The sequence below is a fragment of the Vipera ursinii genome, assembly GCF_947247035.1.
Source record: "Vipera ursinii genome assembly, chromosome: 1".
Lineage (NCBI taxonomy): Eukaryota > Metazoa > Chordata > Lepidosauria > Squamata > Viperidae > Vipera > Vipera ursinii.
In genome coordinates, this window is record NC_139512.1 from 22,104,145 (window position 1) to 22,168,772 (window position 64,628).

Below are 64,628 nucleotides of genomic sequence, written 5' to 3' on the forward strand. Positions count from 1 at the left end.
TATAAATCTACCAACAGGATTGTCAACCTATCACATATGTCCTTTGATTTTTCAAGGCACATAGAGCTGCCAGAATATACTCGAACTGGTTTAAAATCCTTGTGTCCAACAGGACAGCAGTCAAGCTTGGAAAAGCTCTCTTGTCTGTTATGGCCTCTGTCCTGAATTCCTGGGAACAGGTTTCTCTGGATCAGCTCCCTAACAGTGGAAGGTCACCAGGCGAGAGTCAATGCATTTTAGATCAGAGTTCCCCAAAATGGCGTCCTTCGGATTAATTACTTGAGAAAAAGTTGAAAAAGACATAGTGCTAAGTGGAAATATTACGAGTCCTTCTGGCAAGGCTTTGATTTCTTTGACCTGGGTAGTCCTTTGCAAATCTTTCAATTCTGCTTCTGTAAATACTGTGAATTTATTTCGTATTATAAATCTAGGTTGATCTGCTAGACTTTTTCTGTTCTTTCTGATTATGGACATTGCTCTTTCCAGACCTGGTGTATTCTTTGCAGGTATCCTCTTCTCACTTGGACTTGATTTGGAATATCAAATGATTATTTCTTTCTTTTCAGTCTTTGTATACTTGGGACAGGTAGATCTTCCAGTAGATCTGCAGCTGCTGGCTCTGGTTACTCAGCCAATGGGCCTGTGCCTTGTCAGCAATTTCCAGGCACTCCAGCTCTTAGTACAGTCCTTGTTGACAGGGTGATGACTGATCCAGTATAGATTTTTGTAAGTTGTGTCTCTCCATATTATTTAAGGGGAGAGACACTCCTCATCTGATGTCTCTCATGAGACCTGTCCAGTATGATTGAGCCTCTGGTGTGTATTTCTCAGCTTCCTTGGAGCACACAAGCCCCACAGCCACATCATGGTAGTGCCTCGCTGGGGGATTATCATTTTGGGGGATTATCATTTGATTGGCTGTGAGACATCAAAATGCAAAATAGAAAGCAATAGTAAGATGACACATAATAAAATGGTGAAAAAGGCAAAAACTAAATGAAATGTAATTCATATTTTACTCCTTTATCTGATCAGATCTATATCTAATCTACATTATAGTTTGATTCTAGTCATATTATTTTATGCATTTTAATAGCTCTGTCTTCACCAGTCCGTCCCATGCTGTCATAATCACTTCTGCAGAACTGTAACAAGTTTGTGCAATGTTTTTTTTCCATTTTGTGGCTGTCTTGAACTTGACAACTAACATGTTTCATAAACTATGATTCATGGTTTTTTCCCCCCTCGAGTGTTGACTCCAGATGACTGCCTAGACTAGTCTATGCAGTTTTCTTGATAAGACTTTAGCAGTTTGTTCTTGCCTTCTCCTTCCTAGGGCTGAGAGAGAGCAATGGTCCAAGATCATCCAGCTGGCTTTGGACCTAAAGCAGGATTAGAATCCGTCTCCCAGTTTCTAGACTGGTGCCTGAACCACTCAACCAAACTGCATTTTTTGAACATGACAACTATTGTCTTTTCTGAAGTTTCATGTCTTTAGATGTGCCAACTAGGACACTCTAGTTTAACAAACCATAGCTTGATGCAATATGTGGATTCAGGTTTTATGTGTTGTTGTTGTTAGTTGCGAAGTCGTGTCCGACCCATCGCGACCCTATGGACAATGTTCCTCCAGGCTTTCCTGTCCTCTACCATCTTCTGGAGTCCATTTAAGTTCACGCCTACTGCTTCAGTGACTCCATCCAGCCACCTCATTCTCTGTCGTCCCCTTCTTCTCTTGCCCTCAATCTTTCCCAGCATTAGGCTCTTCTCCAGTGAGTCCTTCCTCCTCATTAGGTGGCCAAAGTATTTGAGTTTTAGCTTCAGGATCTGGCCTTCTAAAGAGCAGTCAGGGTTGATCTCCTCTAGGACTGACCGGTTTGATCGCCTTGCAGTCCACGGGACTCGCAGGAGTCTTCTCCAGCACCAGAGTTCAAAAGCCTTTCTTATGGTCCAACTTTCACTGCCATACATTGCAACTGGGAAGACCATAGCCTTGACTATACGCACTTTTGTTGACAGGGTGATGTCTCTGCTTTTTAGTGTGCTGTCTAGATTTGCCATGGCTTTCCCCCCTAGGAGCAAGCGTCTTTTAATTTCTTGACTACAGTCCCCATCTGCAGTGATCTTGGAGCCCAGGAAAATAAAATCTGTCACTACCTCCATTTCTTCCCCATCTATTTGCCAGGAATTGAGAGGGCCGGATGCCATGATCTTGGTTTTCTTAATGTTTAGTTTCAACCCAACTTTTGCACTCTCCTTCTTCACTCGCAACAAGAGACTCTTCAGTTCCTCTTCACTTTCTGCCATTAGAGTGGTATCATCTGCATATCTTAGGTTGTTGATATTTCTTCCGGCAATCTTAATTCCAACTTTTGATTCATCTAGCCCTGCCTTTCTCATGATGTGCTCTGCATATAAGTTAAATAGGCAGGGCGACAGTATACAGCCTTGCCGGACTCCTTTCCCAATTTTGAACCAATCAGTGGTTCCGTGTCCAGTTCTCACTGTTGCTTCTTGACCCGCATATAGGTTTCTCAAGAGACAAATAAGATGGTCTGGTACTCCCATCTCTTTAAGAACTTGCCACAGTTTGTTATGATCCACACAATCAAAGGCTTTAGCATAGTCAATGAAGCAGAAGTAGATGTTTTTCTGGAACTCTCTAGCTTTCTCCATGATCCAGCGTATGTTGGCAATTTGATATCTAGTTCCTCTACCTCTTCTACCTTTATGTATAGAACACTATCTTAAAAAAATCTAAAACACAGAAACAGCTCCAACAATGGCTCTGAAAAAGATGCTTACACCACAAGCTTAGTTTTAATACTTATTCCTTCTTTGCCCACCGCCTTGTGACTGTGAACATCGTCAGCAACTATATCAAACACAATTGCTAGAATGCTATTGAAGATATAATCCATTGTGGTAGATGTGATGTGAACTGTAAATGTTTGTAAAGCACTGGATATACACATTTCTCTGGAAAATGTATGTGCTAGTCGGGGAGAAGGGTGCAATAAGTCTTCTGTCTTATACTGCCCCCTCCTGGCATTGGAGAAGTTTGCTATCCAACAAATACTTAATTTTCACGCCCTGCGTTGCAGGTTCTCAGCAGTGGCAGGCAGTACCTGGCTGACCTTGGCTTTGGAGCGGAAAAGAGTCAGGTTATTTTTATTTGTATTATTATCCAATAATTCTTGCATGAAGACCTTCAGGGAATACCTGTGCCATAGGACTGGTTAAGAAATTGAAGAACTCTGTGTGGCAAACCATTTCCATATTGTTGCCAAGAACGCTACATTAATGCATTCTGGAGCTGAGCTTGACTTTATGCTTTATCTTATTCTTCTTCTGGTCTCAGTGTGAACTGAGACTGGAGTTAAATCCAACAAGATTAAATCTCATTCCAGTAGGGAAAAAATCAATTATGACTTCCTAATCTTAGGTTAAACAGGTATGTTGACTGGTTCACGATGAAAATATCATCAGCTTTTTTGCAGGTAGATTTGCTGACTATGAGCAAGTTATAGTCTGGTACAAAGCCAGTGTTTGCACAACATGGTGAAACATATAAACCACCTTTACAAACTACAGTGATTAAGCCAAAGCCAAAACATTCACAGTATGGATGCATAATTCATATTATGTACGCATCCCACAGCATTGCAATAAGCAAGAAGTTTCTTTTGGTGTATGTTACACAACTACAACCTTTTTGGCTTGTTTCTCATGGATTAGTAGTGTGGTGTGCAGACAATCCTTGGGTGGCAATTCAAACACTGTTATCAGTTTAACCTTTTCTCTACAAGTCTTCTGAAATGCTCTGTTTCCTGGCTGTGGACTTGCCCAAAGCAACAGATGTTGCACATCTGTGTTTTGTAAGAACTCATTAGCTAGCTCTCTTCAGGCATTATTATGGGAGCTCAGCATGTAAGCCAGCTAAATCTCACCACTCTACAGCCACTGACTTCACTCAGAGGACATTGATTCCCCATTGACACTGCACATTGAGTGTGACTGCTTGCAGGATAAAAGTCTCTATGGCTTCTTGGGATCCTGGTTTCTTGGAGAGGCCTACCTGGGCATGTCTAGCTCTTCCAGCAGGTCATTATGCTGAATTTGTGATGTCTTCAAAGAGCCATATTCAAGAAACAGCAAGAGGTGTTGAAGCTGTGGGGAGACCTAAGTGCTATTCCATCATAATCTAAAAACAAGCTTTCTGGATAACTTAGAGTTAGTTACTCTCTCAGCCCTACCTACCTCACAGATTGTTTGTACATCGCTGCCTTGAGTTCCAGAATAAAACATGTTGCTAGTATATAGTGTTATTGTGATTGGCCACACCAGCACCGCAAGGTGAGCACATATAAATTTGATAAATAAACACATAAATAAATAAATAATCATGTGGGATTGCACTAGCAGCCTTAGTATTACTACATACACCTTTGTAGAAAAAACAGCAACTCTCTGTTACCCAATGACGCTGCAGACTTTGCCTTTTAACTTTTGTCTTTCTGTGTGACTATATTTTCAATATATTCTTTTGAATATATTACAAAAGAAATAAAAGCAGAAGTCTGAAATTATGCAGTTAAGTTCAGTGAATATGCAAAGATGTATTAAGATAGGAATGACAGTTTAATAAATAATGACATCCTTATAAAAACTAGACAACCTGTAACCTGCTGGATCATTCTTTCAGAGATATTTCTTTACTAAACAGAGAAACAGAATGACCACAGGTGGGCAAAAACACAGTGGGAACTGGAGCAACTTCCAACTTCCTACCGGCTTCCCCATTGAGTTTACATATGAGGAAACTGGTAAGGAGCATCAGGAATGCTCCCTACTCCTTCCATGTGACTCTATAATTTCCTTCCTTGCTTCCCTCCTCCCTAGAATTCCTGCCAGCTTCCCCATTTACTTTACTTGTGGGAAGCTTGCAAACAGAAAGTCAATGGGGAAGCCAGCAGGAAGTTACAAGTCCAAGTCTAGTAAGCAGGTAAGTGGGGAATGCATGAGAGGTGCTATGGAAAGGAGAGGAAAGCCTCTCGGGATGGGTACAAGAAATGCCATGCAGGTTGAGGAGGGGACACAGGGAGGTGGTATGGGTCAAGAAGAATGCGTGTTTGGGGGGGTGTCGCTGATCAGGAATGGGCATTAGAAATGCCATGCGGGTCAGGAGTGGTGCAGGGAGGTAGCGTGGGTCAGGAAGGGTGTGGGGGGATGCCCAAGAGATGCTGCATGGGTCAGAGAAGGCACACCAGGGGGACACAGGTCAGGAAGAGTGAATGGAGATGTGCAAAAGTGCTGTGTGGGTCAGGAAAGGCATACAGAGAGGGTAGCACAGGCCAGGGAACATGTGTCGGGGTCAAGAGGTGCTACATGGGCTAGGGAAAGTGCAGGGGGCTGCATGGGCCAGGAAAGGTGTGTGAGAGTTTCTTCTCTTCTTATTCCTAATTTCCTCCCTTTCTTCTCCTTTCCCTGCCCCTCCTTTCCCAGCAGGATGGTAAGCCCATTTGTGATACCTTGGTTCAAAAATTATTGTCCTATGATGCACCATTTTGCCCAGTTAAATGTTATAGAAGCAAGAGTTTTAATATAGAAATTTTCTAATAAAATATTAATATTAAAACAGGGATTGCATATTATGCATAATCATACAAAACCATTCATCTGACATTCTGAGCTTTTTTTTCTTTTTCTTTTCTTTCTTTCTTTCTTTTCTTTCTTTCTCTTTCTTTCTTTTTTTTTTCCTTTTTCTTCTCTTTCTTGTTCAGCTTGTAGCTCTTTTTCAAGAGGATTAATTTTTTCCTGAAATCACTTTAGTATAAAACAATATGTTTTATACTGGCTGCAGAGATGTTCTGCAGAAAATATATTAAAAATTCTTTAATTTCCAATTTTCTTCAGAGTTCTTCTGTAAATTAGAGGTCAGAGAACAGCATCACGGCTTTCATGATGAAATATTCTGAAAAATGTAGCACACCATTTGGCTGAATCTAACAACCAAAAACAATTTCTTTCCATAATTAAAAGCTACACAATTTCTTCCCTCAGCCATGTGTTAATTTGCATTGATGCTAATTACAATTAGCAAGCATTGTATCTGTACTGGGACGACATTTTGTCCATAGTGTTCCTTCTATGAGACAGTGCCTGCCCTCTGGAATAAGGTTTCCCCCACAGATTCAAACAGATCCGTCTCTACTTGTGCTTCGAAGAACCCTAAAAACGCAGCTTTTCACCTTGGCCTTTGACGAGCATGTTTGAAGCCCCCTTTTTAATTTTTTTCCCTTTTTTGTTTCCCTTTTGATTTTATCTTATTAATGCATCTTTATTCTTTTTTGTTTTGTGGTGTTTTCTTCTTTATAACAATTTTCTAAACCACTCAAGAGTCAGGTTAAAAAAAAAGAGAGATTTCAAATTTATGCTGATCTATAACTATTCTAGTTATAGATGGATGGATGGATCAGATGGATCTGATTTGAAGTAGACAACTCTGAAACTAAGACAGAGTCTCAAATCATTTTTATTCAATCAGTTTGCAAGGAAAGAAAATGGGTTGGTTATCTAGAACACATGTTTAACTCATTTCCAGAACCAGTAAGGCTAACACTCACCATTTTTTTCTTTTGCATGATAAAGATATGAATGTCTTCACTCCGATATTCTTCATCATGTTCATCCAAGGGAACCTTTTGCAACTCAAAGTCCCTCTGAAGAAGCTGTGATTTAAAATTATACCAAAATAAGTTCTTAAATACCACAGTATTCTCAAAATGCTATTTGTGCTACTTATGACTGTTTTAGGAAATAATAGAAAGCATGAAACCATTACTCAGTATTTTAGAATCCTGGTTTTGAAAATCTGCCTTTCTACTCTTGAAACCCCCAAGACAAATTTTATTTCTCCAAAGCAAGAAAAGCTCTAATATGACTCACCTCAAAGTACCTTTTCTCTACTTCTGGGTTTTGTCCCACAGTCCTTTCTTCATAACAGCAAAGGATGAAAGTATCCAAGCCAGCCAAGTCCCTCAGAGTTTTAACCAATGGTTCCAGTGACTATCCATAAAAGTTAAATATTTGACATTTAGTCTCCACCCACTCTTTATATATGGCTCAGTCTAATTTGTACTTCAAAAAACTGAATACAAGCAACTGGATCGCTGTATTAGCAAATACCATGGTGTTCTTTTGATGGCCTCTCAAACTTTCAGTTATTTGGGATAATTACCAGGCAGATAGTAGTAGTAAGTGCAAGTAGAAGCAGTTCAGAGAAAAGATCAGAATGTAGACCTAGGATAGTCATGAGGTACTGAAAGGCTACAATTTTATAGCTATATGGAAATAGCTCCTAAAAATTCTAAGAAACCTCAGCTCAGTTAATACAAAATGAAACTGTATTGTTATTTTATACTAATGGCTAAAAGAAGTAATGAAGGAATTTAGGAAACAGGACACAACTACCATTTTTCTACTATTAGGGGCTGGTTGCACAGTTATCACTCCATCTTATTCACAGAATGAAATAGGTGATAGCTGATGAATATTCCTGAAGAGTTTGAAGAATCCTGAGAAGGAAACTTACCCAAGGATTTCCCAGGACAAAATATTTTCTAATAATGAAAGCTGCCCCAAATGGACACAGTTGGCTGAACACAAGTTGCTTTATCACCAGTAATGATAAAAAAAGAATAACAATCCAAAATATTTGAACGGCATTCTGTGAAAAAAACTCCCAATTGCCTGTGTTCCAACTTTCAAAATCAATAATTTGTCAAGCTGAGTGAGGTTTATGGGAGTTGTAGTCCTAAATGTATTTATTTATTTATTTATTGATGGGATTTATATCCCGCCCTATCTCCCGAAGGACTCAGGGCGGCTAACAACCAAACATATAATAAGTACAGAAATTAAGATAAAAATAAAATTAAAATCATCTGTGCAATATATTAAAATTAAAATCTAAAAATAAATTAAAAATTCTAAATATAATTAATTAAAATGCCTGTCAGTCCATGTCAGCCTGGTGGAAAAGGAGTGTTTTGAGGCCACGGCGAAAGGATTGGAGATTTTGGGCCATCCGAAGCTCAGGGGGGAGCTGATTCCATAGGGCTGGCGCTCCCACAGAGAAGGCCCTCCCCCTGGGGGTCACCAGCCGACATTGCCTAGCTGACGGTACCCTGAGGAGGCCTTCTCTGTGTGAGCGTACTGGGCGATGGGAATTTGTTCCCAGCAGCAGATGGTCCTGCAAGTATCCCGGGCCTAAGCTATGTAGGGCTTTAAAGGTAAGTACCAGCACCTTAAATCTCACCCGGAGGGCAACCGGTAGCCAATGCAGCTCACGCAGGAGGGGTGTAATATGGGAGTATCGGGGTGCTCCCATCACAACACGTGCAGCTGCACTCTGCACCAGCTGAAGCCTCCGGGTGGTCTTCAAGGGCAGCCCCATGTAGAGAGCATTACAGTAATCTATATGGGAGGTAACGAGTGCGTGGGTGACTGTACGTAGGGCATCTCGGTCCAGTAAGGGGCGCAATTGGTATATTAGGCGAATCTGGGCAAATGCCCCCCTAGCCACGACTCCAATATGATCTTCAAAACTGAGTCGTGAATCTAGGAGGATGCCCAGATTGCGTGCTCTATCAATGGGAGGTAACATCTCTCCTCCTATAGTCAAAGATGGAACCTCTTGGACTAAACGAGATGACGGTATGTAGAGCCACTCAGTCTTGGCCGGGTTGAGTCGAAGCCTGTTTTTTCCCATCCAAATCTGTACCGCTTCCAGGCAACGGGACATCACATCGAGGGCATCACTGGGTTGGTTCGGGGTGGAGATGAATAGCTGGGTATCATCAGCATATTGATGATATTTCACCCCGAAGCCACGGATGATCTCTCCCAGCGGCTTCATGTAGATGTTGAACAAGAGGGGCGAGAGCACCGATCCCTGAGGCACTCCAAAACTAAGAGGCCTAGGGCTTGACCTCTGCCCTCCTGCTAACACCGTCTGCGAACGGTCCGAGAGGTAGGAGAACCACCGCAGAACGGTGCCTCCCACTCCCAACCCCTCAAGACGACACAGTAAGATACCGTGGTCGATGGTATCAAAAGCCGCTGAGAGATCTAATAGGACCAGGACAGAGGAATAACCTCTATCTCGGGCCCGCCAGAGATCATTCACCAGTGCGACCAATGCCGTCTCGGTGCTATGCCCGGGTCTGAAACCCAATTGGTACGGATCCAGATATTCAGCTTCCTCCAGGTTCAAAGGGAGCTGTCGTGCCACCACGCTCTCAACGACCTTCGCAAGGAAGCGAAGGTTGGAGACAGGACAGAAGTTGTTTAAAACAGCTGGATCCAATGCTGGTTTCTTGAGGAGGGGCCTTACCACCGCCTCTTTCAAGGCGGCAGGGAAGTACCCCTCACTCAGTGAGGCATTGATAACTGCTAGGAGCCAGCCTCGTGTAACCACCCGAGATGCATAGACTAGCCAGGAGGGACACGGGTCCAACAAACATGTGGCGGCACTTAGTTTCCCCATGATCTTGTCCACTTCATCCGGAGTCACAGGATCGAACTCTTCCCAAGTGTACTCGGCCAAATTCATCGTTTTCCTCTCGTCAGATACTGCCCAGTCAGAGTCCAGACCAGCCCGAATCTGAGCAATTTTGTCCACCAGATATTTACTAAATTCCTCAGCCCGTCCATGTAGGGAGTATAGCATCTGATCAGAACTGGAGGATCTGAATTCAAAATCTTATGAAGCTCACTGGGCTAGTCACTGTCATTTTGCCTACATATACCTCACAGAAATTACAAGAAGCATGAAGAACCTTAGTTCTTTGAAGGAAGGGTAGTGTTATTTTTAGAAACATAATAAATACAATTTTAAAGAATTTGGGCAAAGTGGGTTCCTCAAAATCATTCAGAAATCTTATAGCAAAACTTAAGACTCAAATGTTCAGTTCGCTGGTCAAAATCTCTAAGGTATTCGTGAGGTCATCCTACTGTACAAAGAAAAAATAGCCTAATTATCATTTTACTATGGAATATCTACCCTGATCTTGCAGCATCAAAATCAGTTCAAAGGATGTCACAAGTTTAATCCCAATTACAAGACTAGAGATTCTTTGCCTGCCTTCAACTCTATTCTTAGCCCACTGATATTAATGGAATGCAGTTTACCTCTTCATAATAGATGCAGTCTGCCATCAATATAAAATCAGGTGCAGGAAGAAAGTCTGTTACATCCTCCCCCCTAAATATGTGAATACAAGGAGTAAAGACTTATGGATTACTTCTTTAAGTGGTTTATATGGCTGTCTATCTCACATGCATGTCTCTGGGGGTTAACAGTTAGTAAAAATAACCACAATTAAAAAACAATATAAAAAGATAGCAGCAGAGAACACTTATAACATCCTATATTTAAGAGAACTATGACCCAGAAACAAGCTTACCCACACTATTGTGACCCCAGGCCTGAGGGCAAAACCAAGTTTGTAATGTCTTGCAAAAGACCAGCACGTTCAGGGCATCATTACTCTGAAGGGATGATGTTGCAGAGGGCTGGATGCCATGTCTGAAAATGCTCTTTTCTTGGGTCTTGCTGGATGGCATCTCTCACAGGTGGCACCTGAAATAGGCTTTTCCTACCAAATCTAACAGGACACCACTGGGGAAATACAATAAATAACCCAGCCTAAAACCATGAAGACAGATTAACGTAATGAACAATAATGATCATTTTTTTGTTTTCCGATGTGTACTATAGTATTTAGTTATTCTATTAATATTGTTCTTGTTATTATTAATAATTTAAACTTATTGGCCACCCAACTCTAGTGTTTGTATTGTATTAGTCTCCCAGAGTTGCTTTATATGAGATGGATGGCCATATAAATCTAATCAATCTAATAAAAAATATGGAAATAACATTTGATTCATTATTTTACGTAGATCCTGAATTTTAGCCAAGTTTCTCAAGCAGTATACAGTTACACGCACAACTCCTGATGTATCCATTTACTTATTTTTTCCCAGTCTTATCAAACTTTGTACAAATATATATATTCACTCCAATAATTTATCAAGATCCTTTTATTATAGACTGAGGTAGGCCAAAAATATTTCATCTTTCTTGTTAATCTTGTTATCTTCTCTCTGTGAGGGAGATGGATGGTTTAAAAATATGATTAAATAAATAAAATAAAACTAGACTCTATTAAGGCTGATGTCATAACTGTCTGATTAACCAAAATTGATTCTCAATTTCTTAAAAGTAAATAAAATAAAAAATTAATACACACCATTTCAGTACCTTGGCTTGAATGGAACCTGATACCAGATGTTGATTATTCTCAATGTTCACTTTTAATAAATCCTGAACTTCCTCCAAATCAGTAACAGTAACATTTGCTCTACAAAAAAGGTGGAAGGAAAACATGTTAGTATTCCTGGTCCCCAATGTTATTCAAGCAATACAAGACAGAACACAGCGTGAAAGCATAAAACCCATCACTCAAGTTCTTTGAAGGATGGTAGCACCTTTTATCTGATTAAGCAGATTTGATTGAAAGGCATAAAATTTGTGAGCTAAAGCCCACTTCATCTGATGCACAAAGTGGCTGGATCAGGGTTTCTCAAATTGTCTATGCTTACTGGGGAATTCTGGGAACTGAAGTCCACACATCTTCAAGCTGTCAAGGTTAAGAAACGCTGGCCTACACCAATATGAGATTTAGATTTGTGTGTATCTGATAAAATGATTTGCCTCTTAAAAAGATGTGTTAGTTGGAAAAGGTGCTATCAGAATCCCTTCTGATGGTTTGCCACAGTAGACAAACATGGCTCCCTTCCACAATGTCAATTTTTAAGAAGTTTGAACTGTCAAAGCAAATCATGTACAGCAAATTCCTGTTAAATAATGTATTAAGGCAACGCAGAGCCAGTTCTCCTGGCAATTGTACTAGATAGTTAAGCTGGAAAATATTAGAAGTGAAATACAGTCTAATTTACTTTCAAATAATTGCAATAACTTCTTTATTACAGTCCTAGAAGTAAAATAATCTTTTTTTTTCTCTCTCTCATCTTCCAATGGCAAACATACAGAGGGAATTTTGCATCATCAGTGTTGTGTGTGCGATTAACTGTTCACTTGACATGCTAAAGCATTGTGGCTTGCTTGTTGCTTAACTTTCCGAATACAACCATTACAAACTGTAAGCAGTTATTTATGGCTTAATGTGAGCCTATGCACGTTGCATTTATTCAATAGCCACGGTGAAAAAAGGTCTTTTTTTACCTTGTGAAAGTTGTCCCTTACTTGTGTAGTAGAGTCCCTCTCTGAGGTAGATGGGAGGTTCAGAAATGTGAACAATCCATCCATCCATTCCCAAAGGGTTAAACCAAAACTTTCTTGGTAATAATCACTGACAAGGAAGGCTTTTAGATGGTAGCAGCGCCTGCAGGGCTCTTCAGGCAGGCATCATGCCCTTTCTGCTTCCATCAGAAGAAGCCCGGGGTGGCTGGAAGAGCTGCTTGCCGCACAAAAGCCCCACAGATAAAAAAAATTGCGCCCCGTTGGTGTTGCCCTTTTTCCCGCCAGGGCACAACAGAACATCCAGCGCAGGGCAGAAGGCCAAACGCGGCGCAGCGACGCCCAGGGAAGGCCGGCAGCCTAGGATCACCCCCCCACTCCCACCCGCCTGCCCTCGCTCCCGTACCCGAGGCCGGCGGCCACGAGGCCCACGAGGCCGGTGCCGGCGCCCAATTCGAGCACGGCCTTGTGGCGGAGAAGAGCCCCCGGGCTCCAGCCGCGCCGCTCTGAGCCTTGACCTGTTTGCGCCGCGCTCTTCTCCAGGAAGCGGGCCAGCACCAGTGCGGCGTCCCACACCACCGAGCCCGTCCCGCCGGCCGAACGCTGCGTCAGCCGGAGGATCCCGGAGCCGTCCCGCCGGGGCAGCTCCCGCTCGAAGAAGACCGCCGGTTGCGGCGGCGACGACATGAAGGAAGAGCGGGCAAGGCCGGCCAGGCCTTTTTTTCCGGCGGCGCCCTCTAACTGGGAGGGAGGAAGGGGAACCCAGCGGCGGCTCTTTTCTGCCCGCAACTGCCCCGCAGCACTTCGAAGGATCAGCGCGGAGACTGCTAAGTTTCCTTACTCCGTGAATTCATACGCGAAAGGCGTGTCTCGGAATAAGGATAGACAAACACGTGAGAATAGCAGCAGCAGCACTAGCAATTGCAGTAGTAAGTGTAGCCATGAATGAGTGCAGTTGCACAAAAAGCAAAATAGCTGCTTTATGTAAGTGGGAATATGTGTATATGAGAGCCCTAGTCTCTGCCCTCGGAGATTAGGATGGCCCTGATCCTGCTGGCCTTGAAAACCTAGTTTTGTATTTGTTGGTTGTTTTGGCATATATATTTTTTCTCAGCTGATGCCACACTTACCTATATCTATTTCTATATATTTCTTCCTATTTTTCCCACAACAACCATCCCATGAAGTAGCTTGGGCTGAGAAAGAATGACTAATCAATAATGTTGTACTTGGTTTCAATTGATTTATTGGGGGTTGCCCAAAGGATAGGCAGTTATTGAAATTGAACAAACACACATTGGTTTTGGTTGGTTTAACCCAGGGGTCAGCAACCTGAAACAGTGAAAGAGCCACTCGGAACCGGTTCCCTCACAAAAGGAAAAACTGGGAGCTGCAGAAAATGTGTGCATGCGTGCATGCGCAGAACAGGGTTTGACTGAAGAGTGGAGCCAAGGCGAGATATGCACCTACCCTGCATATTTGAATTGATTGGTTGAACTTTTTTAGTCCCACTTTTTTTTTTTTTTTGGACTGCACATGGCAGAGGTCCGGGAGCCGCAGGAGATGACTGAAAGAGCCGCATGCGGCTCCGGTGCCGCGGGTTGCAGACCTGTGGTTTAACCACTTAGATATGTCCGACTCTTGGCGACTATATGCAAAAGCTGTCCATGCTATCCTGTCAAGCATAGCTCCTTTCAGTTGTTGGAGGTTCAACTTTGTGTCAGATTTTATGTTATAAAGCCAGTTATGTTCTTCTAGTTTCACTAACCATTCCTAGCATCATTGCCTTCTACAATAAATTTGCACACATGACATGGCCAAAGTAAATCAGACATGGTCTTATGATTTTAGCTAGTATTGTGTCTGGTTTTATACAATTTAACACCTGTTAGTTATTCTAGCTGTTCATGGTGTACGCAATAATTTACACCAGCACAATTCAAAGTTGCCAAGCCTTCAATCAGCCGTTCTAAGTGTCCAACTCTTATACATCATTATAGGGGAAACTATCACTCCAACTACTAGCCTTTTTGTATTTATATCAATATCTCTGCTTTTCCAGATCTTATTCATGTTAATCACTGCAGTGTGGCCTAAGATTAACCTGCATTTGATTTCAGGAGTAGAGCTGCCATTATAACAATTTTGCATCCAAGGAAGATAAATTCTTGAATTAATTCAAATTCCTCCTTGTTGATTTTAAACGTCTCGTGTCCACCTGCAGCTGTTGTCATTATTTTTGTTTTCCTGATATTAAGACTCAATCCTTTTTCACTTTTGTCCTTGATTTTCCAGATCATTTTTTCCAAGTCTTCCTTATTTTCAGCCAATAGTGTTTATATATCACCTGCATACCTCAAATTATTTGTGATTCTTTCCCCAATCTTCTGGCTAACATCAGGCAGTTCCAGATCTAATTTCCACATGAATCACTTCAGCGTACAGATTGAACAAAATAGTTGATAAAATACATCCCTGACTCCCTGATTCTGAATCAATCTATGTAAAGTGTTCTCACTATTGCCTCCTGATCAGCGGACAGTGATCTGATGAGTCTGATCAGGCTGGAGGGGTGAGATTCAGCCAGTTCGCACCACTTCGGCAGAACCGGTAGCTAATTTTTTGTTGCCCAGGCCCAGAACGGACTTGTGGAAGTGGCATCCACACAGAGAACCGGTTGTTCACATATTTGAATCCCAAGAATGGGATAGGATGGGACACCAAGATCATGCAAAACCACCCATCGCCCATATCAATCACAGTCTTGTTATTCTGAATATCTAGTTTAGTATGTTTATATTTGCTGCCTCCTATTAAGAGAAACGTGATCATAGATGAAACAGTGTAGCTCAGAATAAAATTACCTATGTATAAAGTATTCTATTCCTCATATTACATAATAAGAGAAGAAGCTATTTTGTTAGTTTCACACAGCAATCAGACCCATTCTGGCTGCATAAATATAATACTGTAGGCTTTACCTGGTTACTGAATGATTGCATTTCTTGGGTTTGCATACTGCACAGTCTGATGCTGTCCAAGCAGGTTATGCTAAGTCATAAAGAAATTGGATAAGGTTATCACAAACCCAGATTACTATATTATGCAAATGCACCCATTAGATTTACACTCATCTTCATAAAGCATGTTAGGTGAGTGTAATATTATCTTGAGAACCGATACCACAAATTTTGTGTATTTAGAAAGCCTTTCTGATCCATTCCTGGCCTCACTGGGGCAAACTTCCCTGAAACTGTAGCGCCCTGTGGTAAGTTCTGATGTAGGTTATTGGGTATTATCTAATGATTATCAGAAGCTATCTTTACCTTTCTGATGCAGGAAGTAAAACTGAGTTTCCATGAGTTATCAAGACTTTGTTTTAATATTTGAAACTGTGAACATACAAAAACCTTTTATTAATTATTCATATGAATATCAACCTCTTATGTGCAAACGGGACTCATTTCACAGGACCTGTCTTCAGATTGATTCAGAAACAGAGCTTGTTAAGGATTGTATGATAAAATGGGCCCAAAATATTCAGGAAGTTATTACAATGGACATGTGGGAGAAGATCTGGGTGAGGAATGTGAAATTTACTCAAGCTCAAAATTTAAGAGAGAATTTTTATAAGATGTTTTATAGATGGCATTTAGATCCTAAAAAGCTTGCAAGTATGTACCCGAATTATCAGCCTAAGTGTTGGAGGTGCGGGGTTGAAGATGCAACATATTTTCACATATGGTGGACATGTAAAAAGGTTAAGGCCTTTTGGATTAAAATCTGGTGGAATATACAGAAGATCTTTAAAAGGAGGATAAAGTTTTGTCCGCAATTTTTTTTGTTGGGAATAATTGTTGATGCTACAGTGGTGGACTCTAAGTTGATGCTGAATTTAGTCACGGCAGCAAGACTTTTGATAGGACAATATTGGAAGAAAGAGGAGCTGCCGACCATAGAAGAATGGACTTTAAAGGTTTCCGACCTGGCAGAGATGGCGAAGATATCGGCTTATTTGAAAGATCACTCGCAAGAACGTTATATTATGGAATGGAGAAAGTGGATTGAGTTTATCCAGAATAAGTATAGGGTTAAGAAGTTTTATCTAGCATTCGAATAAGTCTTCCTTCGTGTTTTTTCTTTTCTTTTCCTATTTTTTTTATATATATTTAATAATGTTAAGTTTTGTTTGTTCTTATATAAGTTAGAGAGTGATGGATTTTAGAATTTATGGTTGTTAGTATATGGTTGCTTATGATTGCTTTTATATATATATACCTTGTATTTAGCTCTGGGAAGTCCGGGGGGGGGAGGGGGGTGGGGGGGAGGTAGGGGAGGGAAGAGGGAGGGGGGAAGGGGGGAGGTAAGGGGGGAGGGAAGAGGTAGGGGGGAGGTAGGGAGGGGAGGGTGGAGGGGGATGGGGGTTTTTAATGGAAAATTGTATTGTAAAACTTTTCAATAAAAAAAAAAATACAAACAAACATAATCTAAAATATACAAACAACAATAAAATATTAAATTCTAAAATATGTTGGATGGATTCAGATGTTACAACAGACCATATATCGTTTAGCAACAGTTTCTTGAATAAGCCACTGTTGAATGGATTCACATATAATGAGTCAGAATTGTTAATTGTATAACAAAATAGGTGCATATGACATCTTAACTCAGAATAAAACATGCCATAATATGGTGTAATTTTTTTTACTACCAAATACATTCTTCCCTCTCCTATCTGTTGCTCTAACATTAGTTTTAACTTGCAAGCTATGCATATTTGATGTTTTCTGGCTCCAAGGGCATAATAAATATTAAAATAAGACTTGCAAACTTCTAATGGCTACATGCACCAATAATAGAGCATAAATAACAACTGGTAAGGAGTAGTACATTGGAGCCCTTTTAGTTCTCTGTGGTTAGGGAAACTGGTTTGTATCTGATGCAATACCTGGTTAAAATTATCCGTAAGATGTCCCAAAGGTGCATTTGAAAAGGCAACTGGACCTCCTTGTTTTTTTCCTTGAAAACATTTCACTTTTCATCCAAGAAGCTTCTTCAGTTCTTGGATGAGAAGCGACATGTTTTCAAGGGGGGAAAAAAGTCCAGATGCCTTTTGAAAAACACCTTTGAGACAACCATGACCTGGATGATTGAGAATCTCCATAGACATCCATAGCAAGAGTACAGATAGGTTTTAGTGAAATCTTTCAATTTCCAAAACTCAGAGAGTTTCCTTGTTTTTTCTCTAGCATTAGTCTAAATATATCATTTGGTGTAATTTTGTGACATGTCATTTCCTCTCTATATTTACACAAATTTATAACTAATCATATGTAGACTGTTTTGAACTGAAAACACATCTGAGCTTGAAACTTGCCATTTTGAAACAGAAATAGATACTTTCCAGCATGCTCTGGAAATCTTCTAATTTCAAAATGGCAGCGTTTCTAATCTGAAAAGTCTTGGTTTAGGATGAGCACGTCCTATTTTTACACAGCCCTAGTCAGAATTGCTTCTCCCAAAATAGTAACATAAGATTTTCTTGTAACTTCCTTTCCTTGGAATTTTAGGAACGACTGTTTTAATTGTTTTCTGAACCACCACCACCACCCCCTTTGAATTTTTGGCCTAAATATCAGATAAGGTAAAATAGTTTACCACAAGCAGGTGACATGAAAATTATTGGGCAAATAATCAACCTGTTTAATCTCTGTAGTAGTGGAAAGGAGGAGTGCACCATGTTGGATTTTCTGCCTTCAGCCCTAAATTGCCTAGAGCCATTTCTGATCCAAACATGCTAAGGAGTTTCATCTGTTTTTCTTAACATGACAGTCTTTGCAAGAATAATATGACTTGAGCAGACTTTCTTAAAAATGAAGACCAGGTGATTTATTAGTCTGGCTAAGAACTCTGATACAAAGAACAGGAAAAAGCCACAGACCAGTCAAGAGAAGGCTTTTGGATTCTACAGTACTTGAGCATTGTGAAAGAGCCTCGTCACAAAAAACCCCGAGGAAGCCTGGTAGCACCTGTATCAACCCGTTTTAAAGCCACCATTGAGCAAGAGATTGCTGAATGTGCACACAGGTAGTCTTTGGCTTACGATAAGTTTGTTTTACAATTGTTCAAAAGTTACAATGACCTTGGAAAAAAGGGACTTGCGAACTGCACTTGCACTTACAACCACTGCACCACCCCTATAGTCAAGTCATCACAATTTGAGTAGTTGGTAACTGGTTCACATTTATGACCAGTTGTAGCATCCTGCGGTCACATGATTGTACTTTTATGATCTTCTTTGCCAATTTCTGGCAAAAAAACACTCATGGGGGAAGCTGGATTTGCTTAACAATTGTGTGATTTGTTTAATGCCCACTGTAAAAAAATGTCATAAAATTGGGTTTGACTAGACCTATGATCTCAATAACTTACAACATATGTTGCAGTCACAATTGTGGTCATTAGTCCATCTGTCTTACCTGTATGTCAAAAGATTTCGGGCAAGCTCAAGATATCAACAAAACAAAGGGGTTTTAACACAACAATTATTAATTGATAAAAAGGTAAAGGTAAAGGTTCCCCCGCGCATGCTTGCTAGTCGTTTCCAACTCTAGGGGCCAGTGCTCATCTCCGTTTCAAAGCCGAAGAGCCAGCGCTTGTCTGAGGACGTCTCCATGGTCATGTGGCCACCATAGTGGTCCCTATTTTTCTACTTGCATTTTTACGTGCTTTCAAACTGCTAGGTTGGCAGAAGCTGGGACGAGTAACAGGCGCTCACTCTGTTATGCAGCAGTCAGGATTCGACCCGCCAAACTGCCGACCTTCTGATCGACAAGCTCAGCGTCCTAACCCACAGAGCCACCGCGTCCCTTTGTTAATTGATAAGATACTGCTAATCTGTTTCACATGTAACCTGTATCTACATAGCCAACCTGTTGTCCCCTCCTTTCCCACCATCCCTATTTAAATCCTACATCAGTCTATCCCACTGTTTCTCTATCTTAGCCATGGTTGTGTATACTGGCTGACCCAACATGTTGACTAGGGATTCTGGGAGTTGAAGTCCACATTAAAATGGGCAAGGTCTAGCCACTCTACATATCTGATAAAGTGAGTTGTGGCTCATGAAAGCTTTTGCTTTTTTTTTTAACGTTAATTGAAAAAGGTGCTACCAGACCCTCTCCAGATTTTTTAAAATCCTTGAACCAGACTCATTTAATATGCCAGTTTGAATGGAAAAGAACAGAATTCAACTGGCCAGAGGAAGGTCTTATTTAAGTTTCAAAGTGTCCAAATAGCATTCTTCAATATCTGCTGGTTTAAAATGCTACATTTCCAGAAGGGACCCCATGATGACAGTGAAGCTCTAATCTGAGGAAAGAAGGGTAATGATAATCACTAATATGTAGGAAAATGCTTACAATAGTATAATGCACAGAAAGAACAGATTGCAGAAGAGGCCTCAGATCACAGAAATGTATACAGGCTATTACTTTGTAAATTATACATTATAAACAACTGTACATAATATGGTGCAATAGCTTTGTTTGTCGAAATAGCAGGCAACTTTTTAGCTTAAGACACCTCCGCTTGTCTAAACAATGAAGGCACAACTGAATAGGGCACACAAGCTAAATTCTCCTTGAACAGGTGGGTGAAGCAGATTCCTTTCTGCTTCTCAATCAGACCAATTGTAGTGCACTGTCTTGGTTTAGTCACTTATCTTTTCCCAATTTCAGCAGCAAAACTACAAAAATTAAGACACGATGTCATCTAACATTTGAAAACAGCAGTAATATAATGGTCTAGCACAAACCTCTTGATTTTAATTTTTTTTCCTGAAAAGCAATTATCCGAAGAGGTTTATAAAAACAAAATCAGAAACGTGACATAGGTCTTCATGTTTGGTGGGAAGTCCATCAATTATGGCATCAATTGGGCACATCCACTTGAAAGTTCTCCCGGGTAAAACAAATTGAAATGAATCTATTCACTGCAACTCGGCTTCGGTGAGAACTCTTCATGAGCACTTCTCAATGCATCTTACCTGATGCTTTCTAGAAGGCCATATTGGTTGGGATTGCTGGGATATAGCTTTAAGATACCAATTTGGAGAAGGTTCTCCAATTAATTGCACCTTTAAAAATACACACACACAAACACACACACACACACACATATGGAGAGAAAAGGTTGCTCGTGCTCCAGTTTGGAAATAAAAAATCCACCAGCAACCACTTTTGTTTTGGCTCAGTGCAATGAACTGATGTCAGTTTAAAATTAATGTAGTGTATCATTTACAGTGCAAAATATGGTATTCTTTGTCACAGCACTGAAGAGGAGAAGGCAGTGTTACTGATCCCCTGAGGAGAAGATTGATGGTGTGAGTAAATAGGCTAGAGTGAGTCTGAAGGCTGTTGTTCCAATGCTTGAGGATGAGTCTTGATCAGCAGGACTCTGGTGCATGTGTTTGCTGACAAAGGGCTCAAATACACGGTGTTCATTGGAATAAATTAAGAAGAAAATGTAAAGTTAGGAGCTGCTATTCCAGTGTCAATGACTACCATAATGAAGGTCATTGAGGAGCTTCTGCATTTTCTAGCAAGGAGTGTCTGTGCAAAGGAGGGTGAGAAAGTTCCCTCTTGTAAGTCTTTGGTGGCAGTTTTGGTAGCTGAGGACTGGAATTCTGGCGAGGTGGGACTGGAGGTGCTGCAAGGCTATTAAGATTTGGGCTGAGCACGCACCAGCGACGCAATATTCGAGGTGATGGAGTGCCAGGAGGAGTGTTGGGGGAGTTTGGGCATGTGCTAACTTCCCGGAGCCAGTCGGGCTCTCTGTGAAAGTGTCCCACAGGTGGTGGCTGAAGATTGAATGAGCAGTTCACAAAGTGCTCTGGAGGGCGAAGGGGTACCGGAGGAGGAGTGTCAGGCAGAGGGTCTCTTGGTGGAGGTGGTGGAGGGCTTTGCAGTGGCTGATCAAACAAACCAGTGTAAGCTGGGACTCGTGGTTGTATCTTTGGAGGAGGAGGCTGTCTCGGGGGGACAGCAGGAGGATCATCATCAGATCTGGAACCACCCTGAAACACACGAGCAGAATCATCTAAACTGTTCCCAACGTAAATGGTTTTGAGCAAGAACTTGCATTAACCTTCATATGTCTCCATCTTCAAATTTCCTTCCTGAATCAGAACACTGATATTCTCAAAATACAACATTGCATTCCTCTTTTTCATCATTCCTGAACTTGAATGTCAACTCCTCAGACATTAAAACAGTTTGATTTAAAGTTAATGGTTTAAAATTCCACCAAAATGAATGGAATTTCGCTCTAAAGACAGGTATTTCAAAATGCCTGGTAATACCAACAAGCCACATTTGAGACAGTTAATGTAGCAGATATAAAACTGGCACATGAGCCGATTAACAAGCAAGTGAGTATGTGATGGTATGAGAGGATGCACAGGCAGATGCACAGACACAGAAGAAAATAAAGAAGAGAGACTGAGCAGTAAGAAATCAAATCACATAAAGCTACAAGACCTCTGCTTTGCTCATAATCTACAAATGAAAAGGTAAAGGTAAAGGTTCCCCCGCACGTGCATGCTAGTCGTTTCTGACTCTAGGGGCCAGTGCTCATCTCTGTTTCAAAGCCGAAGAGCCAGCGCTTGTCTGAGGATGTCTCCGTGGTCATGTGGCCGGCATGACTAGACGCCAAAGGCACACGGAACGCTGTTACCTTCCCACCGGAGTGGTCCCTATTTTTCTACTTGCATTTTTACGTGCTTTCAAACTGCTAGGTTGGCAGAAGCTGGGACGAGTGACAGGCGCTCACTCTGTTACGCGGCACTCGGGATTCGATCCGCCAAACTGCCGACCTTCTGATACTGTACACTTAAAGAAGATTCTTTTAAATAGATTACCTTTGAGTTTGAAAGCTCCTGATCAAACTTCTTGCGAGGAGGCAGAGGAGGAGGAACCAGGGGTTCTTCACTTAATTTATGCAAACTTCCACATGAACTAAAGAATGATTCTGAAGAAAAAAGCAGACAGAATTAAGCGTGTCTGATTGCTTGCTTAATCTTTTGAAACCTTATTTCTTAAATGTATAAATTGCCCTAGTAATTATTTTTGTATTTTTGATACAAATAGTCCTTGAGTTACAACTACAACTGATACCAGAGCTTCAATTCTAAACAAGGCGATTGCCAAGTGAATCATACCCAAAGTTTACAATAGTTTTTGCCACGATTAAGCAAATCACTGCAGTTAAGTGAATCATGGGGTCATTAAGCGAATCTGGCTTCTGCCATTGACTTTGCTTGTTGGAAGCTATCTGGCAGGGTTGCCAAGTGTGATCGTGTGACTCCAGGAGGCTCAGCTGTCATAAATACATTCCTGGTTACCGAGCTCCCAAATTTTGATCACATGATTGTGGGAATGCTATGACATTGTAAGTGTGAGGAATAGTGGTAAAGTTGCTTTTCTGAGTGCTGTTGTAACTTCAGTCACTAAATAAATGGTTGTAAGTTGAAGATTACCTGTATATACAGTCATGGCCGAAATTGTTGGCACCCCAGAAATTTTTCCAGAAAATCAAGTATTTCTCACAGAAAAGTATTGCAGGAACACATGTTTTGCTATACACAGGTTTATTCCCTTTGTGTGTATTGGAACACAACAAAAAAGGGAGGAAAAAAAGCAAATTGGACATAATGTCAAACAAAACTCCAAAAATGGGCTGGACAAAATTATTGGCACCCTTAACTTAATATTTGGTTGCACACCCTTTGGAAAAAATAACTGAAATCAGTCGCTTCCTATAACTGTCAATAAGCTTCTTACACCTCTCACCCAGAATTTTGGACCACTCTTCCTTTGCAAACTGCTCCAGGTCTCTCTTATTGGAAGGGCGCCTTTTCCCAACAGCAATTTTAAGATCTCTCCACAGGTGTTAAATGGGATTCAGATCTGGACTCATTGCTGGCCACTTCAGAACTCTCCAGCGCTTTCTTGCCATCCGTTTCTGGGTGCTTTTTGACGTATGTTTGGGGTCATTGTCCTGCTGGAAGACCCAAGATCTCGGACGCAAACCCACCTTTCTGACACTGGGCTCTACAGTGCGACCCAAAATCCTTTGGTAATCCTCAGATTTCATGATGCCTTGCACACATTCAAGGCACCCAGTGCCAGAGGCAGCAAAACAACCCCAAAACATCATTGAACCTCCACCATATTTCACTGTAGGTACTGTGTTCTTTTCTTTGTAGGCCTCATTTCATTTTCGGTAAACAGTAGAATGATGTGCTTTACCAAAAAGCTCTATCTTAGTCTCATCTGTCCACAAGATGTTTTCCCAGAAGGATTTTGGCTTACTCAACTACATTTTGGCAAACTGTAATCTTGCTTTTTTATGTCTCTGTGTCAGCAGTGGGGTCCTCCTGGGTCTCCTGCCATAGCATTTCATTTCATTTAAATGTTGATGGATAGTTCACGCTGACACTGATGCTCCCTGAGCCTGCAGGACAGCTTGCATTCCTTTGGAACTTGTTTGGGGCTCCATCCGGACTATCCTGCGTTGCAACCTTTCATCATTTTTTCTCTTCCGTCCATGACCAGGTAGATTAGCTACAGTGCCATGGGTTGCAAACTTCTTGATAATGTTGCGCACTGTGGACAAAGGCAAATCTAGATCTCTGGAGATGGACTTGTAACCTTGAGATTGTTGGTATTTGTCCACAATTTTGGTTCTCAAGTCCTCAGACAGTTCTCTTCTCCTCTTTCTGTTGTCCATGCTTAGTGTGGCACACACAGACACACAATGCAAAGACTAAGTGAACTTCTCTCCTTTTTATCTGCTTTCAGGTGTGATTTTTATATTGCCCACACCTGTTACTTGCCCCAGGTGAGTTTCAAGGAGCATCACATGCTTGAAACAATCTTGTTTATCCACAATTTTGAAAGGGTGCCAATAGTTTTGTCCAGCCCGTTTTTGGAGTTTTGTTTGACATTATGTCCAATTTGCTTTTTTTCCTCCCTTTTTTTGTTGTGTTCCAATACACACAAAGGGAATAAACCTGTGTATAGCAAAACATGTGTTCCTGCAATACTTTTCTGTGCGAAATACTTGATTTTCTGGAAAAGTTTCTGGAGTGCCAACAATTTCGGCCATGACTGTACTTGTTTACATTTTGCTTTCTCTACCTATTTTTTAATAGCTTCTGTCTTTAGGACAGGATGAGAAAATCTATGGGCAGTTTACTATAGTGAATGGAGCTGGCATTTTGGGGTTTTTTCTTTTTTTTTAGTATTTTGGAGGTTTACAGTAGCGTGATCAAAGAAACAACTGCAAAGATTTTGAGTATCCAACTGGCTTTTGGCCACAAGCCTGCAAGCCTTTAGAAAGGCAGTTAAGAGCTGGGTATTACCACAGGCTCTGGATCAGAATGAGCAAAGTCCTGGTAGAATACAATGCATTTTAGTTCCGATAGCCATTTAATTGTTTTGTTTTAGTGCTGCTTTTTATTTCTGCTTAATGACTTTATACACCATCTGGAGTCATATTGTTTGAGTCGGGTGGCCTTATTATTATCATTATTATCACACACACACATCAATTCAACACAGCGAACATACCTAATAGTCCTGTCTCCTCTTTTCCCCACAACAATCCTCTCAGGGGTGTCAAACTCCATTTCATTGAGGGCCGCATCAGCATTGTGGTTGCCCTCAGGGGGGCGGGTGGGTGTGGCTAGGGTGGGCGTGGCCTACTGGCTGGGCATGGCTAGAGTGCGTGTGGCCTACTGGCTGGGCGTGGCTAGAGTGCGTATGGCCTACTGGGTGGGCATGGCCAGCTCTACATCGTTTGCATCAAGGGTGCCTATGGGGGCCTGGGCAGGAGTGGGACAGATCTGGGGGTCTCTGGCAGAAGGAGGGTCTCTGGGCCAGGGCCAAGGCAGTGGGGGCCGTTCCCTCACTGTTTCCAGGATGGCTTCGCAGGCCGCATGAAACCACTTCGTGGGCCGGATCCGGCCCCCGGGCCTTGTTTTTGACATGTCTGTCTCAGTGGATTGGGCTGAGAGTGAGTGACTGGTTCACAGTCATCCAGCTGGATTTTATGGAGGGAGGCCTAGAACTTACTCTCCTCATTTCAAGGCCAGCACCTTAATCACTACACCAAACTGGCCAAATATAAATGTTATCAATAAATCATTGTGCACAGTAACCCTCAAAAAACAGGAACAAATTGCTCTATTTTTAGGAGGTTTGGCATTTTCTCACCAAGCTTTAAGGCGCTCATATTTTCCCTCAAAACTGCTCCCAAAGCCCCAACCTCCCCAGAAGAATCTGAAAATCATCACCTCAAAAAGTTAGCTGGATCACTGGTTATTCCCCTTGTCCGTTTTAGATAGGGCCAAAGATCATACAACTTTAGGGTTAAAGTGACTCTTGCTGCTCTTTTGCATACATATACGAAGAGACAATGGAATTGTAAGGAACAACCAGAGTACTTACTTGACTGTGGCAAAAGGACAGGAGCAAATATGCTGTTGTTGCTACCTGTGGAGAGAAGGCAGAAAGGACACAATCAAGAATTTTTCCCTGCCAAAGTATTGTTTAGAATTGAAAATACATCTAAGCGGAAAAGTGTATCATTAATTGTAAGTGACGCAACTTTTTTCACCTGAAGTTGACAAAAGAGCATGAGGACTATCTTGGTCTTTTTGCAGCCTTTCCCTATTTGCAATCATCAAATGTGCCCCACAATGTTCTCATTGCATTGCCTTTTTCTGATCCTGATTCTGATAAGTTATCCTCAGATACTGTTTTCTTTTTGCTATTGACACAGTTTGTGCCCTGTGCACCGTTTGGCACACATGACCATCTATTTGATTAGTGGCAAAATCGGGCCATCTCTGTGATGTGGGATCTGTCCAGCCCTTGATTGATGCAGGTTTGCTTTCTCTCCTCAAGAGAGTCTAACTCTTTCAAACTTAATTCTTCCCATACCAGCCAGGATAATAAACTGATCTTTGACTCAGGCACCGGGGTCTCCAAGAGGGGTTTTAAGGCTTTTAGGGGAAAGTAGAATGAATTTAGGAAGTCAGAAATGAAACACTGTGGGAAATAAAATATTTCATTATTTAAAAAAGAGGAACAGCTGCCTATCGTCAATTAACCCACAAGCATTCTGCTCTGAGCTCTTTGAAGCAGCATTTATAATAAAAGGCATAGGGTTATGGAAAGCATTTCTCTACATCAGGGGTGTCAAACTCACAACGTCACATGACATGTCACAACGTATCGCAACTTTTTTTCCACTGCCGGCAATGGGGTGGGCGCAATTTCGTCATGACGCATCTGGCTGACATCCCTGCTCTACATTAAGGTAGTCCTTGGTTAACGATCACTCTTTTAGCGAGTTATGACAATGCTGAATGAGTGGTACTTAACAAAGGCCCTCAAAGTTCTGGCTCTCTCAGTATCCATTTGGTCATGTGATTGCAATCCAGGGCACCCAACGTTTATGATAGTTGCAGAGTCCCGTGCACATGATCACCATTTACTTCTCACAAATAAAGTCAATGGAAAAGCCAGCAGGTAAGGTTGCAAATTGCTTTGGTTAAGTCACTTGCTCTCTGGTGACTTTTTCCTCCAAGGAATCTGGTTATGGTACCTATAGTAACCCTCTACCCATCGTGGCCACCCATGCACCTGTTCTCACCTGGCAATACTCCTGGTGCTGCTGCACTCACCTCAATGGTCATCTACAGAGCCTCGTGCACCCTCGCATAGCCAACAGCAGCCACCGCTAGCTCCTCCGTGCTTGTACTTCAATGTCTACCTGGGTAGCCTCCTTCACACAGCAGCAGCCACTCCCAGCTCTACTGTACCTCAACAGCCCTTCACAACCCTAAAAACAGCCACCCCTGGCCCCAGAGCACTCACGCCACACCTCAAAAGCTACCTGTGCACTCTCCAGCACACAATAGCAACCCCCCTCAGTGCTGCTGTGCTCATACTGTGCCATGTTGTTGTTAGCTGCGAAGTCGTGTCCGACTCATCGCGACCCTATGGACAACATTCCTCCAGGCCTTCCTGTCTTCTACCATCTTCTGGAGTCCATTTAAGCTCACGCCTACTGCTTCAGTGACTCCATCCAGCCACCTCATTCTCTGTCGTCCCCTTCTTCTATTGCCCTCGATCTTTCCCAGCATTAGGCTCTTCTCCAGTGAGTCCTTCCTTCTCATTAGGTGGCCAAAGTATTTGAGTTTTAGCTTCAGGATCTGGCCTTCTAAAGAGCAGTCAGGATTGATCTCCTCTAGGACTGACCGGTTTGATCGCCTTGCAGTCCAAGGGACTCGCAGGATTCTTCTCCAGCACCATAGTTCAAAGGCCTCAATTCTTTGGCGCTCAGCCTTTCTTATGGTCCAACTTTCACTGCCATACATTGCAACTGGGAAGACCATAGCCTTGACTATACGCACTTTTGTTGACAGGGTGATGTCTCTGCTTTTTAGTGTGCTGTCTAGATTTGCCATGGCTTTCCTTCCCAGGAGCAAGCGTCTTTTAATTTCTTGGCTACAGTCCCCATCTGCAGTGATCTTGGAGCCCAGGAAAACAAAATCTGTCACTACCTCCATTTCTTCCCCATCTATTTGCCAGGAATTGAGAGGGCCAGATGCCATGATCTTGGTTTTCTTAATGTTAAGTTTCAACCCAAGTTTTGCACTCTCCTTCTTCACCCGCAACAAGAGGCTCTTTAGTTCTTCTTCACTTTCTGCCATTAGAGTGGTATCATCTGCGTATCTTAGGTTGTTGATATTTCTTCCAGCAATCTTAATTCCAACTTTTGATTCATCTAGCCCTGCCTTTCTCATGATGTGCTCTGCATATAAGTTAAATAGGCAGGGCGACAGTATACAGCCTTGCCGGACTCCTTTCCCAATTTTGAACCAATCAGTGGTTCCATGTCCAGTTCTCACTGTTGCTTCTTGACCCGCATATAGGTTTCTCAAGAGAGAAATAAGATGGTCTGGTACTCCCATCTCTTTAAGAACTTGCCACAGTTTGTTATGATCCACACAATCAAAGGCTTTAGCATAGTCAATGAAGCAGAAGTAGATGTTTTTCTGGAACTCCCTAGCTTTCTCCATGATCCAGCGTATGTTAGCAATTTGATCTCTAGTTCCTCTGCCTCTTCGAAATCCTGCCTGTACTTCTGGTAGTTCTCGATCCACATACTGCTGAAGTCTAGCTTGTAGGATTTTAAGCATGACTTTACTAGCATGAGAAATGAGTGCAATGGTGCGATAGTTTGAACATTCTTTGGTATTGCCTTTCTTTGGAATTGGAATGTAAACTGATCTTTTCCAATCCTGTGGCCACTGTTGAGTTTTCCAAATGTGCTGGCAAATTGAGTGTAGCACTTTTACTGCACTGTCTTTTAAGATTTTGAATAGCTCAGCTGGAATACCGTCACCTCCACTAGCTTTGTTGTTGCTCAGCTTTTCTAAGGCCCACTTCACTTCACATTCTAGGATGTCTGGCTCGAGGTCAGTGACCACCTCATTGTGATTATCTGGGACATTAAGCTCATTCTCGTATAGTTCTTCTGTGTAATTTTGCCACCTCTTCTTAATCTCTTCTGCCTCTGTTAGGTCCCTGCCATTTTGGTCCTTTATCATGCCCATTTTTGCATGGAATGTTCCCTTCATCTCTCCAATTTTCTTGAAAAGATCTCTGGTCCTCCCTATTCTATTGTTTTCTTCTATTTCTTTGCACTGTTCATTTAAGAAGGCATTCTTATCTCTTCTAGCTATTCTCTGGAATTCTGCATTCAATTGGGCATATCTATGTTTTTCTCCCTTGCCTTTCGCTTTCCTCCTTTCCTCAGCTATTTGCAAAGCTTCCTCAGACAGCCATTTTGCTTTCTTGCATTTCTTTTTCTTTGGGATGGTTTTGGTTGCTACCTCTTGTACAATGTTGCGAACCTCTGTCCATAGTTCTTCAGGCACTCTGTCTATCAGATCTAATTCCTTAAATCTATTTGTCACCTCTCCTGTATATTCAACAGGGATATGATTTAATTCATACCTGAGTGGCCTAGTGCTTTTCCCTACTTTCTTCAGTTTAAGCCTAAACTTTGCAAGGAGAAGCTCATGGTCTGAGCCACAGTCAGCTCCTGGTCTTGTTTTTACCGACTGTATAGAGCTTCTCCATCTTTGGCTGCAGAGCATATAGTCAATCTGATTTATGTGTTGACCATCTGGTGATGTCCATGTGTAGAGCCGTCTCTTGGGTTGTTGGAAAAGAGTGTTTGCTATGACCATCGTATTCTCTTGACAAAATTCTATCAGCCTGTGCCCTGCTTCATTTTGTACTCCAAGGCCAAACTTGCCTGTTATTCCAGTTATCTTTTGGCTTCCTACTTTAGCATTCCAATCCCCCATGATGATAAGGACATCATTTTTTGGTGTTACTTCTATAAGGTGCTGTAGGGCTTCATAGAACTGGTCAATTTCATCCTCTTCAGCACTGGTGGTTGGGGCATAGACTTGGACTACTGTGATATTGAATGGTTTCCCTTGGATTCGAACTGAGATCATTCTGTCATTTTGAGGATTGTATCCCAGTATTGATTTTCCTACTCTTTTATTGACTATGAAGGCTACTCCATTTCTTCTGAGGGATTCTTGCCCGCAGTAGTATACCTGATGGTCATCTGAATTAAATTCACCCATTCCTGTCCATTTTAGTTCGCTGATACCTAAGATGTCGATGTTCAGTCTTGTCATCTCTTGTTTGACCACGTCCAGCTTTCCTTGATTCATGGATCTTACATTCCAGGTTCCTATGGAGAAAAAATCTTTACAGCATCGGACTTTCCTTTCACCACCAGACACATCCACAGCTGAGTGTCCTTTCGGCTTTGGCCCAGTCGCTTCATTCTTTCTGGCGCTACTAGTACTAGCCCTCTGCTCTTCCCCAGTAGCATATTGGACGCCTTCCGACCTGAGGGGCTCATCTTCCAGCGTCATATCGTTTTGCCTTTTGGTACTGTCCATAGGGTTTTCATGGCAAAGATACCATTTCCTTCTCCAGTGGATCACGTTTTGTCAGAACTCTCTGCTATGACCTTTCCATCTTGGGTGGCCCTGCACGGCATAACTCATAGCTTCATTGAATTACGCAAGCCCCTTCGCCACGACAAGGCAGTAATCCATGAAGGGGATACTGTGCCATGCTGGACACTTAATACACCTTTGTGCATCCTTTCTCACCTGGCAGGATCAACCCGTCCCATCTCACGCTGCACCAGCCACTTGTGCACTTTCTCTCGCCTTCTGCCACTGGCAACAAGTCACTCTGCAACATTTGCTTTGCTCTAGCCACTCGCACATCCTCCCCCACCTGGCAGCAGCCCCCTTGCCTGCCCATCGGCCTGCTTGGGAGCTGTTTGGGACTTGCAATTTCCTGCCAGCTTCCCTTCTGTTTGTTGGAAGTCAGCAGAAAGTTGTGAGCAGGTGTTTGCTTAATGAGCGTGATCTTTGCTTAACAATGGCAGCTGGGAGTGCCAGAATTGCCATCAGTAAGTGCTGCAGCCACATGATGTCATGTTTTACAACCACACTGTAAATGGAACTTCTGGTCCCAACTGTCATCATAATCCAAGGACTACCTGTAGTGTTTTGCAAGTCTCAAGCGACTATGGCAGAAATGTCTGGATCTCCATGCATGTGAAGAAAGAGACGCAAAGGGCTCTGCAGGCTCATTCATGACAGATGGGACCGGCTGAAACAGCACATGAGCTTTGCAAAACATGGAGTGGCTTTAATGATTCAAAGACAGCTCTTTGTTTAAATGTTTTGCATGGGCCTAATAAAAGGTTAAGGAATAGAAAAGGAATGGTGAGCATAAAGATTTGGGGGTTAAATCATCACTCTCCATTGAGCCACTAACACTTGAGTTCAGTTATAAATGGCATAAAAAGAAATACATCTTGTTCCAGATCTCAAAAGTTGAAAGACAAAAATGCTGCATTCGGAATGCATTAACTCAGTGACTAGAATCTTTCAGAAGAAGTATTCCCATCCACCTCTCATCCTCTAAGCCAGACTTACCATCATACGATAGGAGCAGTAAGCCTGCAAATATCAGAAATAATTTTACTTTTATTATTGTAATTTAAGAACCTAAGGTCATTCAGAATACTTACCATAGGAGCTATTGAGATCAATGTCTATGAATACACTGACTTCTGACGAGGCAGACACTGGAGGAGTGGATGGTATGTTTGGTGAGGTTGGTGCCGATGCTGCAGACTCCTGTTCAGTTTCAGTGATTCTACTAAAACTAATCTTATATGGCTCCTTTTCAAGAGGAGTTGGATGGCCTCTCAATGTGCCAGATGTGGAGCTGTGCCTGCCAGCATTTGGCCTTATTCCAGGAGATTTTAGAGAGTAGCTTGTTTTCCTAGGCTAAAAGAGAGGGAAAAAACCCCAGTTTTATCCTATTTTGTTTCTTTGAGCTATTTTGTTTTATGTTTAGAAATACAAGGAAATAAATCAGTGCAAAAAAGACTAATCATGTTAAACTAAGAAAAAATTTTTTCCTTCCTAAGCCATCTTTTAGAATGAAATACTAATTTCAACAATACCTCCCTTCAAACTACAATTGACTGCACGCCTTTGACATCTCCTCTGATACAGAAATAGAATTCTCCGTTGGAAACAAAGCAAAACATCTTTTGAGGGCTTAGATTAATGTAAACATTAATTATATGGAATAATTCAGAACACTCAACCGAAAAGTGCCATTTAACACTACAAAGTAATTTTGTGGTGTTAGTACATTGAGATTATTACACTTTTTCATAGAAACCTTGTCAGGTTTGAGAAAAGAGCAGTTATCTCTGCAAACGGCACACATCTCTCAGTGCACACCATTATTTTTTCTACAAATCAAATATACACACTATCGAATGGACTGCTATACAGGTAGTCTTCACTTATCATCCAGTTGTTCAGTGACTGTTTGAAGTTACGACAATGCTAAAAAAAGTTCATGATGTTCTCAAAGTTCCAGCCCTCACAGAATCTCCACAGTTACATGATTGCAATCAAGGCACTTGGCAACCACTGATATAACAGTACCCTGTAGTCGCGGGCTTAATATTTGCAACCATCCCAAAGCAAAGCCAATGAGAAAGCCAGCAGGGAAGGTTGCAAGTCGCTCCAGTAAGTTGCTTGCCCAGCGACAGCCGCCCCCAGCCCTGCCACACTTGTGGGCCATTTGTGCACACACACACACCTGGCATTAGCCATTCTTGGCCCTGTTGTGTTCATGATGCGCCTCGTGGGCCATTTCCCCTCGAGGTAGTAGCCATCCCTGCCCTGCTGCACTCATACCATACCTTGCCCTGCCTGCCATCCTGCTTGTGAGCTTCCTAGGGCTCAGTGGCCCTTGATTATTGCTTAATGATGGCGATGGAGAGTACTGGGATTGCTGTTGTTAAATGATGAAGTCATGTAATGTTGTGCATCACATCTGCATCACTTAGTAGCAGAAATTCTAGTCCCAATTGCTGTCATTAACTGAGGACTAGCCAAACACTCTTTAAATACTTACATATCTAGAAGGCTGCTTGCAATTTCGGGGCTCAATCTCCTGAGATTTGTTGAATAAATAGTCTGTGAATTCTTTTTCCGGGTAATTTCCCATGGGGTTCAAATTTTCAAAGAATCTCTGAAAAAACAAAAAAGTAACTTTTCAGCCAACTCTCAGCGTATGCAACCCCCGTCCCCAGTAAGATTTTAGGAATCCCATTTGTTCCCAGGCTCTCCATCAGTCTACACTGTATCATATTTTTCTTTCTCAGATAGCCTGAGCAATCTTGGCATTATGTATGGATTGGACTGCATGTGTACACAGTGTAGGTAACAAATGGTTCTACAGGAAGTCCTCAACTTACAACAACAATTGGGATCGGAATTTTGGTCACTAACGTATTCATTAAGCAAGTATACATGACAAGACCTGTTTTTACTGTGGTCACTAAGCGAATCATAAGGCCATTAAGCAAACCCAGCATCTCCAATTTACCTTGTCAAAAACCAGCTGGGAAGGTCGCAAATCACAGTCACAAAGACTGCAGGATTATGCAACCTGTCATAAAGACAAGCAGGCGGCCAAATGCCTGAACTGTGATCACGTGACCACAGGGATAGCGCAACAGTCATGTGATGACAGGTTCTAAATCACTTTTTCTGAAACCATCATAATTCTGAATTACTGTTAAATGGTTGTAAATCAAGGAGTACTTGTACTTCCATACATATTAAACTGAAAGCAAAAATCCTGTCCAGAATATGAATGGCTAGTTTAGTCAAATGGTGGCTGCAGTGTACTCTCACCTATTTTCACAAGCTATTATTTTCATCAAGAAAATCTTAAGAATCTGGACACTTAAGTCAGACATGTCAAACTCGTGACGTCATGTGACGTATTGGAGTTTTCCCCCCGTTGCTGGCAATGGGGTGGGCATGGTTTCGCCGGCAGTTTGACACCCCTGCTTTAAGTGATTTACTGCTAAATCTAATCCTCAGCGTTGTAGAACACACTAATGTACAATGACATAATTGGAAGGGACTTTAGAAAGGTCTACAACTTTCCATTTAAACCCTCTGAAAAATTACTCTTCAACCTCCTTTGAAGACCTCTAGCAAAGACAACCCACTTCTTTAATTGGCAGCTTATTCCATTGGCAGGTAGCTCTTATCATCAGGAAATTTCTTCTGAAATCTAGCCTGATTCCGTTTCCTCATACTTTTAACACATTGGTTTTAGTACTGCCTTTTAGACAATAGAAAATATGTCTACTTCTGTTTCTGTGTGACAACCCTTCAGATGTTTTGAAGGGGCTAACATATCTCTGTACAGTTTATTTTCTGAGAGCTAAACATATCCAGATAATTTAATGGTTCCTCACAAAACCTGATTTCCTGGTAGCCTTCCCCTGGATTTGCTCCCATTTGCTGCTGTCTGTTATGAAATGTGGTGCTCAGAACTTGGGTGTGACCTGAACAGAACAGGGTGGTAAATTTCCAGTGATCTGCCCACTTTGTCTCCATTATTGCAGCCCAGGATAACATTTGTCTTTTTTGCAACTGCATTACACCGACGGCTTAGTTATCAGCAAAGTACCAAAACACTATCTGTCATCTTATCAGATCCAGAGGGAATTCTCTCTGCAGTGCTGTCCAATTACCCGGATGTCTGGTTCAACACGTAAACAGTAAGGCTGGTTCTGATACTGTTGGATTTCTCCTGTGATTTCAGCCACCTTCCTCCTTTTACTGAAGTTGATCAGTCCTTTCCCTCGTCTTTTTAGGAAGTCAGGATTCCCTTCTTCTGTCTTTAGAATGTTTGTTAAGTATATCCCTAAATAGAGGGAAAGTGCAAAAGGCTATTAGCTTCTTCGCATCCATTTTTTCTTTTTTCTTTATGACCATAACAGAAACGCTTCCTTCAGAAAAATTAGCCTTAAATGGTAACTACACATGAATTATTGCATTATCATTTTAGAGCTTTAGAATGTCTAGCAGAAGCAACTGACATTTCAGATTATGAGAACTTAATGAGGACATTTTAGGGAAGTATTTTTTTAAAATTTTTCTGCATCCAGGTAATAACTCAACCTACTTTTATGGGTTGTTGCGCTGTGTAATAAATTATCAAAATCAATCATAAATAGGGGGCAAGATTCCTCATAACTCACATGCAACCCCTATCAAGTAAGAATGTAAAATAACATGTTATGAACATATTTTATAGTACATTTCACAGTGAGACATACAGTTGTACCCATGCCTGTTCATCAGTAAAACAGACACCAAGATTCCTTTTCTCCCCTGTAGACCCTACGCACTTCTCCCAAGCCTGAGTGAATTTTTGATACATGTCTGAAAGGTGAGAGGGAAGTGAAAGTTATGCTGTCCAACTCCGAATAGCAGCAAATGAAAAAATGGCTAGCTTCTGTTGGATCAACCCTAACTTAAGAATGACTCAATTTCCTGACAAAACGCAGTGAAACCTCAAAGAAGCCACATCACTAAACTATTTTGGACCATTAAGTAATAAGCTTACTAATTTCTAGTATGCCTTGCAGTAATATGTTATGACCTTAGATCCCCTCCCCCAAAGTGGGCTGAAATGTACAAAAAAATAGGCAGCATTTGATGGTATACTAAATAAATTTAGTTAGCACAGTACTTCTTTGGAACCCTACTCTAATGGCATTTCATCAATCATCTCAAATCTAAACACCTTTTGGTTTTCATAATCAAGGAAAGAAAAATATTCAGCAGAAAAGGACTCTCTCAAAAACACCCTAGAAAGAATGTCATAATTTCTTTAACCATTTATGTATTAACAAGAATATAAGAAACAGCCATTTTTCCCGTCTCTGTTGTGTAACTTACCAAAGAAAGGCACACATGGTGGATTGATTGATTTGAGTTTAGCAAGGTATTTCTTAAAATGATCTTGACTTAATTCTACTGCTTCATCTAAAATTTTCTTTTTTCTTTCTTGCAGTGCCTGACATTGGATAGAAAAAAAAATCCACATTTTGATATTGTAGGATTGATCTGTGTAATATTCAGTGCTGACCAGAAATTGTGAAATCTTCAAAACATCTCTCTGTTCTATATCATTTCTCAGCTAATACTGGTCTTTGCTGTCCAATTGCTTTACACAGAATCATCTTGGTTGCTATATATTCTCTTTTTTTGTTATTAAAATACATGTTCTAAGGACAGAAATAAATGGCTGTAGACTAAAATAGTAAAACATTTTCTTTGAGTATAATGCAAAATAATTCAATAATTGGTAAACCCAGAATAAAATGGAACAATGAATATTGAGCGAGGATTTACTTTACATTATCACAGATTGGAAACCTTATTTAACCCACCCCCCAAAAATCTCGTCATGATTTATTATACCATATTGTGATGTGATATATGCGTTGAACTCCTGTACAAAAGGCAGGATGCAAAGTTGACAAAAAAAGAAAGCATTATTTCACCTAGTGTCTGTGCATAGCTTGTATTTTTTTTCTATTTCCTTATTCCTTTCCCTCCTTCCCAGAATTTCCTCCCTTGCAGATGGAGATTGCTTGGATAAGCTGTCTCTTCCTGAACTGCTTTTCTTTGTGTGCAGGCAAAGGTGCTACCTGCAAGTTACCTCAGCTCTGCAGCCTTGATTAGTTAAGGTCTGTGTGTATGTGTGTGTGTGTGTGTGTGTGTGTGTGTGTGTGTGCGTACGCGCGCGCAGTGGTTAGAATGCAGTACTGCAGGCTAACTCACTGCTCACTCCAGGAGTTTGATTCTGAGCAGCTCAAGCTTGACTCAGCCTTCCATCCTTCGAAAGTCGGTAAAATGAGGACCCAGATGGTTGGGGGCAATATGTTGACTCTGTAAACTGCTTAGAGAGGGCTGTAAAGCATTGTGAGGAGGTATATAAGTGCTATTGCTAATTAGCACCCAGACCCAGCTTGCACTGCTTTCTGAAATGGGCATAATCCTAATCAATTTGATCCCAAAGGCTTCCTTTTGTATCCCTAAATGGCCTAACCAGGGGCATGTCAAGCATGCTGATGCTAATACACATACTTTCAAAGTATATTCCAAATTGTGTACTTGCTTATTCTCTGGTAATTTCTTCCTCTCCAATGAATTTAAAAACAGACGTTGATTTTTCCTTGCTAATTTACCCAAAACTAAGGTAAGAATTCTAAAGGATGGGGGAGGGGGAAAAAGGACTGTAAGATTTGCCCCCTTTCCCAGCTTCCTTGTGAGAGATTAACCTTCCCCACAGTTAGGGTTCATCTGGCTGATTGGGGTCATAATCTGCTGATATTGTAAATATTTATGGACTATTTCTTAATAAATGTTTTATAAGCTTTATTAAAGATCTGGTGTCTCTTTTGGTGTTCTACTTTGATATCTATCCTGCAAATTCTAAATTATGTGTACACACACAGATTATCAGAAATCTTAAGTTTGGGAAATAATTCTCACCATGTTATTCATATTTGTACTGAACTGCATCTGCCATTATTATAAAACAACTGTATCATTGGTCACATATTGACTATTGGTCAGCCGCCAAGACTTACTTCAAACGTGTGGTCTAGTCTGTACACGGAGACAGAATTCATTGCACTGACTATTTCAAGCACTCCATTGAAATTATTTAAGTCTTGGAAAACCTGCAAAATTTCTATAATCCTGCTTAACACGGCCACTCGCTCTTCGAAGTTTTCCATTTCTACTATACACCTAATTTAGAAAAAGGAGGAAAAAAACAGTAGAGGTTTGTTGGATGCTATTTTAAAACTATTGTCTTACTCTCATTTTGAATCAGTCCAGATGTACTGTATGAAAAATACCATCATATATTCATTTATTACCAATTTCTGACAGAATTATTTTCTTTCTTCAAATTTCTTTAGATTTCCACTACAATCTGCCCCATCGTTAGCAGCTACATCAGGCACAAAAAATACAATCAGCCAATAACTCTTGTGTGGTGGCCCCAAGACTCCAACGGAGTGGGTGATATAACAAAATTGCTCCCCCTTTTTTGTATGTTTAACAGTTGGTGAATTTAATGGGCATTCCCTTTCAACCCCTGACAAGCATAGTTCCTCCTCTATGTCACACCATTCTGTGCAAATTGTGGCTCTTAGGTTGATAAAAATTGTGTATCTTGATATAAGTGATTTTACTCACTTTTCAAACCAAAGTGTAAGATTTGTTGTATGCCGAATCATTTTCAGTAGATTTGGGGAATTGATTTCTTTATCTTCTTTTGTCCACACACTCCCAACAAGTTCTGAAGGCTGGACAGCCCTGATACAGGAAAAAACAAAATGATTGTGTGGGTACATTATTACTTTATTCTGTTTACTTCAGGATTTACTACTTATTGCTGACATACTTCAACCAGTATGTTACATTAGCTTATTCCTGATGGAGTACTTATAGTACTATAAATATCAAACCAGACAGCATTGGGATTGCAATCATGATATTGCTCTATACTGTACTATAGTGTACTATACTTTTCAAATTAACTTTGCACAATGAATTTGATTAACAAAAGAACATTTTGCTATTTAATTTATGCAACGGAAGGAGTTGTCAACCCAACAAAATATTCATCCACCTGTAGAGATCAGATTCCAGGAGTGTTAGCTGCCGAGCAATCTCTATGGGATGCAATGTCATGAGGTCAAATGTCTCAAACTGACGGCTGATATGCCACTCAATTGGAGGCGGAGGGCTCTCAAATGTTATATTATGGCTTATGCCATTTGCATGAGCTTGTTTTTTCCTCTTGATAATCTTTGCAATGGATTCCACCCACTTCTTCATGGATTTGCCTGGAAAACATATCAGACATTGCTGGTAGATTGTATAAAAGCTTTCAATATCAGATATACACAACACAAATTCATTGCTATTTCATGCAGCAAGTGTGCAACAGAACAAACTTCCATTGTAGGTAGTCCTGGACTTACAACAGTTCATTGAGTGGCTGTTCAAAGTTACAACAGTCCTTGAAAAACTTATGACCATTTTTCACACTTACAACCAGCATTCCCATGGTTACATGAACAAAATTCAGATTCATATTTATGACGGTTGAGTGTTCCGGGGTCATGTGATCAACTTTTGCCACCTTCTGACAAGCATAATCAAGCAAGATTCACTTAAAAACTATGTCACTAATTTAACAACTGCAATGATTTATTTAACAACTGTTTCAAGAAAGGCCCTAAAAATGGACAAAATTCAGTTAACAAATGTCTCACTTAGTAATATAAATTTTGGGCTTAATTGTAGATGTAAGTCGAGTACTACCTACATTAACAATTAACATCAAATTTGGGGAAAATATTTTATAAATCAAATCTGAGATAATAAATTGTTTAGCAAATACATAGTATGCACTTCTTAAAATGTATTTTATGCACAGAAAATTGCAGTGTAAAAGGAGACATTTGAGATAAATTATTAGGTTCCTCCCATTCTAAAGTAATGATAAAACAGTTTTAATACGATGTAGCAGAATGTATATGATTTTTAAAACCAGGCCAATAGGATTTACATTGCAAAATTAAGGAAAACCTTCAAGGCTGGTCTTCTAATTTAGCATTATAGTGGGCAATGAGATATGCAGGCTAATACCCAAAGGGATCAGAAGAAAGCAGAATCACTACCACTGAACTTAAATTTGCACTAAGAAAAAGCAGCGTTCTTCCAATTGTAGACTATTGAAAGAAACCTCCTATGCCTTACTTTGTATAACTAAGTCTACATTATGCGCATTTCATTCTGTTTTTTGTCTCTCTTCTCAACCATCATCACCAACAAATGTCTGTAATTTGGAACGGCAGGCAAAACAATCTTTTAGCAGACATTCACATGCCAGAACTGCAGTATTCTACATAAAAATGGCATGTGTGATTTTACGTTTATCTGTCTATATGGAAGCATGAATGATTTAAGCATGGTTCTTCTCATTTCATGTAATAATGAATACAGGTTTCCTAAAAATGCATATTACGATACTCGTACTCTAATTTTTAATGGAAGAAGCAAGGCATTAAAGCTGAAGCATTCAGAAGTGTTTTGTAATGTAATGCTTTTTTTGTAAACAGAAAAAGGAAATTGATATAATAACATTGTCTCATAATAACTGAAACTACCATTGTCTTCTGATCCATGAATAAGGACAGATCATCAGAACACTCAGGATTTATAAAAAGCTAAACGATTGGAATTTAGGAAATAACCATGAAATAATGCTGAGTGCTCACATTTAAAGAAAATTATCAGCTAAAATTATATACCTCTTACAGTGGAAATAAATGTCTCCAGTCTATCGAGTAACTCTTGGTCTCTCTCAAAGTCATAAAAATGATGTTCTACCCAGTGTCGAAACACATTCAATACCCTTAAGGGGGGAAAAAGAGAGAAAAGAGAAAAAAAAACTACTATTTTTAATTTTCACAAACTGAAGCTGAGAGTTGCTAACTGATGATAAAATAGATATACTTAAGTGAGATGGCATCTGAAACAGTTTTCTCAGTTGAAAAAAAAAAGATGGGGCTTACTAGATAACAAATTATTATTGGAATTGCTGGAACTATAAAAATGCAACATTGCAAACTTCCCAGAATAAATCCATTTTGAGACATGCTTAGGCACAGGGATAACTTAAGGCTACAACCAGATCTTTGACAAAATAAATGAAAATAATACCACTGTGGTATATTATTTGTGGTACAGTTCTTTTCTCCCTATGTCTTCATAAATGTTCTAGTACCATCGGATGGCAGATATTTATTTTTGAAATTTATATAGCTGACCGTCTAGATATTTCACCTTTAAATATTTTACAGCTTTGTAAACTGGCTCTGTGCTTAAGGGAGGACTAGAATTCACAAACTCACAGTTTATAGTCTTAACCACAATGCCAAATTGGCTCTCATATATAATCTGAATATATATAATCTGAATTGTTTAAATTGTATTCACAAACTTTATATGTTTTTTTATTTTTAATTTGAAACTTACCAATAAAAGTATGTTTTAAAAAAGCCAGAATATAAACTCCTAGATAAGCTTTCAGACTCTCTAATTTTCATATAAAGAACTTCTTTTCAAGCAAAGAAAACTTTGTGTTTCTCATGTGAAGCGATCACCTCGGTGTTCCCCAGTTTAATAATACAGTAAAAAACATGAAGGTGATAAAAGCTCAAACCTGAGTTGTACTGGTTGGACATATTCCTTGCGAAAACGTTTAAGGTCTGCACTAATTGGTTGCTCTCCTTTCTCTATTGCCAGCCTATCAGCTTCGGTTGGTTCAGGTTCAGGGATTTCAAATCTAACACAGATGAAGAAGTTGGAACATAGTTACAGCAAATCCAGAATACAAAAAAGGAGAAAGATTTGGAAACACATTCTTGATGATAACTGGAACAAGGGATAAGCAGAATAATTTCTTCATTTAGTTTTGATATATTTATTTAGTAGGACTCTCGGTGCTTTATAGTGTTCTAATCAATATAACAAAACAGATATATAAAATGCAGCTAATAGAACTATAACACCCTGGCATCCAGCATCTGACATCAAGATCTTAGTCATCAGGTTTACAAATTAAGAACACTTAAGAAAAGTTTGATCTTCTCTTTTTAAATATTAAAAGATCTATATATTTATTAATCCAATTCATTTTAATATTTCTGTATCAACAGCAATATCAAATAAAATATTTCTATCTCTTTTCAAAAAGCTCATATTGTCTTCAATTGTTTTGATTTGGGTCCCACCTTGTACATCAGCAATAGGATTCAACTGTAAGATTCATACTGGACATGCCATTTTTGGCCACTACTGATTTTTCTATTTTAATGGAAGCCTAATGAGCAGTGTAATGTACAAATAGAATGCAGCTGTCAATTATAGAAGAGTAATTTCTTTCTCATTGGACTGAGCTTGAATGTTGGCAATTCGATCATTTTTCTCACATAACAGTTTTGTCATAAAACATAATAATTACTAAAGTTCAAATTATTTCAGTTTCTTTTAACCTGTTTTCTAGTCTTTTTTTCATACTCAAGAAGTTTGCAAACAAAATAATCTAAAGGATTCTGAGAAAGTCAAAATTGAGGTTACAGGTCAATATTTGTATCTTCATCTTTCCAGTGGATTGTATGCAATAGTGTAATTCTGAATTGTTACTGTTTCTGAAAGTCCATTTTCATCCTTACACTAGTATCAAATTCGAAACTTGTATTCTGCTTGGGCAAAACACTATGCAAACTGTTGTCACATTTGTATGCTATGTGATGCTTGTAATATTTGCTCCAGCTGTTCCATCAGGACTTAAATAACTACTAATAATATACCACAATTTATCCAAACATTAATGCAATGCTTTATTTCTTTTATAAGGAAAAAAATCTTTGTCCAGCAGACTATTTTTAACACAGTCCAAACTGTTTCAGGTTTATATTGCCAAACCACACGAACCTTTCTAAAAGCTTTACATAATTAAGTATGTAATGAATTCTGGAAAAAAGGAATTAGGAAATGCCATTAAAATAGATTGCTCAGAAATAAATGTACCAAACATTTAAATTATTACAGGAGCTTACCAATGTAGCAATTTTTAAATTGTTAATATGAGATCAAAATTCATCACCAAGGAATTGGGAAGATGTCTTATTTACCTTTCTATCAACAAACTTAGGAGCTCTTGCGGCTTACAAAAGGAGCGATATGTAGTAAGGAAAGTACGTACAAAATTAGGATCTAGAAAGGCAAGCACAATTCCAAATTAAATATTTCATTAAGTCATAACTCCCATAAGTCAATCATGTGAAAACGCTATATTGGAAATCCAGATACCTGCATACATGTGATAAGTTAGTCTTTCAATGAGTTTCACCACAGTTCCACCTTTGATGATCGGAATCCCATTCCTGCTCTGAAGATTGTCCTCAAAAACCATGTTCTCCTCAGAGTCTTCCACTGCAAAATGATAGATGCTTGGACTGGGGAGTCGCAGAGGCTGCTCATTCTCTTCTTGCAATAGTACAGCATCCAACATTCGGTCCAGGGTGCTACGATACTGGAGGGAAATCAGTGCTGCCATCCAGTTGTTCTTCTCTTCAGCAGACTTGGCAGCAAAGATAAAGCTGTTCTCATCCTTAGGGACTAGCTCAAAGGCATTTTTGTATTCACAAGTGTCATCTTTATCAACTATATGGACTTTCCTCATAATCATCTTTTCTTTGAGTCGGTATTCTGCATTGCTATAACCTGGAAGTCGTGACTGCCCATGGTTGGCTTTGCAGCTGATCATTAAACCATCAAAGAGAAATACATGTCGTTCGTGCTTGGCTCCTACTCTTGCCAGTGTGCCTTCCATTATAAATTCATTACAGCACTGACCTATATCTTTGCCTTCCCAACCATCAATGTTTTTCTGGATCTCGTTCATTTTTTTTATGGCCAGATGCTTGCTTCTTACGTGGCGGTTGTAGAACCAAGACACAGGCTCCCTAAAAGCATAGTTTATCAGATTAAACTTGGCAGTTACCAGCTATAGTTTGTGCAAAGCATATTTGCTTATTTTTAAAACAAAATGTGTAAAAAGGGCTTAACAGAAGGTAAAGAAAGTGTCAGGGTGCTGACTCACAGCATTAATTCCTTTGACATTATCTGCCTTTCTCTTCAAATGTCAACAAATGTCAAAGAGCCTTGGTGGAGCAGAGGGCTAATGCCTTCTTAAGTAACACCAGCTGCCTGCAATTAGTGCAGGTTCGCATCCCACCAGGCTCAAGGTTGACTCAGCCTTCCATCCTTCCGAGGTAGGTAAAATGAGGACCCAGATTGTTGGGGGCAATTAAGCTGACTTTGTAATAATGCCGCTTGGGGGTTGTGTGAAAGCCCTAATAAGCAGGCATATACATAGAATGAAGGCTACTGCTAAGTTTGTAAGCCGCCCTGAGTCTTCGGAGAAGGGTGGGATATAAATGGAATTAAAAAAATAAAAAAATAAAAAAATAACATATTTGCTAATGTTCCCAAAGACTTTAAACCGCAGCTAGAACAATGCCATGACTAATTTTCTTACCCAGGCCGGCGTCTAGGTGAATGTTTGTTATAAATACGTTCCATACTACATTGGAGATTCAGGAGAGCTGTGATGGCTTGTTTTAAACATTCACAGTCTTCTTCATCTTCACTGCATTCTTGAAGTTGCTGAAAAGAACAAATATTTTAATTTATGGGGAGTTTAGGAGAGAAGAATTCATAGACATCTGAGTAACCAAAATACAAATTGTATACAAATCTAAGAATACATCTCCCTGCAGACCTCACAAAACAATTATTTTAGCAATTCAAGTAAACAAAAATGATTAGTTCAAAGATAAAAGATCATGTTTATTTCAGGCAGTTGCACATATATAAATAACTTATCCTGTTGACACTTACACCTTTTTAAAGAATTTTTAAAAGCATGCTTAAAACAGATTAGTAAACTTAATTGAAATAGCAGTCAGAATACATTACCAAACAGAGTTGTAAGTCACTTTTTGCTATGTTTTTGTGGATAAGCATAAATGAAAAAGCAGCATGGTTGGTTATCAGAGCAGGACATCTGACACAGGATATGTGATGGGTTTTTCTAATTCTATATTTAAATTTTGAGCAGCAGTAATAAAGAGCATTCTTTAAGGTTAAATAATCAAATGTTGGTCATTTTCTTCTGCACACATTACAACTTCATTTTCAATTACTGAAAGGGAAATAAAATTTTAAGGTACGGTAGCTACAATAATGAAAAATAAGGATGTGCAAAATGTTTCACTTCAAATGTTTTCAGCACAAAAGAAATTGATATAAACATTTTGGGAACATTTCAATCTTGAAACTATTTCATAAATCTTGAAATATGGAAATGTTGGCATGAGGTAAACAATTGTCCCTCTGATTAGTTGTTTTGGCATGCAGTGTAACACTGTCCTGAAGGGAGGAGTTGAAACAGTTTATGTCCAGGATGTGAAGGGTCTATAAATATCTTCTCAACCCTTTCCCAACCCACGCAATATAAAAGTCTTCTACTTCCTTCAATATTGTCAAATGACTATCAATGGACCATCAACTGCTTAACTACCCATGGTTGATTACCTTAAAAGTATTTACACTTAACATTATGCAAGTTATGCATATCTATATTTTGATTAATGGAAGAATATCTCTTAGCTGTTACACAAAATGGATAACTGTTCAAAGTGTTTGAAATGTTCACCTTATTGTTTTTCTGCAAGTTGTGTTGTTGTTTTTTTCTCTAACGGGGCCTGTATACAGGATAGTCTAATGAGCCTTCAACACATCTAAATCTGGTGCTTCCAAGAGGTTTCAGTCTTTAACTGATACAATCTATAGGACAATAAATTTGGAAAGCACTAAGCTGGGAAAGGCTCATCTATTAGCTGTGTATATTATTCACTCATGCTAATAAAACATCATTGTCTTTTGAATGTATCTAAAACTTGCTGTCAGATACAGTAAATCCACACTTTATTTTTTAAACGCCGGTACAAACACTAGTCAAGTTAAAATGAAAAATTATACAAGACAACAATAATAGTAAATAGTTCATGTTTAAATGACCAAATTTGGTGTATGAGACAGATGCAAGATTTTTATTTAATCCAGATTTAGTATATTTGCACATTCAACCTATATATGGAATTTACTTGTAATTTATTTTAAACAGCATATCTCACCTGTAGTAATTCAAAATAGTGCAGACAGTGATAAACTGGAACTAACATGAGACGTGGTAGGACATATTGTACTGCTTCTTTAAAGCCATCAGCAATTGACTGAAGGAAAAAAGCAAGTTTTGTTTCAATGATTGTCACAGGAAGAACAAATGATGAAAGAGACAGAAGACATTCAAAATTATACTGTGAGCTGCCTAGAAGCGAGAGGATGGCATACATGTTTTGTGAAAAAGATACAGACAGACAGACATCCTCCCTATAGTCCATCCTAACAATAAAAGCATTTAGGATAATTTTATTGCATCTAGTAGGATGAGAGGAAGGTTTTATGAACATTTCAGCAAAGTAAATCATTCAAGCCATAGATTACCCACATATCGTCATCTCTAGAGTCTCTAGAGCAGGGATCCTCAACCCCCAGGCCACAGCCCATTACCAAGCTATGGCCTATTCAGAACCGGGCTGCGCAAGAGGTGGGCCGGCATGCATGTGCAGCTCCACTCACGCAAGCGGCATCCCAAAAGCTTCCATTCTTTCTTGTGTGAATGCCACAAAGGTTTGGGAGCACTGCTCTAGAGATTCTATGGGATACTCATTGTCTCAGGAAAGAAGTTAGTTCAGTGACAGATATATAATTAAATTGTAAAGACTTCAATTCAATCACTGTGATCTTAATTAAAGAATCATGGTAGGTTATGGACAGCAAATTTTTGCCTGTCAAACAATACCACATTTGAGAGAACCATATAGCCCATTGAAGGCCATGAACTTGTCCTTATAAATCATAGGTATAATCTATTCTATACCCATAGACAAAGCAGTTATATGGCAATATAGGAATTTTCAACTGAGGAAAGAAAAGAATGGTATCTTTATTAGACCAATGAAAATTATTAATTTAAAGCTTTCAAAATTTCTTATAAGTCTTCATTAGACAGGAGAACTGGAATCCAGTAAACAAGTGATGAAAAATCAAATGGCTAATTTTTTGTATTATGTCTGTGTAAATGGTGGTGCTTGAAAGTTTGTTAATCCTTTTGAATGTTCAATATTTGTACATAAATATTACCTAAAACACTAGTTTTATCCTAAAAGAAAGAGGACCCATATTAATGAGTCAAAAATATTATACTTGTTTATTATTTATTGAGGAAGATGATCCAAAGCCACATATCTGTGTGTGGAAAAAGTATATGAACGTCTAGGATTATGAGTTTATTTGAAGAGGAAATTAGAAGCAGATGTTTCAATCAATAGAACGATAATCAGGTGTGAGTATGGGCGGTCCTATCTTAAAGAAAAGAATTCTTGGAATTCAGTATCAAATCTGATCTTTACAAAGCAGGTATGTGGAAGCATGTCACGGCTTGAACAAAGATTTCTGAGAACGTCTGAAAAACAGTTGCTGATGCTCACAAGGCCGGGAAAGATTATAAAACTATTTATGAAGCCTGCTGTCAGGCAGATTGTGTACATATGGGGGCAATTTAATGCTATTGTTACCCTTCCTAGGAGTGACTGACCAAGAGCACACCAAAAAACATGAGGACTCAAAGAACCCAGGTAAGGTCTAAGGAAATAAAAACCTCTCTTCCAGTGATAAATATCATGAAACCATCAGCAGAAGAACACTGAACAACAATGGTGTGCATGGCAGGGTTATAAGGAGAAAGTTACTTCTCTCCAAAAAGAACACTTCTGTCCATCTAGTTTTGACCTCCCAACATTGCAAATTTACAATTTGTAGCAATACAGGTGGGAAATGCCAAGAGTTGGAATTAAACAATATCTGGATTCTACAATTTAAATCATTCTATAAAGATTGCTGACATATCAGATAAGAGACATTTTGCTTTACTTTTATATTAGAAATTTCAAATCTGTATATATACCTGGAAATGTAAGGCCACAGCAGGTTTAGCCATTACATTATTAAAATGTTCTTGATATTGTGGTGAAAGGATTTCCTGTGACAAGGTTTCATATGGGTCAAAGGCTTGTTCCTAGAAAAATAGAATAAGCATTGTGAAATATGTCATTTAGAAAAAACTACCAATTACATAAGAGAAGTTTTAATATTTCCACTTTTACATATTAAATGGAATATCATCTATCCAGCTTGGCTAATGAAATGCCATTCAGATTAGATGTCACTAATTTTTAAATAAATATTTTTTTTAAAAAAAGGATTTCTAAATAATAATAATAATAATAATAATAATAATAATAATAATAATAATAATAATAATAATAATAATAATAATAATAATAATAATTTATTTTTTATACCGCCCTTCTCCCGAAGGACTCAGGGCGGTAAATCACCTAAACATCATCCAATACAGGTATTGGACCAATATATAGGAAGGATAGCTTTATCCAAGTGCATTTAAACAATATACAACTGTAAGTATACTATATAGAACACAAATAACTAGAAATCTTTCATCTGAGAATGAATCCATGTGTTAAAGGGAGGAAAGAAGGGCAATGCAAGGGCATTTCTATAAACAAACCATGGTTTAATATTATTCCAAAACTGAGTTATACCCAATTTTATCAATATCTGGTTGTTCTTAAAGATAATACTTACGTTTAATTGATTTTGGGTTTAATTAAGCCTGAAAATATCTCTGAGGAAGTATCAGCAAGCTTTCCTAAGAACTGCTCTACATATCATACTTCTAAGAAAATGATTAAATCAGCAGATTTTTGAAGTAGAAAGGCAAACTCTTAGTATCTTCTATAAGTTAAAGAAAAGGAAGCTATGACCACATACTGTATGATCTATTCTGCAACAAACTAGTACTTCAGAAGAGTACAAGCAATTTCATAATGGTTTTATGCAATAATATTTGGTCATCATGTGTGACAAAAGAAACAATTACAGTAACTTTGTTGCTGTTGTTAGTTGCGAAGTCGTGTCCGACCTGTCATGACCCCATGGACAACATTCCTCCAGGCCTTCCTGTCCTCTACCATCTTCTGGAGTCCATTTAAACTCATGCCTACTACTTCAGTGACTCCATCCAGCCACCTCATTCTCTGTCATCCCCTTCTTCTCTTGCCCTCAATCTTTCCCAGCATTAGGCTCTTCTCCAGTGAGTCCTTCCTTCTCATAAGGTGGCCAAAGTATTTGAGTTTCAACTTCAGGATCTAGCCTTCTAAAAAGGAGTCAGGGTTGATCTTCTCTAGGACTGACCGGTTTGATCGCCTTGCAGTCCAAGGGACTCGCAGTAACTTACCAATTATTAAAATATAACTTTTGACATTCTTTAATTGCTAATAAGCTGAAAGAACATGATACTTGAATTGGTACTTTTCCAATTTAAGATACTGTCTCATTAAGGCTGGCTTTTTCAATTCAGACAAACATTGGAGGAACTCATAATGAATAAATAGGCTTTTAAAGAAAAATACTTTTTAGGTTTGCCCACCATGTATATTCTTCAAGTCTGTATTCCCAATTATTAAAAAAAGTTTTATAATAACATAAATGTATTATATGCCTGCACTTTAATAGGCTAATTATATATTTGTAGGTAGAGAGGGAGTAATCCTTCATAGCAGAAGAAATTCATTCTTAAACCCACCGAAAAATCTGAATTAGTCATATCCCACTGAATAATAAAGGGAACAGCATTGCTAACTCACTTCTGCTAGATCTTCAAAACAACTGCCAACCAGGGGATGAGGACTACTTTCATCAGTCATTTCAACTGTGTCTTCAATTAATCCCAAGAGCTTCACTGTCAATTCATGGATATCTGTGATGTTGCTGAATATCATGTCAATATCCTGAGGAAAAGAAAATCCATTCTGAATGTGTATCTTTTTACATTTATGTTTTAAATGTTCTGCTATTTGATTAAAAATTGATGGAATGTTAAATTAAACCAAAAGATTAAGGAAGATTTTTGTATTATTTTAGACCAGTGTTCCTCAATTTTAGCAACATTAAGATGTCTGAATTTCAACTCCCAAAATTCCCTACCTGGCATTCTGGCTGGAGAATTCTGAGAGTTGAAGTACAGGTATCTGAATATTGGTAAGTCAAATCTAAACACTGTTTTAGACTGATGAATTAGTTTATGGTCTCTTTTTCTACACAAACTTCTTATCTGTTATAAAATGCTTGCCTCATCTACTGTTCTTTAAATAAAAGTTTATGGAAAAAGTGACATTTTACATAAGAAATTCTGCTCTTTTGAATGGAAAACATTCACAAAGTTGAACTTCTCCATGTATTGTGTATACCAATTACAGTATATGGCAAGATTTCAACTGGAATTTTATGCCTTATTTATGATTTATTTCAACTACTGCATCAGAATAAGGTAATTCATTTTGATTCCATGAAGAAAGAATTTGCATTTTTGAAAAATAACTTTTTTTAAAAAGAGAAACTAGAAAATTAACATGCAGTGAAACAGATTTTTAGTTAACTGTTGCTTATTAAAATAAAATTTAAGAGTTTTTAACCATAATTAAATTTATTTCAAAGCATACATTGTATCACAAGAAGGGCTAATTTGGCAAAAGACTGACTTACATTGGGCATGAACAGCTTTTTGTTAGATAGAAAAGCTTCTCGAAATACTTTTATGATCAAATTCAGCTCCCGCAGATACTGTCTTTCATCTGCAATTTCAGTCCTGACGAGATCATAGTAATTAAGTTCACCAGAAGAAGAAGGTTCTTCCTCACATAAGGAAACCAAACCAATGTCATCCTGATCAAACATATCCATTAACACCTAAATAGAGAAGAGGTATTTTACACAAGAGCAAATATTTTATAACCCAATATGAAGTTATGGCCTTTTTGAAAAACTATCAAATTCAATATTTTATTGACTAATAAGTTGATATACAATTTCTTGAGAAAAGTGTCATAATTTCTTTGAGTAGATGTTATTGACACAGAAATGTAATTTAAAGCTCCTCTATAACAAAGATACTATTTATGGCAAGATGAAATAGCTATCAGGTAAGAACAATACCCAACAATTATATAATTGAGCAGAAATATGTACATAAATTTGGGATATCCATAGAACCTCACCTTATCAGCACACATGGATACTTTAATGTCCTGTTGGGAAATCTCAAAATGTCGTATGTTGAAAACATAATTGCCTGCCAATTTTAAGATGTCAGCAGAGATGTATTCCAGGACAGCCACAATGTAAAGAGACATGTGATAATCTATTTTATAACCAAGAACCTCCTGAAAATTAACACAAAAGAATATGTACAAATTTCCATTTATTATGTTGGGTACTGCAAGCATACTTACAAGCAAGGCAACACAAGATACCTGAAAAAGATGTCTCTGATCCCTTCTCAAAACCACCCAAATTCTTTGTAATTTTGGCAGTTTTAAGAGAAATTCTTGCAAACTATTGTGAACATCTTTTTTTTTGAGGGGAAATATTCAGACATCACACATGTTCATTTGATGACAGCTGTGCCCAAAAAGAATGTTACTTCATGATGGAAAGAGTGCAAGGGATACGCACACTAACATGGGAGTCAATGATCCTGCAGAATCCACACAAGCCTCCCAAAAGAGAACTATAACCTCCATGTATAGGATTCTACATACTATCGTGAAGCTGGCACCATTCTGGATTTCTTTTTACCCACTTTATTCTTCCTACTGGTGGGTGAGTTTGTTAAGTCACAAGAGTGGAGTTTATTTATAAATGCTACAACTAGAAATTGCATTTTTTTCTCTCTGATTTAATCTTTTCCTCTTTTCTAATCACAGGACACTCACTTTTCGTCCAAGGAAAGGTATATTTTTCTGCATGTCTAGTTATACTTTGCTATTTCACAATTATTTCATATTTTTCAGGGAAGAGTGTCTTAGTGAAGGACAGAAGAGGAAATTATTAAATTTAGCAGATTAAAAATGTCATATTAAATGATCAATATTTTTCTCCCAATATACCTTTAATAAAGGATGTATTTTGTCCACAGGCAGCAGGAGAGGATTTCTTCGTTTTCGCTTCTCAATAGCTGACTGTGCATCTGCGATTGCCCACTTGTCAATTGGATGAGGAAATGTCTTTTGAACACGCTCCTGCCCCAGTGCAAAAAAAACCAGCTGTCAGATTCTCAACAAAAAAAGAGAGCCAGACTTGTTTCTTTAAATTTTGGCTAGAGTATATCATTTATTTCTCTGAGTATTCTTTTCCCTTTCAAACAGCCATGCAGCACTGCATTGGCTCAAAATACTTTTCAAAATATTATTTTAATTCTTGTGCTTGAGAGGGAAACAGAGTAATGCAAAGGAACTGAACACACCATTAGTAATTAAGAAAAAATGATTTTCTGTCACAAACATATACGTTTATGTGTAATAACCATGCAATTTCTCTTGTATGCTTTAATGTAGAGGAGCATTATAGGTAGTCCTCAACTTACAACCACAGTTGGAACCAAACTCTTGGTCTCTGAGTGAAACAATTGCTAAGCAAGATGCCCACCTGACCACTTTGCTCCATGATGGCAATCCCACTCTCCCAATTGTGCATTAAACTACTGAGGCATTAAGAGCCGTGGTGGTGCAGAGGTTAGAATGCAGTATTGCAGGCTAATACTGCTGACTGATGATTGCCAGCAGTTTGGCAGTTCCAATCTCACTGGCTCAAGGTTGACTCTGCCTTCCATCCTTCCGAGGTCAGTACAATGAGGACTCAGATTGTTGGGGGCAATATGCTGACTCTGTAAACTACTTAGAGAGGGCTGTAAAGCACTGTGAAGCGGTATATAAGTTTAAGTGCTATTGCTATTGTGTAGGCCATTAAGCAATTCCACAGTGCTCCCTCAGGGGATGGGGCAGGCCCTGGGGGCTTCAGCACCCACCAGCACATGAAAGTTGCCATGGCTAGGAGGGCCAGGCCCTCTTCCTGCCCCATCATACCTGGGTCCACTTACCTTTGACTTTTTGTGTAATTGTGGAGGCGGGCATAATGGGCATAATGGGCATAACCGCCTGGAGGCAGTCCGGGTCTGGATGGGGAGGAACAGGCTTCGTCTCAACCCCAACAAGACGGAGTGGCTGTGCGTACCGGCATCCCGGGATATTCAGGATATCCCACCCCTCATTATGGGGGGTGAGTCATTACCTCCTGTAGATAGGGCTCGCAACTTGGGAGTCCTCCTAGATTCACAGCTCTCTTTAGAAGACCATATTGTAGCTGTAACTAGGGGGGCGTTCGCCCAGGTTCGCCTGGTGCGCCAGTTGCGGCCCTGTCTAGACCGGGATGCCTTGCGCACGGTCACTCATGCGCTCGTGACCTCTCGTCTTGATTACTGCAACGCTCTCTACATGGGGCTACCCTTGAAGACCACTCGGAGGCTCCAGCTGGCACAGAATGCAGCCGCGAGAGTTGTGTCGGGGGTCTCCCGATACTCCCGTGTTACACCTTTGCTCCGCGAGCTGCATTGGTTGCCAGTTGTCTTCCGGGTGAGGTTCAAGGTGTTGGTAATGACCTACAAAGCCCTCCATGGCATGGGTCCAGAATACCTTGGGGAGCACCTGCAGCCGGCGTCAACTTCCCTCCGCCCAGTACGCTCCCACAGAGAGGGCCTCCTCAGGGTGCCGCCGGTCAAAGAATGCCGACTGGTGGCCCCCAGGGGGAGAGCGTTCTCTGTGGGTGCACCGGACTTATGGAACCATCTTCCGGTAGAGCTCCGGATGGCGCCCGACCTCCGCTCCTTCCGGCGCGACCTTAAAACCCATCTCTTTAAGGAAGCGGGCCTGGCCTGATGGGATGGGGTGGGTTTGTTATTATGACTTTAATTTTAAATTTGTACTATTTGTACTATGGGCATTGTTTAATCATGTTTTAATAATTTTAACTTTTGTATTTGTCTTTTACGTATTGCCCTGTTAACCGCCCTGAGTCTCTTGAGAGAAGGGCGGTATATAAATTAAATAAATAAATAAATAAATAAATAAATAAATAAATAAATAAGAGGGAGAGGGCCTGGATCTGCTGGCTGAGATGGGCTGGAAGAGGGCCCAGTCCTCCAGGCCATGGGATGGAGAAAAGAGATCCCTGGGGAGGTGGGGAGAAGTAGCCAGTGAGCAGGATGAGACCACCAAGGCCACAGCAGTTTTTTGTGCACTGATGGGTGGGTGGCGGAGGAGATAGGTAGGTGAGGGGAAGTTGCAGTATACCTGCAATTGTACAGGCAGGATTGCTACTAAGTGCAAATTTTAATCAGGTGACCAAGGGGGCATTGTAACAGCCATAACTTTAGGCATCGGTTATAACTCCCTTCGTTCAGCACCAATTTTGAACACTCGCTGAATAAACCCATTCATTTAGTGACCATTCGATGTTACAACAGCACTGAAAAAAGTTACTTATGACTGTTTATCACATTTACAAATGTTTCAACACCCCTGTGAACAGATGATCAAAATTCGGACAGTTGCAGTGTCCCAGGACTGGGTGGTCACTTTTGGCCACCTTCTGACAAGCAAAGTCCTTGTGTTACTAACATGACAACTGCAGTGATTCACTTAACAACTGTGGTAAGAAAAGTCGTAAAATGGAGCAAAATTCACTTAACAACTATCTTCCTTAGCAATAGAAATTTTGCGTTCAATTGTGGTAATAAGTCAAGGACTACTTGTAAAGGTCTGCTGTCAGTAAACTAGCTCTCTAAACTAGCTCTCTAAAAATAACATTTTACTGGTTTTATATTCATTATGTACAGCAGCTTATACCAAATACTGATCAGTATATCCACATAACAATTTTAAAATTCTCCATATTTCATGATCTACGTTTAGAGAAGTAATACTCTCTCCATTGCATGATTTAATTTGTTGAATTTTTCAGTTCCTCTTTTCACACTAGCATTGTTTTTTGAGGAAACACCTGTTTTTTCTCCCTTCACGTGCACTGCATTCATACCTCCACATCTTGAAATGTCCGTGGCTGTGCAATGCATAATTTATTTAACAGTTGAAGAATTAGTTCCTCGATGTAAAAGAGGGAATCTTCCTTGGCTGAAAGGTTGGGATGGACTTGCTGCTGAACCTGCAGAAAGATATAACTGTTATGTTCAATCAAAAGACAAATTAATGATTACAAAGATACAGACAACAATAGCACTTCTCTCATAATTTTAAAAGACTCATTTTTCTGAGTGCTCCACAATAAAATATCCAATAATGAATATTTATGTAGAAGGTATGGGTAAGCTTTTATTTCATTAACTAATAATCTAGTATTACCGTCTTCTGTAATTGTTCAAAACCTTGGTATGTGAAAGAGAATGGAAAAAATGCTGCTAAATTTAGAACTATGAATCATGCAGAAATATTTTCGCCCAGTACTTTCTTGCAATTCCCTCATTCTAGAAAATACCCTCTTTTAGAATTTAGATGACTAAATTTCTGAAGAGATAGGGAATTTAGAAGTCTATCAACCAAACTTGTGCATGCAAACATGTTCACCCCAGCTGAAGTAAGTTATTTTGAAACTTACTGTATTAAAATTAAGTTAGCAGTTATTTATAACATTCCTCACAAACTCTGAAAAGTTGCAGTTATTTATAACTTTCCTCATAAACTTTGAAAACTTGATGCTTTTGTTCAAGCACATAATCAGAAAGTAAAAATACAAAGTAGCCCTCCCTAGGGATGGCATGTCACACTGACAGAAGAGTACTCAAATAACCGTTTCTGAATCATTCATTATATTAGCCATATCAGCAAACGAGAGTACTTAATAATAGGCCTCTTATGAAAATTACAAGACTCCAATATGAATATAAGAGAAAAAGGCACTACTTGACTCAAAGCCATGAAGGACTTACTTAACAGGTTACAATCCTCACATAATATGATCATCTCCCACAACTTAACTGTGAGAGAGATCTTGGAGTCCTAGTGGACAATCACTTAAATATGAGCCAGCAGTGTGCTGCAGCTGCCAAAAAAGCCAACATAGTGCTAGGCTGCATTAACAGAGGGATAGAATCAAGATCACGTGAAGTACTAATACCACTTTACAATGCCTTGGTTAGGCCACACCTGGAATACTGCATCCAGTTTTGGTCACCACGATGTAAAAAAGATATCGAGGCTCTAGAAAGAGTACAGAGAAGAGCAACAAAGATGATTGGGGGACTGGAGGCTAAAACATATAGGGAACGGCTGCTGGAATTGGGTATGTGTAGTTTAATGAAGAGAAGGGTGAGGGGTGACATGATAGCAGTGTTCCAATATCTCAGGGGCTGCCACAAAGTAGAGGGAGCCAAGCTATTCTCCAAAGCACCTGAAAGCAGGACAAGAAGCAATGGATGGAAACTAGTCAAGGAGAGAAGCAACCTAGAACTAAGGAGAAACTTCCTGACAGTTAGAACAACTAACCAGTGGAACAACCTGCCTCCAGAAGTGGTGAATGCTCCAACACTGGAGGTTTTTAAGAAGAGACTGGCCAGCCATTTGTCTGAAATGGTATAGGGTTTTCTGCCTGAGCAGGGGATTGAACTAGATGACCTCCAAGGTCCCTTCCAACATCATCATCATCATCATCATCATCATCATCATCATCATCATCATCATCATTATTATTATTATTATTATTATTATACTAGTCAGGAGTTTTGGTACCATGTTCTTTACTAAAATATATTGCTGAATCTTCTTCAAGGAGAACCCCACATAAAATGTATTGCAATAATCAATTAATTTTTCCCCCTGAATTTTCTACTGATAACTTATTGTGTGTAAAATATATTTACCTAATATTTGCATGGGATTTCTTTGATAACTCTCTAACCATTTGTACCTCATAGCAATAAGGAACTACACAGCCTCAAGACTACAGTATAAAAGGCCCCTACAAGGAACAGAATGCGTCTGTATAACCAGGCTCAAAAGACTTGATAGTTTACACTACAAAATATGTATACACAGCACAAATATAAAAACCTGTAAATACTAAAAATAAGCAGTTTCTAATGAATTATTTAAGTGCTCAAAAGTTGAAATTGCAGGCATAGTATTAAAGATGTCCTTTAATTAATTTCAACTCCTGTTGACAGCCTCCAAAATAATTTTCCTGGCTAAGTTAGAAAAGTGGCTTGCCACTGTCGCCTTCTGGGATGTTCTTTCCACTTGACCAAGAGAAAACTATTTTCATTTTATTGCCAAGAAAACTGCTGGAACTTCTGTCACTTGGAACCGAAACTAACTCAAACCCTTCTTTACCTTTTTAATTTAATCTTTCTTTAATCTTCCTATATACAAACTTATATTTTAACTGGAAAAAAATGGACAAACATTTGTCCATTTAGCTCTATAACAAGAAAAAGCAGACAGATAAAAGATAATCCAGGAAAAACAGTTTTTCTCTCTATTATATGGATCTTTCTGTAAACATAAATCTTTCCTAAATTTATGGAAGGGAGAAGAAATCATTTTCCTGCATTTTTTTCATGGACAGAAATAACATTTGTATAATACCAATTGGAATAAATTTTAAATGATCAGAATAGCAAGTATCTTCTCTACTGAAATTATTGCTTTGGCATCTCTCACATGCTAAGCCAAGTCCAAAGCATTGCTCTTGGAGCAATAATATGTTCTTTGAAATCTGGCAGGCTTGCCAATTTTTTAAAATTCTTTTAATTAAAAAAATGAATGGAGAGCATGTTACAAAGCAAAGCATCAGCCTCAAACATAACTTGTATTTCCATAATTCCTCTGAGTATTTTGGAGGCATCCTTAGGGGAAAAAGTGTGTGTGTGTGTGTGTGTGTACACATACATACATACAAATATACATATCTACCAGTAAAATAAAGCACTCACTTTATCTTCTTTGCAAAAAGCTAAAATATCATGAAATCATTTTGTGACAGTGCCTATGACATGTTCTCAACTTGCCATAAAATATGAGGATGGTGGGGAAAGGGATGTATACTGAAAGTATGAATGATGGTTTACAAATTACAATGACTTTGTGGACAAAATAAATTAGGCCAAAATATATAACTGGGTTCACATACAATGTTAAGCCACTTAAATTGATTTACTAAGTAATCCATAAATGACTGAGTTCACAAAGTACACTAAGTCATAAAGTATGTGTTATAGACTCCTGGTTTCATGCAACATAATAAATCAAATAAATTCATTGTGTCTTAGTTCAGCACATGAACTAGGTCAGAGAAAAATGCTTACATAGTTCTGCTTGTCTTTTTCTGAGTTTTGAAAACTATTTAAAAAGAAATAGATATTGCCAGTGGTACAATTAGAATCACACTATAGCTTGGTAATACAGGAAAGCTCCATCTCAATTCAATCACAAAACTCTTGCACATTTCCTGAAATGTAATGCTATGCTATAAAAATCAAATTATACTAAACCATACAAGATAATCAAAACATTCCTTAGTTTCTTAGAAGAAAGGCAGATTCTGTGACTAGTCTTTGACTGGTAATAAATACCCTAGACCAGGGGTGTCAAACTCAATTTCATTGAGGGCCGCATCAGCATTGCAGTTGCCCTCAAGGGGCCGGGCGGGTATGACCAGGGTGGGCGTGGCCTGCTGGGTGGGCGTGGCTAGAGTGCATATGGCCTAGTGGGTGGGCATGGCCAGCTCTACATCATTCGCATCAAGGGTGCCTATGGGGGCCTGGACAGGAGTGGGACAGATCTGAGGGTCTCTGGCAGAAGAAGGGTCTCTGGGCCAGGGCCAAGGCAGTGGGGGCCGTTCCCTCACTGTTTCCAGAATCGCTTTGCGGGCCACATGAAACCACTTCGCGGGCTGGATCCGGCCCCCGGGCCTTGTGTTTGACATGTCTGCCCTAGACTATGGAATGATATAAAAATTGGTTTGTGCTCAGACAGATAAGTCAGTGACTCAGATTACTAGTTCATTCACACTGCTAGGCTTACTATGAATCCATCACAGCAAAAGGACTCATTCTTATTGAGTCAAAAACAAATATACAAATCACATTACATAGTTTGGACCAGCATCTTATCTAGACTGAATTCATTATTCCAACAATAGTCAACATCATGCAGTATGAACACCTTTCTTCCTTTCATATCTTTATAGTGTGTTTGAGTATGCCTGGTATATTTGCAGTTTCCAAATACATACAAATCTACTCAACTGCCTTCCTCACATAAACATTTACAGGAGCATGATGATCAATACGATCATGATGTCAATGTCAATACAGAAGAGGTAAATACAAGGCAGGAGGTATGTCTATACAAGGAGCCAACTAAAGAATAATATACCATAGAATGATCTGTGTAATTGTACAGAAGAACATCTGAATCACATGGTGACTGAAGATGCTTTTTGGCAGTTCCATGTAAAAAGATGGGAACATACAACATACGGTTATTATAATCTTCAACAAGATGCCCAGGTCCCAGACTGCAACTTAATATAGCTGAAAGGTTCTGAGTTAAGAGATGCTGAGTTTAATATATACAAGAAAAAAAATCACATCATCACAATTTATGAATTTATGTCCCCTTTCTCTATTAACTCTGCCTGTTACAAACTGGTTGAGAAGCACCTCAGTGGTGATCATATGTGACTGCAGAAAGCTGTAATGGTTATAATTGTGAGGCTTGATTGCAAAGGGTTTTCTTAGCGTCATTTTAATTTCAGTCACCCCGTGAGGTAGTCGGTAAGCAAGGACTACCTACCTGCATTATATTTATTTGTTCGTTGTTAGAAAGAAGCCCCGTTATCTCCTCCAGGAATTTTTAACCAATGTACAGACCATAAACCCAAGTAAGGCGGCATACAAGTTTAATTATCAACAAGTCAGAAAGTTTCTCTTGGGAAAGCATAGGGAATTTCCACACTGCCACAGCTTCCCTCTTCTAACCCTGCAAATAAGTTCCTGTGTATTGCTGAGATTGAACTCTAGGAGTTCACAAAAGAATATTCTCTCGCAAGAACCTCTTGTGAGGTAGGTTGAGCGGAGGCAGCGACCTACCCCAAAGCCCCTCAGTCCACTTGAAGCACTACATCACAACGTGCAACGCAATAGGTTGTGAGAAATCGGTGGCAAGAAAAGAAAGCTCCAAGGGCAAGGTCGCCTGGCGCCTGAGGGGCCACGGAGAGCAGTCGGCTTAGGCAGGGCAGCTTTATTGAGAGGTGAAAGGGGGCGTGCCCTGACGGGGGCGGCTCCCTAAGGCTCGGAAGGGACCCTTCGCGTGAGGTAAACTGAAGCACGCCGAAGTGGGGGGGGGAGGAGGAGGAGGGAGCGAGAGCACTTTGCGGACTGACAAGAGGAAGGATCCCCGTTGTCCGGGAGACGCCTGGCAACGGAGGCGGCGGGGTGGGTGGGGTGGGGGTGTTGCTTTGCAGCTCCCCACCTTGAAGGACCGCGTGCGAAAGAGCGCGCGCCCACATGACAGGACGCCGCCGCCAGGAGGGACTGACCTTACGCAGGGCCGGCACGAGGAGCCCCCGCCATTTCTGCCCGTTCTCCTCGCTGAGGAACTCGTAGGGGGGCGGCTGAGGCGGCTGCATAGCCCCTCTTCTTCCTCCCGCGCCTTGGGATGGATGACGGGGGAGAGGAAGGGGCAACGGAGCTGCTCAACTGCTCCCAGGGCCCTGCCCGCAGGCCCGGCCAACCGCGGTCACATCCGTTTTCCCCCAAGCCGCGGGCCCCGCCGCAAGCCGCAGCAGGCGCCGCCGCTCGACTTTCCCAAGCCTGGGCCGCGGCTGCCTCGGTCTCACGCGCACTGCGCAAACGCAGAGGCCGACCTGAACCAGCGGGCAGGGTCCAGTTGCGCTCTCTAGCGGCCCGGGAAGAGGACCGGAGGAAGAGGGAGTCGGCCTGTCGGGCAAGCGCCAATGGGAAAAGAAGGCGGCCCCTTCGGATACACAGTAGAGGTGGGGCCGCCGGCTTGCCTTGCTTTTCCCTGAGGATGGCTTTTTGCTCGGTAGTCGCTCAAGTGAAGTGCGGGCGGAGAGCGGTTGTGGTACCAGAAACGTCATGGCCAGGAAGAAATAGGAGGCTTCGCTCTTATGCGGCCCCAGAAGCTGCCCACTCCTAAAATCATCCTCAGGTACCTTCCAGAGATACTCCCCTAATCTCCTTTCCGTTAGTTATGTTGCAAAAGTATTGTGGAGAGTTGAAGTTCAACACATTTCGTGTGTGCGTTGCCAATCCATACCTATTTCGTCAAGATATGGATTGGCAACGCAGAAAAGTGTTGAGCTTCAAATCTCCACAATACTTTTGCAACATAACAAGAGGAGTACTTCCAGACTGGCAAGATTCTGTTATAATGTAACCTTACAATAATGTAGAATTAATTCATCAGGTTGTGTTTCCTGACGTAAGACTGAAAGTACTTCTCCCTCCCCATCTAATCCTTTACAGCCCGAAAACAAAGGACAAACTCTTCTGAGCTTCTTGCCCCAATCATATTCCTGCTGTTGGCTAAGCTGCCTTTTATCTGACTGTGCCTTTGGTTGAATCTCCTTACCCTGTCTTCCAAGGTCATTCCCACATATCAGAAAATAGCTAGAGGTTGAGCCAGGATGGGCACATCATCCCCCACTCCGCTCCTGCCAGACATGATCCAAAATTATACCCAATGCTGTTTCTATCCCATATCTAGGTCTGAATCCTGACTGAAAGAAATCCAGATAATCTGCTTCATCCAGAGTCCACTAAAGCTGCTTCATGATCACCTTTCCCACAACATTCCCTAAAAAAATTGTCCAGTATGGTGGGATCTAGTGATTCTTGAGGAGGGGGCGAACCAATGCCTCCTTGAAAGGCAATCTCCTTTCTCAAGAATGAGTTAACCAGCATTGAAATATTTTAGTCTTTCTACAATTTTGATAAATTAGACTCCAGGTGTAATTCTGATGGACGGTGACACTAGATGAGAAAAAACTGTCAACTATGATGTAGGTATTTGGGTTGAGCATATAAGTCACAAGCATCTCGAAAATCAGCAGGAGTACAGTGTTAGTTATGTTCAACACCTAGAGTTATGTATAAAAAAGGTAGGATAGAAATATAATAATAGCTTAGAACAAATAATAACAGAACCAATGCAGGTCTGCACTGAAACAACCTATGGACTGACGCCCTCCCACTCCTGAAAATAAATAAAACAAGATTATGGCTTATTAGAATTACTAGTAGAAAGACAGAAGATTTCCAGCATAAAAAGTAGTAACACAGATCTGGGACTAAGGATTAAAATAACATCTATAGAACAGACCAATCAGCTTGCCTACAGTACATAAGTGATGGTTATAAGAATTATGGGTATGAGAATTATGAAACCAAAACCAAAATAATATTCAATCCCAAAGCAGAAGATCAGACAGGAAGCTAAAATTAAAAATTACAGTCAGAAATATAAACAAAGATCTAATCTAGTCACCAAGATGATTCACTGAAATATCTGTAAAAATTATCATGTCCCAGTAATGAAATGTTGGTGGGATCATATAGTTGAAAAAGTAGTTAAAAATGAGGTTAAAATATTGTGGGATTTACAAATAGAAACTGATAAAATCTTGGCATATAATAAGCCAGATTTAACTGTGGCTAAAAAAAAGAAAATGTGGATAATTGATGTGGCAATAGTATGGGATAATAGAAGATAAAGAATTGGAGATCACAAAGTTTCAAGTATCAAAACTAACAGACATGGCATACATTGGCTGAGGTTGTTCTACTGGTTATAGTATATGCACACTGAGTACCATATGAAAAAGCCTTAGACAGCACTTAGAAAATCTGTGCACTAAAAAACATTCCATTTACCAATTACATAAGTATACACTGCATGGATTTGCACATATACTATTATGATAACCTAGATTTTTGGGAAGAAATCAATGTGATTGACGGCAAACAACAGCTAAAGAACTGGAAACTGATTTCATATTGTTGTGTATATCATAGAATTATAGGGTTGGAAGGAATCTTGGCTGTCTAATAATCTGTATTTTTGTATTTAGTCATTTCCTAGCAGTGTTCTTTCTCTTTCCAGCCTACTCCTATAGCCTGAAAAGATTAATGAGAATGCCACCTAAAATTCCAGGTTCTTAAGCTTTCTTTCTAGACTAGAGCTTCAAAGTGTGAGATAATGGGATTACACTTTCTCTGTACCTTTTCTTGGCAGCATCTTTTGGCTCCTTGTGCTTCGATATTCTACTGCAAATATACAGATAAGCATACTTTGTCCCTGTATCAGTGAAAGCATGCAGACTTGAAACCAGCTTCATCAGTATAATTTTGTTTTTCAAAATGCATAGAAACTGGTCTTTCCAAATAATGGATTATTGTTGCTGTATTTAGAACTAATATAACATGCAAAACAAGACAAACTAAAAGAGAATATCATACTCTTCAAGCAGTGATAAATTTCTCACTGCAGGAGGCTCCAGTTTGTCTCCTCCTTAAAAACCATCACTTGATCCCACCTGCCTGTCAGACGCCCATTCAGTTTCCCATCTTCCCTTCTTAGGGAAGGTGGTAGAAAAGGTGGTTGCTTGACAGCTGCAGGGGTCCTTGATGAAACAGATTATCTTTCAGCCAGAATTCAGACCCAGTTAGTAGATGGAAAAGGCATTGGTCGCACTAGTAGATGATCTCTGGCAAGACTGGGATGGGGTAGTGCAACCATCCTTGATCTTCGTGATCTCTCAGCAGCCTTGAGAGATAGTCCTTGACCATGGTATCCTTTTGGGCCAGCTGTGGGGTTTGGGGCTGGCTGACTCAGTTTTGCATTGGTTGGCTTCTTTCTCCAAGGCTGGTCCCAATTGATGCTGATAGAGATTGAAAGGTCCTGCCCACCTGTGCTAGCAGAGTAGGCATGCTGCAGGCCCCATTAATCAAGGAATTCTGGCTGGCAGAGTCCAGGAGAAGGGCTTTGTCATATTATGGAACATCTTACCCACTGAGGTGAGATTGGCTCCCACCATTCTCTCCTTCCATAGGAGCCTGAAGATCTGGCTCTGCCAGATGGCCTGAGTCCTTCATGGGGGAAACATCATATTGGAGGCAGTTGTAAGAGGTAATCCTATCCTCCCTCCTTGCATCCTGTTCCCTCTCCCCATCTTTTAACTATATTTTGATTGGGATTTCTATTTTTCTTCTTTTAAAGATATTTAGTTGCTAGTTTTTTAATGTTTTAATGCTGAAAGCCACTCAACGTCATTTCCTATGAAATAGACAGCAAATAAATTCAATAAATCAATGAAATAAATACATAAATACTGACCTGTTTCATACCTCCATACCTTCATGAAGCCAAGTGACCTGGAGAATTTTTTCCTCATGTCAGCCAAACTATCATCTAATCAAAAGTTCTGTCTTTTGTCCCATACAAACATGCTGAATTGCATCTCTCATAAATTCTAGCCAAGGAATGAAGTTAGTGAAGGCTGCCAGAAAATCTAGCAAAAGGAAATTATTAAATGATCAGTTTTGCATTCTACAAACCCATTATTTTCAACAATTTTCTAAAATATTTCATAACTCTAAGGCAACACTTAAGAATTGGTTAAGGGAAATTATTATTAGTTACCTTTTTGTAAAGCCACTTACTTTAGAAGACAGTAAGAAGAATAGTCGAGGCTTCAGTTGCTTCCCTTGAATGGCAAAAAATGAACTCTAATTCTAGTTCTAAAGACTTGGACTTAGAATCTTGCTTAGATATAAGATAAATGATTGGAGCACATTGTGCAGTGATGTCACAGACCATTTTCTGATGCTTGTAGAACAAAGGCAGTTGGAGTAAGAACAGGAAGCCATCATCAGGCAAATTACTTGCTAACTCCTTAATCTAGACATAAAAGGCCATGATTCCAACAGGATGTAAATAAGAAACACGCACCCAACAAAGGTTTACCATCATCTAGAAAATG

General features: G+C 39.9%; 2 protein-coding genes across 5 annotated transcripts in view; both read right to left on the minus strand.

The window, feature by feature from the left end:
• VCPKMT (valosin containing protein lysine methyltransferase) overlaps nt 1-13,333 on the minus strand; it is a 43,344-nt gene extending 30,011 nt beyond the window's left edge. The window contains exons 1-6 of one of the 4 annotated variants that reach the window (XM_083349979.1): nt 12,735-13,332; nt 11,319-11,429; nt 10,195-10,267; nt 6,949-7,068; nt 6,627-6,731; nt 1-918 (exon numbers count right to left, since the gene is read on the minus strand). The exon at nt 1-918 is cut by the window's left edge and continues 179 nt beyond it. In XM_083349979.1, the coding sequence (XP_083206105.1) occupies nt 907-918; nt 6,627-6,731; nt 6,949-7,068; nt 10,195-10,267; nt 11,319-11,429; nt 12,735-13,015 (702 nt within the window). In that variant the 5' untranslated portion in view covers nt 13,016-13,332 and the 3' untranslated portion in view covers nt 1-906. Of the gene's footprint in view, nt 919-4,062; nt 5,975-6,626; nt 6,732-6,948; nt 7,069-10,194; nt 10,268-11,318; nt 11,430-12,734 lie in introns of those variants that run through there. The other 3 variants (XM_083349976.1, XM_083349978.1, XM_083349977.1) reach the window with 3 other exon arrangements.
• Nucleotides 13,334-16,860: 3,527 nt separating this feature from the next.
• On the minus strand, nt 16,861-60,499 carry SOS2 (SOS Ras/Rho guanine nucleotide exchange factor 2). The gene is made up of 23 exons (XM_083349495.1): nt 60,165-60,499; nt 54,648-54,773; nt 51,665-51,796; nt 50,774-50,938; nt 50,262-50,465; nt 49,364-49,507; nt 47,602-47,712; nt 45,710-45,808; nt 44,050-44,177; nt 42,819-43,474; nt 42,641-42,722; nt 41,167-41,289; nt 40,253-40,356; nt 38,563-38,779; nt 38,127-38,246; nt 37,511-37,673; nt 35,811-35,928; nt 34,598-34,770; nt 32,959-33,075; nt 31,547-31,808; nt 25,843-25,887; nt 22,251-22,360; nt 16,861-21,407 (listed from the first exon to the last, which is right to left on the minus strand). The coding sequence occupies exons 1-23, from the start codon at nt 60,252-60,254 to the stop codon at nt 20,907-20,909; spliced, it is 3,990 nt and encodes a 1,329-aa protein (XP_083205621.1). The 5' UTR covers nt 60,255-60,499; the 3' UTR covers nt 16,861-20,906.
• Between the last annotated feature and the right edge of the window lie 4,129 nt (nt 60,500-64,628).

Bases quoted from the DNA above. Each gene is read 5' to 3' on its own strand.
- SOS2 (XM_083349495.1), bottom strand. From the start codon at position 60,254: ATGCAGCCGCCTCAGCCGCCCCCCTACGAGTTCCTCAGCGAGGAGAAC. The intron at 37,674-38,126 runs GTGAGTAAAATC...TTTCTAAATTAG, and splicing joins CTTACACTTTGGTTTGAAAA to GTGTATAGTAGAAATGGAAA. The intron at 25,888-31,546 runs GTAAGTATTCTG...TTCTCTCCACAG, and splicing joins TGATCTCAATAGCTCCTATG to GTAGCAACAACAGCATATTT.